This window comes from Emys orbicularis, chromosome 13, assembly GCF_028017835.1.
Source record: "Emys orbicularis isolate rEmyOrb1 chromosome 13, rEmyOrb1.hap1, whole genome shotgun sequence".
NCBI lineage: Eukaryota > Metazoa > Chordata > Testudines > Emydidae > Emys > Emys orbicularis.
In genome coordinates this window covers 45,026,047-45,098,135 of record NC_088695.1, presented here as the reverse complement: position 1 = coordinate 45,098,135, position 72,089 = coordinate 45,026,047, and the positions used below count along the sequence as shown (strand labels likewise).

General features: G+C 39.7%; 1 protein-coding gene across 1 annotated transcript; it reads left to right on the top strand.

The window, feature by feature from the left end:
* Window positions 1-16,776: 16,776 nt before the first annotated feature.
* ABCA5 (ATP binding cassette subfamily A member 5) lies at window positions 16,777-67,073 on the top strand. The gene is made up of 38 exons (XM_065415452.1): window positions 16,777-16,881; window positions 18,347-18,551; window positions 19,600-19,761; window positions 21,174-21,271; window positions 24,383-24,612; window positions 27,048-27,189; window positions 30,647-30,835; window positions 33,011-33,158; window positions 34,704-34,872; window positions 36,621-36,679; window positions 37,454-37,564; window positions 37,835-38,010; window positions 38,517-38,636; window positions 39,566-39,704; window positions 39,903-39,993; window positions 40,229-40,368; window positions 42,482-42,601; window positions 43,711-43,912; window positions 45,571-45,740; window positions 46,864-46,991; window positions 49,846-49,983; window positions 51,459-51,572; window positions 52,331-52,501; window positions 53,491-53,604; window positions 54,792-54,929; window positions 55,548-55,622; window positions 56,487-56,578; window positions 58,537-58,660; window positions 59,510-59,627; window positions 59,759-59,850; window positions 60,018-60,193; window positions 60,661-60,736; window positions 60,831-60,925; window positions 62,230-62,349; window positions 62,588-62,737; window positions 64,488-64,567; window positions 66,549-66,604; window positions 66,966-67,073. The coding sequence occupies exons 1-38, from the start codon at window positions 16,777-16,779 to the stop codon at window positions 67,071-67,073; spliced, it is 4,941 nt and encodes a 1,646-aa protein (XP_065271524.1).
* Window positions 67,074-72,089: the final 5,016 nt, after the last annotated feature.

The following is a 72,089-nucleotide window of genomic DNA, read 5'->3' as shown; positions in this document are numbered from 1 at the left end:
TTAAAAATTCTACCTCTCAACAAGGTTTTATCTGAAAACAGATGTGTGAATTAATTCTGTGTGAAGGGTACAAGGGGCAGGCTTCCTAGCAAAGAGGGCAGAGGTCACGCAGGAAAGAGGCAGGGCTGTGTTTCTGCAACTACATAGATCCGCCAGTCATTCTCCACCTCCGTGTAAAGAGAGATCAACTTTCTGCTTGCTTTGCTCACCTCAAAGAAAGGCAATTTGGACTATAGAGTTCTCTTGTTGAGAATACAATAGAGTTCTGCTTATGCTGCAATGCAGGTTTAAAAAAATGCATAGAGTCTCTCCCCTCCCCTCCCTTTGTGAATGTAAGGTATTGGGCATGGTAGGAATCAATGTTTGTCTGTAGATGGGGATATAATTACAGTATACTATGGGCATTGTATGCAATGTATATATTATAGTGGTAGTCTCTGGCGCCGCTGTTATTAGGTGTCCATTGATGTTCCATATCTAAAACTTGTTTTTCAGAGATTTTTAACTTTCCCATAAAAGTTTTTTATTCTGGCTTGAAACTTGCTATACAGGGGCTCACACTAGGATTGAACTTTCTGTTTATAACATGGGAGTTGGTCTGAGCATTTTAAGTTATAGGAAGTATTATATCTATTCAGCATTGGTGAGACCTCATCTGGAGTACTGTGTCCAGTTTTGGGCCCCACGCTACAAGAAGGATATGGAAAAATTGGAAAGAGTCCAGCGGAGGGCAACAAAAATGATTAGGGGACTGGAGCACATGATTTATGACGAGAGGCTGAGGGAACTGGGATTATTTAGTCTGCAGAAGAGAAGAATGAGGGGGGATTTGATAGCTGCTTTCAACTACCTGAAAGGGGGTTCCAAAGAGGATGGATCTAGACTGTTCTCAGTGGTAGCAGATGACAGAACAAGGAGTAATGGTCTCAAGTTGCAGTGGGGGAGGTTTAGGTTGGATATTAGGAAAAACTTTTTTTGGATATTGGGAAAAACTTTTTCACTAGGAGGGTGGTGAAGCACTGGAATGGGTTACCTAGGGAGGTGGTGGAATCTCCTTCCTTCGATTTTTTTTAAGGTCAGGCTTGACAAAGCCCTGGCTGGGATGATTTAGTTGGGGATTGGTCCTGCTTTGAGCAGGGGGTTGGACTAGATGACCTCCTGAGGTCCCTTCCAACCCTGATATTCTATGATTCTAAGTAACAGGGCAAGAAAGAAAATGTCTTTCCTATGAAACATTATCTATATTTTGCACTGCTGTCACACACACTTGACTCCTTACTGCCTTGCATAGTCATTTATACCAGTGTAAAGTGGGAGTAAAATGCTACCATCCTGATTTTGCAGCATTTTACACTTATTTTGCACTCGTGTAAATGACTACACAAGAGGCATGGCAGTGGAGAAACAGACCCCACCTCTAATCTTAATCAACAATTTTCAGTTAAAGAGCTTATAATGTACACTCGTGGTCTGGGGTTTTTTCAATTTTAAATAGGTACAATGGCAAGATTTTATAAGGCGTATTCACAATAACAACTTTCCCAAGATTTTCAGTATTTCTTTTCTACAGCATGGTTATTATGTAGAGTATTGTTTTTAATACATAAAGCTTAACTTCCTTTGGACATGTGACTTTTAGTAATTATATACATACACACACACACACACAAATCTTCAAATGGGGAAAAGAGCCTTTGTTAAGATTGAGGAAAGCATTTTCTATGATTACATAGAAAATATTCCAATTATTGTCAGTTATATTGCGTATGAAACTCAATAACTTCCCATGTTGAAATGGTGTCAAGCGAATAATGCCAAAAAGGGGATGTATACAAGGGGGGGGGGGAAACCTGAATGTGTCCCCTTCTAAGAATTTTTGGGAGAATAAGCATACATTTGAGGGTTTTTTTGTCAGCATGCTGCATGAGATTATGAATAATTTTTCTTTGCTGTAACTGTAATCGATTCATTTAAATCCTCCCCACAGGTACGCACACTCGCTGTCTCTGGGGGAAAAAAATCAATAAAAAAAACACTCTAGTCAAGGTCATTATGTGGTCATGCAAGAGTGTTAGTAAGACCATGTCTACACTAGAAGCCCTTCACTAATATGGAATACTGGTATACTGTATTAGCATGAATGGAGCTCACTCTTACCAGTATAGCTTCTTCCTCCACTCCCAAATGAAAAAATCTATACCAATAAAAGCTCAGTTTTGTTGCTGGAGCTATGTCTATCCCAGGGGCTTTTGCCAGCATAGCTGGCAGTCTGGGATCACACCTCTTCACACCTGTGACCAACATAGCCAAACCAGCAGAAGTATGCAAGGTAAATGGGGCCTAGGTCTGAAATCTGTAATGAGGCTCAAAGGCAAAATCAGAACAGCTGCGTAGTATACGTTGATGTGGGCTTGACTGCTTTAGTTGTTTTTCGGAGTTACTTTCATATGGGTCCATCCTCTATGTCAGGGCTTCCCAAACTGTAGGCCGCAGCCCAAAGGTGGGCCATAACACAGTCCCAGGTGGGCTTCCAGGGCAACTGCATTCTCCAGTCAAAGATCTTGAAGCATTTCTTTGAGTGCACGTTGCAAGGGATTTCTATCGTTACCGTTGTTCACATTAAATGAAAAGGAAACATGTGCATTGTTTATTTAGTGTTATAGTTTATGTAATAAACTTATTACATTAATAAGTAATAACTGTAATAATTAAAATTAATAATTTCCCTCAAGAAGTGTTAATAATGGGCCTCAGTGCCTATTGCAGCTGCACAGGTGGGCCTCAGGGGAAGAAAGTTTGGGAACTTCTACTCTATGCCACTAAATTATGGAAAGCACTGAAATCACTTAGTTTTGGAGAGAAAAGAAAACTGGAAAATGAAGGTCACAAGAACACCTGAGATACCAAATGGGTCGGTGACTCATGCCAACTTCTCTAAGTTTCCTTGATTGCATCATGCTTCCTTACATTACGCGCCAAATCTTGATCCCACTGAAATGCATGAAAACAACCCCACTTAATTCAATGGAGCCTAAAGATTACACATCAAATACCCAACTTTTGTTTTAAATTCAGTGGGTACCTAACTCCTGAAAATAGCACCCAATGGATGCAAGATTTGGCCCCATGTAAATCATTATCATCACAGGCCTTGTCTAAACAAAGAAGTTTCATCAGTCATACAGGTATAGTTATGCCAGTATAACTCCGTGTGCGTGGATACGCCTATTTCAATATGAGTGCCTTTTTTTCCATTTAGCTTAGACTCCTTCCCAAGCAACATATGATAAATGGATTAAAAGGCACTCTTATACTGGAATAAGAGTGACCATACTGGGGGTTATACCTGTATAATAGTAGAACTGACTGCATAATGGAGAATTTTCCACAGAAAAGTAACTTTTCAGCAAAATAAATAAATAAATCAAAAACCAAAATATTTCAGCCCAAAACTGAAATGTTACAGTGTTGCCTCGTGGGACGTGTAGTTCACATGCCTCACGCTCTCACTCTTTACAGTGGGGCTCCCTAACTGGCCTGTATCTCCCATGATACACCATGGCCTCCCCTCTTGGTGAGTGGGAGGCTGTACTTCAGAGTAGAAGATAGAGCCCAGCCCATAGAGGAGAATGGGAGACATGAGGCAACTGTTGCCTCATGGGAGTTGTAATTCATGGTGGCATTTCTGGATTGAAATTTTTGGTTTGGGGGCTGAACATTTTTCAGTTTCCAGGTGTTTTGGTTCTTCGGTATTTTACACACACACACACACACACACCCCAGTATAATTTCCTAGAAAAAAACATTTTGAATGAAAAACTTATTGACCAGCCTCAATAACTACACAAATTTTAAATTACACTGGTACGTACTAAGGTGTAAACTTTCCCATGTAGACAAGCCCTAAGCTATTCTCCCACCTCAACAAACAATAGAGAGCAGAGCCTATTCTGAATTATAGCTGAAGTCCATGTTGATAGGAAATCCCTTGTTGAGTAGCTGTGGTCATAATTGTACTTTGGATGAAGAGTATGTATTTTATTATTTGAATGAAGTTTGAAATTGGGTTTGCTCCAAGGGTTTGACAGCTTTGGGTTTGCTCCAAGAGTTGACAGCTTTGCAGTATTTGTGGTATTATACAATTAAAATAATAACGAATGCTTTAGAAGTGTTGGTCCCCATGCTATGTATAGTGTGGTTTCAGTTTGAGTTCAAGCTATAGATGTTCAGTGCCACAGTTAAAGCTGACTTTTTCTTCAAAGGCACCAGCAGTTTTACGATCTTGTTCTGAAGTTTAATTGTTTGCAGAGATGAATCAAATGTGCTTGAAAAATGCAATATGTTTGCTTGGTATTTTTTTTCCATGTGAGGAGGGGGAGAAGAGGAGACTGAAGGGGAAACTGTTCTCTAGCTTCATCTGCATTGTCGGATGCATCCAGTTCACCACTGGATATCTTAGTAGCAACATGAAACATTTCCGATGATCTACTTTTAAGTGTTCGTGTTTTGTTTCCATTGGGAGGAATTTAGTTGGGAAGCAGCAGCAGTTTTTTGATGTGTTTTTTTCCATTGGACCCTAACAGCCCTGTTTTTATTAATCATGTACTGTCCCCCATACTGATTTTCAGCAGACCAAAATCTAAGAACAACACCACACGCACAAAAGCATATGACTATAGTTTCATTCAGCCAAGTCTGTGGTCTGTTAAATGATGGGCCGCACAGTGATTGTTGTCTCCAAATAGAATTGGGACACAATGGGAAAGTCAGTTTTCATAAATAATGTTGTTCCTGGCTGGCACAGTCTCTCATAACGATCCTTCATAGAAAGAAACCAAAAAGTGGCACTTCATGGTAATGCTTCAGTGACACAGCACGTAGTGAAAAATCTGGGCTATTAGCACAGTGCAGGAAAACCTGGCACCTGCTCTCTCTCAGCAAAGTTAAAAATACACCGAGGTAAATTAATTAGATAATGATTTCTTAATCATGGCATCAGTATGTATAACTTTGGAACACTTATACCCACCAATGATACTACCAATGGAGCCTTTTGTTTAGTAAGAATGTCAGACAGGAGCCTTCCTACACTGTAGTACAAAGGCTGATAGAGGATTAAACAATAGAATGGTCTAATGTGACAAAGGATCATGGTAGCCAAAGATGGGGAGATGCCCATTATGTCACAGTTGCACACCTTGTTTGGAAGGGGTGGGGGGGGAGGAACTGTAGCCTTCCTTGCATAGAGAGAGAATCAGTTATTAAATTTGATGACAAGCGTGATCCTAGCCATGTCTGAGAAATCCAGTTGGCCTCAACTCCAGATGCTGAATGGAGGACATGGTGACGAAATAGGACTTCGCATTATCCACCCATAATTGGGGCTTCCAGTGCTTGCTTTTGCTTTGGTTTGGCGGGTTGGTTTGTTTTTTTGAGTTTTCTTTTTAGCAAATTATGACTTAGCTTACTTTTTTAGTCCTATAATAGTTGGTAGTTCCCCCCCCCCTTTAAATAATGGTTTCCCTCCATTTATATCACAAGTTGGCCCTCTTTCCAGTTCTGTGTACCAAGGGATGGCTCACAGCCACTCTGGGAGAATGTACTGGATCCACTGTTCTGCAAACCACTATCAGCACTGCAGAAATGGTGAAGTTTGGGAATTGTTTGGAGAATGCATTATAAAATATCTATTCCCAATTTTTTCCCTTGATGGATTTGTTTTTAATGTCCCTCTGATTTCCTGGTCATTAATCAGATTTGCCTGATGATCCTATGGTATATTCATCGTCCCTTTTTGCTTTTAAAAAAACTATCAGATAATCTTGTCTGACTTCTGGAGGATACAAGCTAAAGTTTCATCTAGTTACCCCTGTACTGAGCCTAATAGCGTGTGCCTATATTAATTAATGTATTCTCTTAAGTTTCAGAGTGTATCTATCCAAAGTGATTGTACTGCCCTATCACTATAGTATCTTAGTGCTGCGCAGCCCCCCTGTGAGGCAGGGCAATGCTATTATCCCCATTTTATAGATGGGAAAATGAGGCACAGAGAGGCTAAGTGATTTATCTAAGGTCATTGAAAACCAGTAGCAGACTTGGGACTTGAAGTGAGGACTCTGAAGTCCTCGGGTAGTGACACAACCAGTGGGCCATACGTCCTCTCTGTATGAGTAAACACAGATCCATAATTTGTTCTTGATTATCCTCTGTTGTGCTACGTTGCCATATGTTGAGACTCCTTTCTTTGGCCTTGGAAAGCAATGTCTGTTCTGATATGTTCATTTTTGTCTTGTTAGCATTTTCTGTTTTTCTGCTTAGTAATATCAACTGATATTCTAAGTGCAGGACTTATTTTCTGTGTGTATTGCCTAATCCTATTGGGCCAGATTGTGAACCCTGTATTCCCAATGCAAACAGTTACTTGCACAAGTAGTCCTATTTACTTTAAATCATGGGACTAAATGTGTGTGTGTGTGTGTGTGTGTGTGTGTGTGTGTGTGTGTGTGTGTGTGTGTGTGTGTGTGTGTGTGTGTAAAACAGCTCACCAATGGGAGTAAAGAGTTCACAGTATGGTTCACTGCCATTTTAATATGCAAATAAAAAAATGTTAGGGCTGAGCCATTAACTCAAAGAAGGGAAATTCAATTACTTTACATTTCCTTTTAAAAACTCCTCATATTAGTTTTAGCTAGAAAACAACTATTTTCATATATCCATCATTGAGTTAACCAGCGGATAATTTAAGGATTGCATGTAACTTTCAGCAATTCCCAAGTATTCCATGAAGAGTTATACACAAGAGCTGATGCAATGGGAAAACGAAAGAAATGTCCATGAACAGCTTGTCTGGGAAAGGAATATTCCATATGTGCCATTGAGAATCCCACTGTATTTCAAAGTTCCCAGGACAGCGCAGAAATACTTAGGCTTTGTCTACACTACCGGGATAAATCAACCTAATTTATGCTACTCCAGCTATGTGAATAACGAAGCTGGAGTCGACGTAGCTTAGGTCAACTTATTGCGGTGTCTACACCATGCTGGGTCAATGGGAGATGCTTACCTTAATCTTCTCGTTCCAGTGGAGTCGACCAGAGAGCACTCTGCGGTCGATTTAGCAGGGATCCTCTTAGCAGGGATCCTCTTTAGGAGGGATAGCTCAGTGGTTTGAGCATTGGCCTGCTAAACCTAGGGTTGTGAGTTCAATCCTTGAGGGGGCCACTTAGGGATCTGGGGCAAAATCAGTACTTGGTCCTGCTAGTGAAGGCAGGGGGCTGGACTCGATGACCTTTCAAGGTCCCTTCCAGTTCTAGGAGATAGGATATCTCCATTAATTTATTTTTTTTTATTATTTTTTTTACCCGCTAAATCGATCCCCGCTAAATCGATTGCAGCAGCGTCGATTCCCCGGTAAGTGTAGACATGGCCTTAGCCTGCAAATGTAGTGCAGTCTGTGGTATGTACTTCACTCCTAATAGCAAATCAACATATATTGAATAGAGCTCAAATGCTCACGTGTGCATTTTGAATCGTATATTCAAAATCTGAGCTATGGCTAGTTAATTACAGAAGTTAAGCCAAAGGGCAGCAGCAGTCCACCAACAGGAGGGGTTGCAGATCTGGTGAATTGCTATCAATGTACGCTAGTCCTGACCATTAGTGCGCTGACTCTCAGACAGTCCCTTCTTTCCTATCACCCACATAAATCTCTTCCCTGCATCAGATGAAGACAGAAGGTCAAAAACATGAGGAATGATTGTGGAAAACAAAGCCTTAAACTGACAGAATGAAAGAGTTTCTCCAACCCTCTTCTGAGGCTGTATTACAAACCAAGAGAACCTACCTATCAGCTACCATTAAATCTGTCAAATCCTGCCCTAAGGAGCTATCCAGGGTGTTAAACTGTTTCATCAGTTCTGAGTGCCTACAGAAGCCAGAATGAAGTCCTGCAGACTATCCTCCTACCTCACTGAATACATCACACAAGTTCAGGAAAGCTTGTCAAACAGCCTGGATCTGCTCCCCCTATACTGGTCAACAAATAGCCCACGTGTTCTCCCAGAGTTCAGTACCGTCACTCCTTGGTGTACTGAATGCCCTAAAGGAGTCTTGACCCAAAATCTGTTAATCTCACCTGTGCCCTTCCTGAGAGAATCAGTAAGAACTGGTGCCGCTCTTGATTGAAATAGCCAACGTCTCATTCAGGGAAGGAATTTTCCTGTTCCTCCTCCAAACATAGAGTAATGCAACTGACACTCAAGAAACCCACCCTGGATACATTGGTTCTCAGAACTAGCCAAAAGGCCAACTACAAGTTCATCTAATTGAAGCTGTATCGTAGATGCAGCACAACATCAGGCAAAGAGATGGAACAGAAACTGCTTTAATGGCACAGCTGCATGATCTGCTCTCAATGGATGGTGGGGAGATATCTGTTCTCATCCTCCTGGACCTCTCTGCTGCATTCAGCACTGTTGACTGTGAGATACTGCTGTCCTGCCTGAGAGAAGTGGCAGGGGCCTAATGCAATAAAATGGGATTTGGGTGCTTCCCTCCAGGAAGAATTTAGAGTAGTGATGGTAAACTGCACCGCCTTCCACAATGATCAATTCTCTACATGCAGCTTCTAGGTGAGACAGTAAGACTGTGGACTCAAGTGCCAACAATATGTAGATGACACACAATTCTACGTATCCTTCCCTACATTAGACCATAACACTGCCGCATCGATAGCCAACTGCTTGATGAGATCAGCTCACAGATGAAAAAAGTTCATTGGAGCGATTCAAAGAATTTGCATCTGCTGTGCAATCTCCTTTGGTTGAAGGTACACATACCAATAATTGGTCAAATCAACCCATAGTTAAGGAGACTCCTTGATTCCTTGCTGACACTAAACTCTTGCATAGTAGCATATGCAAGTAATGGTGTCTTCTAGGCACCTGAAAATGGTAGAAAAAATCTGCCAGGATGGGATGGAGACCTGGCCTCAGTTAGACTCACTGTAGTCATCTCCCATCTGGACTACAGGAATGCAGTATGGGGATGAAGCCCATCAGCCCTTAAGAAACGTCAACTAGTATAGAATGCTATTGCACTTCTCCTCAGCAACCTGGACTACCGCGAGCACATCAGACCTCTCCTCCGCTGTCTACACTGCTTTGCCATAGAGCAGCAAGTCAAGTTCAAGGTCTCAGTCCTTATCTTTAAGGCACTCAAGGGCCAGGGCCCAGCATATCTAAAAGATCACGTCCAGTATGAATTGATCAATAACTGCACTCCTCAAGCACAATGGACCATTCTACCATAAGCGTAAAGATCATCCCCACAGGAAATGGAACTTATTCTCAGGGATCAGTCCAAGATTGTGGAATGAACTCCAACAGGATCTATGGGTCATCACAAACCTCACCACCTTCTGCTTTACCTGCAAGGCACACTTCTGCAAATGCCTTCTCTAAAACTCAGCAATATTCTGCCAAAACAAAACAATAATCTACACACACCGTTTTCTCCTGGAGCGGGGATGAAAGAGAAGGAACCACACATGACCGATGTTAGTCACATCCCTTAATGCATGATGGAAGATGTCCAGATACTATAGTGACATGAGTGATATAAGAGCCTAAACAAAAAAGAATAAAATAAGGAACAGAAAAAACACTATATGATGTAATCGGTCCACACAGGATGATCTTCAGATATAGAGAATTTGCCTTGAACTGTTGATGGGTGAGCTGGTAGGGAAAAACTCATGAAGAAATTTGCATATAATTTCAAACAATAAATGTGAGAATACTGCAATCTGCTCACTAGCACTTAGCAAACAGACAATGAAGATATAATTTATTAAATGTTATTCACTCAGATTTAATGCTCAAGATAGGTTCCCGATTCAAAGGCATTACAGTGGAAGTGGAGACATCTAAAACTACTGTGGACATTCGGGCTGAAATTTTCCATGTTGGGGTTTCCCACATTTTTTTTTGGAAAGGTTCAGCCATTTCCAAGCATGAGAATAAAGAAAAATAAGGCTTTGCTATGTTAAAAATAATAATAAAATTCTTATAGTTGCTTCACTGAATGTGTGTCTTGTGTCTGTGTGTGGGAATTGCCTGTACTGACAGATGAGGCGGGATTAGATACTCTATAGTTAAGTACTAGGGCTGTCAAGCGATTAAAAAAATTAACCGCAATTAATCGCACTGTTAAACAATAATAGAATACTATTTATTCAAATATTTTTTGGATGTTTTCTACATTTTACAACACAGAATACAAAGTGTACAGTGCTCACTTTATATTTATTTTTGATTACAAGTATTTGCACTGTAAAAAAACAAAAGAAATAGTATTTTGCAATTCACCTCATACAAGTACTCTAGTGCAATCTCTTTATCATGAAAGTTGAACTTACAAATGTAGAATTATGGGCAGCATTATCTCCTGTAAATGTAAACAAACTTGTTTGTCTTGGCGATTCGCTGAACAAGAAGTAGGACTGAGTGGACTTGTAGGCCCTGAAATTTTACAATGTTTTGTTTTTGAGTGCAGTTATGTAACAAAAAAAAATCTACATTTGTAAGTTCCACTTTCATGATAGAGATTGCACTACAGTACTTGTATGAGGTGAATTGAACTGAACTTAATGGGAATTTAATGGGACTATGCCTGTGCTCAAAGTTAAGCTGATATGTAAATGTAAGATCTATGAAACTGCAGAACTATTAACTATGGTTTGTAACCTGGTTTGTATATTGGTGGTAATAATGGCATTGCTTGTTCCTGAGGGCTTGTCTACGCTTACCAAGGGGAGAGCTTAGGTAATCCACCTCCCTGAAAGGCGGTAGGTATGTTGACAGAAGAAGCCCTCCCATCAACATAGCACTGTCTACACTGGGGCTTAGGCCGGTATAACTGCGGAGCAACATAGTTATACCGATGTAAATTTGTAGTGTTGAGCAGGGCTTAGATGAGAAACTCTTGTATCAGACTCTCAGTGGGCTTAGGAAGAGGTAACAAAGTCCAGAGTGGTTTATTATCTCAGTGTCATGGGAAAGATTCTGCAGTTAATGAGCTCTGGGTAGAGATCCAGGTTTCTTTGCACTCACTTGAACAGAAGCAGCATACAAATTCAGAGTACGCAGATGTTTTTTGAAATATCTAAAATGATACAAGTTGAGCAGGGGGGATGTTGTGATGGTGTTTAAGGCAGCCAGGCCCTGCTTTAGGGGCATTGGTGGGCAGGACACCCCACTTCCCACATGTGTCTGGCCATGACTTGGGGGTCGGGGCAGGAGCGGCGCCAGGGTTTTTGGCGCCCTAGGCGGGGGTCCTTCCACGCTCCCGGTCTTCGGGGCACCTCGGCGGCGGGTCCCGGAGCGAGTGAAGGACCCGCCGCAGAATTGCCGCCTTAGACCCGGAGCGCGGAAGGACCCCCTGCCGCCGAATTGCCGCCCCCCCCAAATCATGGTGCCCTAGGCAACCGCCTAGGTCGCCTAAATAGAAGCGCCGGCCCTGGGTAGGGGAGAGGGTTAGGGTGGGGGAGAGGTGTTGGGGCAAAATGCCCCCCGCATTAGCCTGAGGGAGCGTGGTGGGGGGGTTACCTAGGCAGGGTGTCCCCCAGTAGCTTGGGGGGTGGGGGTGCATGAGGCAGAGAAGTTACAGGGGTGGGGGGCATCCTGCCCACGTAATAGCCTACTGAGGGTGTAGGGGAGTTGTCTGGGCAGGATTCCCCCCCAGCCTGGGGGAGGGGGCTGAAGGGGCAGCCAGGGCGGGGGGAGACACGGTAGCTTGATGGGGGCTGTCAGGCCCGGGTGCCCCCAGCCCCTTGGGGGGGGGGATTGTGTGGGCAGAGCCCCCCCCCCCAGCATGGAGCCGCAGCGGCCGGGAGCTCTGGCCCTGGCGCAGCCGCCCGGCCCCGCCCCGGGGGCGGTGAGCGGCGAGCGGGGCCCAGCCCCTCCGCTGGCGCCGGGTGGTGGCTGCGCGCTGCGGCCGGGCACTCGCGAGCAGGCGGGGCGGTGAGTGCAGCCGCGGGGGGCGGAGGAGGGACCCGCGCCGGGGTCACACGGAGACCCCCTCCCGGCTGGGCGCAAAGCCCGCGGCATCCTCCCTGCGCCGGGGGGCCGGAGCCCGGGCGCGATCTCCCCGGGCTGAGCGCGGCCGGGCGGGCCCGCGGTACCCCACAGCAGGTGTCCTTGGTCGGGTCTGGGGGTGTGAGGGGGGGATGTGTGGTAGAAGGGCCCAAAGAAGTCGTGTGTGTGTGTGAGGAGGGGGAGGGGATGTGTGGTGGAAGGGCCCTAAGAAGTCGTGTGTGTGTGTGTGTGGTGGGGGGTGGGATGTGTGGTGGAAGGGCTCTAAGAAGTCGTGTGTATGTATGTATGTATGTGTGTGGGGGGGGGGATGTGTGGTGAAAGGGCCCTAAGAAGTCGTGTGTGTGTGTTATACATATCATTGGCAATGCCATGATCAGTTTGGCTCGCATATCTCCTGTAATATATTGGTGTATATCTACTGTTTGATGTAGGCATGGCTGGTGGATAGCTATGTGTATTTGTAATGTCTAGAAATAAAGAGGTAGTAATAACCCCATCCTCTCTGCTGTCTATCCTGATTGTCAACAAGGCTCCATTTGTTTGTGCTAGTTGTGTGTAATACTTTGATGCTTTTTTGTAGAGCCTGGCGTCTGAGGACCTCCCTGTGCTCTGCAAACGCGCCCCATGAGGTAGGTGAATATCATTACCCCCCATTTTACAGATGGGGAAATGGAGGCACAGAGGCTGGACTGGGTTGTCAGATTCAAATTATGGGCCTTTAGTCGCTTATAAAACAGAGCTAGCAGGTAGGATGCCACGTATCCATTGGAGAGGAGATTGATTGCCTTTTCTGTATACATGTTGGTTTAACGTTTTATTGTCCAAAGAGTGAATCCCAGACCTGCAAAGCAAGTGGCAGGCCAATGCTGGACATTGGAACATTAGGGATGTTTTTGTTTTATATTTATTCACTCTTGAAACTCCCCCCACCCCAGTCCACTATCTATTGTAATGCAGCCATGCTATACTGTATTGACTGATGATATAGGAAAAGAAGGGTGAGAAGCCTAACTGTATGCAAGCAAGTGAAACCTTTCATTTCATCAGAGCATTAGCTACTATATATGTTGTTACAGTCTCCCATAATTGTACAGTAAGCACTATGAAATGTAGTTTATGCATGTATTTTAGTTCTGATACGTTTGCGTGAATGTAGAAGAGAAAGTGTGGAGAAAAAGGGAATCAAGGGAGGGAAATGAAAAACGGAAAGGACCAAGATAGGGCATTTTCTATAAGTTCACAGGCAAAGAAACAAAGATTGTGTCAGAGAGAGAACTTGCGGTTAGGAATCTGCTAGAAGTCTCTAGGCCGGGAGAGCATTTGGCCAGATCAGAGAGGAATAGGAAAATCTCAGACCACTGAGAAAAGAAAGAGCCATTGTGTAAACCATTCTCTCAATGCAACTTGGTGGATTATATTTTCAACTGATGTTATCCTGCAATTAAATTGTCATTTCTATCTTGTAGATAAATGTATTGTGTTCCACCAACACTGAGGTCCGGCTGGCATTCATGAGAGAGAGAGATACAGTTCTGAAGAAGAATTTAGTTCCTTTTGTCAAATTCTTAAATTGAGCACTTAGCTTAAAATGTTTGAGAAGCTGGCAGACAGGATGAGGGCATTTCCCTTTTTTATGGTCATCATGTCTGGTGCCTTCCTACAACTGGATGACCAGCAGGGACAATGAACTATTTATCTCTTCATCCCTACATATGGTGTCATCTTTCTGTGCCAGGGTTTTATTTTTCATTTGGCGCTGGCTTGGTTGTTGCTTTCAACCACGCTTCCAAATGAGGCTAGATTGGCACATTACCTTCACTTTCAGCCTAAACAAACAAACAAGCTAAATTGTGAATGACTATTCTACAGTCTAGCATTTATTTGTTTTTTCAAGTAAAGTCAGTGCAGTTGATGTTGAAAGGCCATTTGGTGAAGAAAAATAATCTCTCTCAGTCCCCTCAGCTTCTCTTTTTAGTACTGTCCTTGTGCTGCACTGATATAAGCGTCCGCATCCCACATGTGAAAATAACTTAGGAAGACAGTAATTTTCTGGGCACTGCTTTGACTGAAACACCCCCAGGGCCAGGTAGAGTTGCTTCAAACCACTTCCTTTATCAGTGTTTGCAGGGAAGTCTGGTATATTCTCAGCTGTCTGAAATGCAGTTTTATTTTATGCACTTTTGTAGTCGTCCGTGAGGACACTTTACAAGAGGTAATATTAAGGATTAATTTAATGCTTTTGAAGTTATTTTTGTCCCTTAACTAGAACTGGGTAATTTGGTTAATTACCCACTGAATGCATGGAAGTATTTTTACTATAATTGGTCTTAAATGACTATTTGGTTAAATGGGAACTGCCTAACTTATAGGCTACATTTTTATTGACCTTAAAAGAGAGTAAAGTCTCTGATAAAAGAGGGCATGCGGATTTAGTCCCCAGGTCTGCAAACCCACAGGAAGTAAATCAGCAGAGCTGCTTGGCGGCAAAAGTGTTTGCAGAATCTGATGGCTTCTGTAATGTTTGAAATTCAAGAGCAGAATTTAAACAACAGTGAAAATAAATACAACTAGCAATGCCTGTTGTCACAACACTGTTTTTCATTCCGTTTAAAGTAGCTGACTTGAAAATCTCTAGAGAAATTATATCAGCACATTTCCCCATCAGATCTAATTATTAACATAGGTTCGCCTTTAAAGAACTTTTGGTTTGTTTTTCTGTTAACAAAGGGAAAAAATAGTGGAGTTTAAAATATAAGGTGGATTTGTTTTTTTTAAATGTGATGCAGCATATTCTAAATGGAATCCATCCGGGAGATTAGCTTTTCTGTGAACCTGCAAAAATGACCCAAATGCTGCAACTGAATCTGCGTGGATGGACCATTACAGCCTCATGTTGAAGTCAGTGGGGTACTGCACAAATGCAAGAGTCGGCCTAGATGGATTTGAATTCAGCATCAGGGCCTAGATAAGCCGGGAGTAGTCTTGTTCCCCCACCCTACTCCCCATACAAACTTGATGTATGCATCTGGCTACAAACAAGTTGTTTTACTTTGTTTTAGGTGCCACAAGCTAAAATAAATCATGTCAGCTTCAGCTTAATTGAGTCTGTCCTCTTGGACAGATGATTTCTGTACTCTCAAAAGCAAGTTTTCATAGTTTAGCAGCATAGTTTAGTGAGTACTGTAACCTTAAACTACCTGGTGTCTAAAAGGACAGAGTAAATGGACATTGCTACATGCACTTTGAATGTACGGCAAAAAAAAAAAATATTTACCAGTCCTAACTATAGAATAGCAATAGATAATTATTTTATTTTTATTATAACTCTATCAACATTCGTGTTCTGGCGCCGAATTTGAGCAGTGTCTATAACTGTTTACAACCCTTTTAGTGGCAGAGCATCCCAATGCTGTGGGCTCTATTCATTTCAGATAAGGTACTTGCCCAATGTTGTTCCCTTTCCTTTGGAAACAGAGTGCAAAGTTTACTGGAAATTGTACATTTTTCATCCATCTATTGTTTTGAGTTGCCACATTCTTACGTTGTCGTATCCCTCTCCCCTTTTCCTCCTGGAGGATAGACATATGTTTACAAGTTAGTAGCTAGGAGGGTGCTAAACCATGATACATGCTTCACCCTCCTCTTAAGGATGCTGTGTCATCTCTTTATGCTGTCAGCCACCGTTGGCTTAAGGAGAAAGGCAGTGAAGGTAGTAATGCTAATCATCTAGAGTGGCTTATGTCTTTAAAGTGGTACGCAAACATAAACCAATTCTCATAACATCTCTGTTATGGAGGTAACTACTGTTCTGTTTTACAACTGAGGAAATGGAGACACATAGAGGTTAAGTGAATTGCCCAAAGCCTGACAGCAACTCAGTTGCAGAACTGGAACTAAAAATCCAAGATTGATCTCCAATCTTGTGTGTTGTCTACTAGATCAGATACCTCTCTGAAGCAGTTTGTTTGAAGAATGTGTTCAGATCTGTTTCTCCAAAGGACAGTGCATAGCACTCTTTTATACCCCATGGAGCCAGCCTAACCAGGGGTCAAATTAAGGAAATAAGAATTGGTAGTCTTCCAGAAATTCACACATGAGATTGTACAATTTTTATAATTTGATGCTTTTCTCTTCTTCCTTGCATGCTGTGATCATAGTGAAGTAGTTAACAAAGCTCCTTTTATATTATCATTAGGTTTCAGTGTTACTGCACTATTGGGATGAATGGGGGTAGTTGACACCACCCAGAAGTATTGCTTCAGACTGTCTGCAAACACAGGCACACACCTCATTGCATTATTTTATCCTTGGGTTTGAAGGTTTTTTCCATTAAGGCTAGAGGGTTATTTATTACTTTAATATGAAAACTTACTTGCTGGAATAGAAGATTGTAGTCTCAAAAAGACATATCAGAATGCCAAGCTTCCATAAGGCAGCCCAGTGCGTAATTGAAAAATGTGTCTAGGGCGTGTATCTGTGCAAACTTCTTAACGTAATGTGGGATCGGGCTTACACAATGGAAAACAGTTTATCAGTGACATAGAACAATGTAATTAGCTGGCACATAGTTTCTCTTTTTTACATTAAAAAAAAGTGAATAGGTACAACTAATAGTTGTCACTTCAAATGCTTTTTTTTTTTTTTTTTTTGGTTTGTTTTTTAAACAGGCTACTCTTGAAAAATGGCCGCAGAAACTGCAGGGGAGGCAGGGGTGTGGAGACAAACCAAAGCTCTTTTATTCAAGAACTACCTTGTTAAATGCAGGACTAAGAAGAGTAGTGTGCAGGTAGGTTACGTGATCATTTACTGGCCTCTGTGTCTGTGTCTGATTATGATTGAAAAATTAGCTGACTTAGAAACAAAACTAAGCTTTGTTAAATTGTCTCTGAATATTGAAGGAATAACTGATTAGTTTGAGCTCAGATCTGAAATATATTAGCTCCTTCAATCATCCTTGTGATCCTTTGGCAAGAAATACTTTATAGAAATAGTCTTGCTGTGTGTCTCTGTGTATGAATGTGGTAATTTCAGTTTCTCTATTCACTTTCTAGAGAGTATAACTGACCAATTTTTGGGGGTAAAATAACATGACTTATTTTAGGGCAGAATTACATGTAGTAAAATAGTACTGATAAAGTACAAGATTCAGTTTAGAATGTCTTGTTACTGATAAGAGCAATTAGGTAATAGAACTGCCTGTTGGGGTTCCTGGTAAGAACCGTTCAAGCAAATGTTTACAAATGGTTTAAATGATAATTAAGAATATAGTGTTGTTGAGAATAACATAATAATCATAATAATACTTCAGAGTGCTATCTCATCATTCATCCTTGAATGTCAAAGCATGTTATAAAACATTAAGGAAGCCTTGTAATACCCATTTTGCTGATGGGGAAATATTTGCAGGCAGACTAAGTGGTTCACCCAGTGTCAGGTTGCAGGAGAGTGGCAGAACTAGAAAGAGCATTCATAGCTATAACCCTCCATTTCAGCATATGAACTATATAAATACACATAACTCTGGAAGTCAGGACTGAAAGGTACCATTATGTAATCATAACACGAGCCCAAAACGTCACCACAGAACAATAAATCAATAAATACAATGATTAAAATATTGTATTGGAAGTATTTGTGATGATGTCATTTCTAAAATTTACCTATTATAAAATTTTGCTTAACAGCTCTATTGTGTGACGTACCTGGGTTTTTAGGGGGATCCACAAGGATCAATAAGAGAACATTTAACTTATTTGTTTGGCAAGACAAGGCTTGGCTTGACTTGCTTAACTGTTCAATGACTGGAAATATATACAAGTTCTTTTTCATTTTCAGATAATGCAAATGTTAAGTTTATACCAAAAGCCAAATCATGTTCTAGATAAGAGACCAGACACCAAAACATCTGAAGCCAAATTTTGCCATCAGCTTCATCCATGTAACTTCACCGATTTCAATGTAACTGAGCACAGAGATTGCTCTTTGGTTTATAACTTCGTAGGAGTTGGAATGGAGCACTTGCATCCTAAGATGGCTTCCCAAGTTATCACTGCAGGTTAGCAAAATCCTGTGGCTGCGTTACAGCAACAGCCAAGATTGAAATGATTATTTATGTAGTTCGATAAATGTGCAGGAAGCTTTACAATCAAATAATTTGAAAAGGACACAGTCACTTCTTGAAGCGTTTATAATTTAAGTAAAGGAGAGATTTTAATTGTTGTCTTGTTTTTTGTTGTTGTTTTTTTCAACAGGAAGTCCTTTTTCCACTATTTTTTTTATTTTGGCTTATCTTAATGAGCATGATGCATCCAAATAGGAAGTTTGGTGAGGTGCCCAACACTGATCTTGGTACTTTAGATCGCTCCATGCTCTTGGACTTCATTCTTGGATACACACCAGTGACAAACATGACAAGAAAAATCATGCAGAAAGTGTCCTTTGAATACTTTGCAGATGGTATTGTATTTATTTTATTCTTCCACATCTCATGTTCTTTTTTGTGTTTAGATGGAAAATACGATATTATTGCTTTGAATGGCTGATCAAACTTGTCCTCTTCAGGTAGATTAGACAGTATTTCTCCCCTCTACGGCTGAGATCTTGAAGGGGCTGTGATGCCATCATTGTCTGCTTCAGCTGATGAGCATTGTGTGATGCCAGTCATGTGCTCAATCTTGCAGCCCTTACCCACAGTAGTACCCTTTCCTCACACCAGTGATCCCACTGAAGTCCAGGATGACTCATCTGAGTGAGGGTTTCAGGATTGGACTTAGTATCATCAGACTAAAAAGATTCTACCTCGCACTAACAGATTTACTGAGAGTGGTTGTATGGTAAATTAAGGAAGATATCAGTTTATTTTAACTAGGGCTTTCAGGTTGAGAGCCTGTGAGTATTACAAAACAAGTTGTTTTTAATGAATGTTTCATTTAGCAGCATGTCAATATCTGGTTTTGAAACTGATTAAAAAAACACAGTTAAGTTGTGCCTCCTCTATAGTGCTGGCACAGCTGTGTAGCTGAAACTTGATTCTACCCCCAAAACCTCGTATGAACTTGTAGCTTAGATGGTACATGACTGCCAAGAGGAAAAGAATCACAGGTACCACGACCTGAAACTTTCATTTCTTTTTCTGGGTATCCTGATCTGCTGGTTTCAAGTTCTTTCTGATGAATTTCACATTTGGGAGTGATGCGTGGCTTCTGATCGCAACAATAAATGTTTTTGAGTCCCTGCAAAAGTTCACTTTTCATTTTTAAAATATATTTTCCTTCAAAAACTCATACCAAACTTGTCAAGTGCTGAGACTTAAATCCGTGCTCCATTGAAGTAAATGGAAAATTTTTTCATAAATTTCAATGGGACCAAAATTTGGCCCTAAATACTAAAAACAAGTAGCCCTATTTAGAAATGACACAATCTTTGCTTAAAATACATAGTCCACTTTTGATTGTTCTTCTTACACAAGCATTCTGATATAATTCTAATTTTTAATATTTTGCAGATGTAATTACAGAAGAATTTTTCAGTGAAAAAGAATTGCAAGAGGCTAGTACGGTTAACCCCTCAAAGTTTGTTGGTGTAGTTTTCAAAGATTCCATGTCCTACCAGCTTAGATTCTTTCCTGGTGCTGTCACAGTGGCTTCTATCAATGTAGAATCAAGAGGTAAATATACATGCTACTTTTAAGGCATTGAACTTGAAAATTTGACTTACTTTTATTATGTCATCACATGTGATGCTAAGTGCAGACTTTGCTACCTCACGTGTTATCACGAGAAAGCCAAAGAGCATTAACAGTGGTGGCATTAGCATCAGTACAATATGAAAGGGGGCGGGGGGAGCTGGTTTTTCACTCTTTGGGGTATTTTGATGCACAGGAGATGTGCTGGACTGCGTTATTGATAGGGAAACTCCCACAAAAAGCTAGGAGTCATCTTCCTGTACTGGGAATGGTTGCAGGGATAGTTAAGGCACAAATGAATATCTGCGTTAGGTGATCATCTTTATGTATCAGTAATAATTTGGTGGTATTTATAGAGTGACTTAATGTTACATGGTTCTTCACAAGCATGTAAAAAACAAGCGGTGAAAACGTAAGGCGGTGGGAGTTTTTTAGCACCAGGATTTCAGCCTAGGTCCCTGCTTTTGAGAAGTTCTGAAAAGTACAAAACCGCTTAAAACATGAGAAGCTCTAGAGAGAGCCCCAGCATCTTCACCAACTCCTCCACCACAAGAGGGTGTGTTCTTACAGATAACCTTGTTTTCCTCTTACCTTTCTTTAAGAACACTGGAAAAATGTTCTTCAAAGGGTGAAGTGTAGACAATCCAAACTTTAAAAAAAAAAAAAAAAAATCTTCTAATGGTGAAAAGCTGTCTGTGAAATACAGATTTTGTCTTAAAGTTGTATTTTAATTCTAGGAATGATTACCTGTGAAGTTAATAATTTTCCATTAAAGTGTTACGGTAGAATTCACAGTTTGGTCTTGTTCTCACCAATTTGTTTCCTTGGCTTTTTCAGTCCATGTGCAAATCTCTTTTGGAATCCTTTTTGGACTCTCGTAACTGCAAAACAGTTTGGTTTTCATTACAGTAACTTTGCAGGCTTCTGTCCATAATATAGAGTAGTGGTTCTCAATCTTCACCCCACAAAGTGGCTGAAAAATTATCCTGTGATTCGTCGTATCCTATTATCCTTGTAATAGTAGCCATCGGTTTGTGAAGTTGCCATTGGCTTTATGGTATATCTATCATGTTTTATGTCTGCTTTAGAGAAAAATGTCTTTTCATTATAGGGTGACCTGATAACAAGTGTGAAAAAACGGGACGGGGGTGGGAGGTAATAGGCGCCTATATAAGAAAAAGTCCCCAAAAATTTGACTGTCCCTATAAAAACGGGACATCTGGTCACCCTAATTATAATGCTTTAAATGAGATTTTGTTGGTTACATTTTTAACTCCAAAGAAGTTGTTTTCCCCCCATTTCCACCATTAATAAAGGGTTCCCTTTAGATATAGTATCTAAAGGGAGAGGGATAACTCAGTGGTTTGCTTTAAAATGTCTTTATTTTTCCATAGCCAGTTGTTCTAGTTTATCAAAGGGATGTGAATCTGTTACCTACTGGCACTCGGGATTTGCAGCTCTACAAGCTTGTATTGATGCAGCAATAATACAGGTAAATATAGATAAGTAAAATGAAAAGGCAAAATTGCTTAAATAGGCTTTGCTTTGGTATTCTTGTAATGAGATTTTTTTGTCTTGTTAGGCTGTGTCTACACTACAGCCCATGTCGGCAAAACTTATGTTGCTCAGTGGTGTGAATATTCCACCCCCCCGAGCAATATAAAGGCTTGTCTCCACCACGCAGCTTTTAGCGACAAGGCCTTATCGCTAAAAGTCAGCGTGTGTAAACGCTTTTTTTTGGGGTACTTTGTGGGCACTTTTGCCGACAAAATACTTCCAGCCCCGCGAGCGGCGTTAGCTTTGTTGGTAGGACAGCGCTCCTGCAGACAAAGCTGCATTCACACTGCCACTTGCGTCTGCAAAACTTTTGTCTTTTGCAGGGGGGCTATTTTAAGTACTCGTGAAAGACAAAAGTTTTGTCAACAACTTTGCAGTGTAGACAAGCCCTAAGTTAAACCAATATAAGCACTTATGTGCACAGCGCAATGTCGGTGGAAGAGCTTCTCCCACCGACATAGCTTCTGCCACTTGCGGAGATGTTTTTCTTTATGCTGACAGGAGAGCTCTCCCCCGTCAGCATAGAGTATCTTCACCAGATGCACTGCAGAGGCAGGGTGTATCAGTACAGCTGTGCTCCTGCAGCATTGTATAGGGAACTAAAATTGGTTTACAGCTGATTAACAAAATGTTTCTGAGAGATAAGGTGGGTGGGGTAATATCTTTTAGTGGACCAGCTTCTGTAGGTGAAAGAGACAAGCTTTAGATCTCTTCTTCAGGTCTGAGAAGGTAATTAGAGTGTCACGGCTAAATTAAAGGTTGAACAGACCGTTAAGCATAAGGAGTAACACCTGTTGTAAGAAACCATTCAAAATGAAGTGAGCAATATAACACCTCTGCAGTCATAGGACAGTGTAGAGGTAATGGGTTACAGATTGTTGTAATGAGACATAAAATCAGTGTCTGTTGAATCCGTGATTTTTGATGTCTAGCAGAGTTATGAATTTAAGCTTCGTGGCTCATCTTTTGAAGGTGTTGCTCAGGTGTCCTTTGAGGATGAGGACTGAGAGGGCAGATATGGCGTAATTGTTTTGTGAGAAGTGTTTGCACACAGATGATGGGTCTTTTATTATTTTTCTGCAAGAGTTCATTCAAGAGTGCAGTGATTGTCTGGTTTAGCCTGCGTAGTTGTTGTTGGGGCATTTGATGAAGTACATCACATATGATAGGCATGTGTAGGACCCATGGATCTTGAAAGGTGTGTTGTGGAGGTATTGATCATTGTAGCAGTGGAAATATGGCTACAGGTTTTGCATCTGTTGCTATGGTAGGGTCTGGTGCCGCTTCAAGTTGGTGTTTCCTGGTCTGTGAGGAGCTTGCTTCTGATGATGAGATTGGCAAGGTTGGGGTGTTTGAAGGCTAGAAGAGTGGGTTCAGGAAAGATTTCTTTCAAGATGTGTTCCTCTTCGATTTTCTTGCATTTTTGTAATATTTTTGCACCAATGAGTATTCACATCTAAACGAATGGCACTACTGTTTGTACATTGTTATGCATCTAAATACGTGAGTGTGATGTGTATGCAATGGCAGTCATTAAAAATGTTAGCAGTTGCCAACAGTTATCACAGAATGGTATTTGAGCTAGTGTAGCAAGGTAAGCAAGGGGTTTTCTTGCTCTATTGGCTCAATCTTGTGTATCTATTTTACATGGTCTGTATTAAATGTGAACCTTTTAAATTTTTAATTGAGTTAATGCTGTAACTCTGGTTTGTAACCAGACGGATTTTTTTAATGGATGCATGCTTAATACCAGTCTGAGTGGTGATTGGTAGGAAGGCTTGTGTCCCCCTACTGATGGATTTGTAAAAGGTTTGGGACAGAAGGCATAAATGAAACAGATTTTTGGTAGCCAAGAAATTGAGGATAATTCTCATTCCACAAAACACATTTTTACTCCAAAGATATTGTAACTGCATGAACTGTATCCCGTGTCTGACTTAATAGCTACAATCCCCATTAATAGCTAGGTATGTTATATAGAATGGAACTGCTCTTAGAGCTGTGTGTTGGTGATCCAGCAAGCTGACACCTCATATAGATAAAAAGATGCCAGACAAATCTTAAGTTAGGGAGTAGCTCCCATGGCAGATCCTAAGGACGTGAAAACTTTGGACTATGTATCTAACTTGCATACAGCTTTTGCAGAACAAAAGTGACAGATACGGAAATTTTGAAAAACAGCGTTACTCATCCCACTGCTTTACTTGTGGATTCTTTACACTATGTACCGTAAATACTCACATTGCATTGGTAATATTCGTGGGCAAATGTCAATAGCATTGAATGCAGTTAGTGCTTTGCCATAGCCCTGTTAACTTCACTTTTGGTGATTGCAATGGTTAATAGCTTGAACATAACGCCATTTTCTAAAAATTCTTAGTGGGGAGTGTGCAACAGTTGTCACAAGTTGAGGTTTTGAGCCGTTCTGTAATAATCAGACATGCCAATCTGGACAGTGGGTACCATGGTGTCCTACTAGCAAATGTCCGCTTTCTCTAAAGGGGGTTAATCCAGTTGCGTATGCCAGTCTTGCAGTGGGATGAAGCTTCTACCTTGCTGAGCTGAAGTTCTTAATTGTTTTACTACCTAACATGTATGGATTGGTTTGATTTGTTCCTGGTCAGTGTTCGTTTTGAATTCTTTTCCACTACTTCTTTCTAGTTCTAGTCGCTATTTGACAAATTCGTGCACAGGTCAGTCCCCTTATTAGGAGATGGACATCCCAAAGTTGTGTTCACTCACTGTCTCCATCTTCCCATAGAAGGTCATGTTTCCCTACTTTTTCAACTGTGATATTCTGGGACTTGGTACAATTTAGGCCCAAGACCTACATACACACACACACAAGCACCTGTTTAAAGTCTCAGGGAAGTCTGTGAGCCTACTTATGTCAGTAAAGTATGGCATGTGTGTAAATGCCTCCAGGATTGGGTCTTACCCCAAAAAAGAATTTACCTGTTAATGTATTTTGGGGTTTGTTTGTTTTTTTGGTTGGTGGAGCTGTAAAATCCAAACTGATTAAAGTATTCTTTCACTTTGTTCTTAGCTGAAGACTAATCATTCAGTTTGGGAAGAACTGGAATCAACTAAAGCTGTTATTATGGGAGAGGCTGCTGATATGAAAATTGATTATTTTCCTCGAGCAGTTATTTTAATTTACCTAGTAATAGCTTTCTCACCCTTTGGGTACTATTTGGCAATTCATATTGTGGCAGAAAAGGAGAAGAAGTTGAAGGAATTTTTAAAGATAATGGGGCTTCATGACACCGCCTTTTGGTAAGTGAGTATACAACAAAACTCTCTTTCTAGATAAATATAGTAAATGTCATGTTATTTTATAATTTTTTAAAATTCACCAATTGGTTACTGTTAATCTTCTTTTTAGGCTATTGTCATATTGATGAGAATGTTGGGCAAGTCTTGCTTAAACGCAGTTATAATAGCATAGTCGTTTGTGCCTGTTTGAAAAGCAAATGTCACAATGATGATGCTTCATCTAAAACCTCATATATATTTCCATTATTCTTCTGCTTTATACCACAGAAATGCAGGACTGGAAGAGACCTTGACAGGTCACCTAGTCCAGTCCCCTGCACTGAGGCAGGGCTAAGTATTATCTAGACCATCCCTGAGAGGTGTTTGTCTAACCTGTTCTTAGAAACCTCCAATGATGGAGATTCCACATATTTCCTGAATGGTGGTGCCCAAAACTGGACACTACTCCAGTTGAGGACTTACCAGTGCTGAACAGAGTGGAAGAAATACTTCTCATGTCTTGCTTACAACATTCCTGCTAATACATCCCAGAATGATATTTGCTTTTTTTGCAACAGTGTTACATTGTTAACTCATATTTAGTTTATGATCCACTATAACCCCAGATCCTTTTCCACAGTACTACTTTCTCGGCAGTCATTTTGTATTTGTGCGGTTGAACATTCCTTACTAAGTGGATATAAAGAAATCCCTCAAAATACACCAAATGCCTGATGTGAATAAATAAAATGCTGCGTGCATGAGCTATATTTTTTCCTCCTTTTAGCTCAGTAACTCCTTTTTCCTGATGTTGAGTTGGACAAGTGACAGTCTCCTTTCCACTCACATCAGTTCCAGTATGTGGGTTGATTGAATACTGCTGTAGTGTTGTAACCTGTCTGAGAGAGAGATCTGTGCAGAAGACGTTCAGATTTTACCTGAGGAGGTTGTGAAGGCTAGGACTATAACAATGTTTAAAAGGGGACTGGATAAATTCATGGTGGCTAAGTCCATAAATGGCTATTAGCCAGGATGGGTAAGAATGGTGTCCCTAGCCTCTGTTCGTCAGAGGATGGAGATGGATGGCAGGAGAGAGATCACTTGATCATTGCCTGTTAGGTTCACTCCCTCTGGGGCACCTGGCATTGGCCACTGTCGGTAGACAGATACTGGGCTAGATGGACCATTGGTCTGACCCAGTACGGCCTTTCTTATGTTCTTATGTTCTTAAAGTGCATCCTCTTTAATGATTGGTACTATACCATGTAATGTCTTCCATGTCGTGGGTGTGCTCATTTTAATACAGTATGGTTGTAGGGGAACAAATGATCTTAGTTTATCTTTGCATGCCCAGTAATGGTGACCATTGGTGTACTAGAGCTGTATCCTGCAAAAAACTACCACCAAATATAATCCTTTTTTACTGTGAATAGTTCAGTTGATTCAGTTGGGTTGTTCTCATTAATAAATGCTCTTTGCATGATCAAGCCCTTAATTTAGAATATTAGCAGACTACTTCCACCCCCCAGTCACTATTTCTTGATACATGTGACCAAGTCACTTCCCTTCTCTGCTTTAGGGATCCCCTCTATAAAATGCATCCCTGCAGACATGTTACTTAAGTGGTGTTTGTGCAGCATTTTGAAAATTGGAAGCACTGTAAAAGGGCTAATCTAGTGAGTTGTTAGCTAAGCCCTGGTCTACACTGCGGGGGGAGGGAGGATCGATCTAAGTTACGCAGCTTCAGCTACGTGAATAACATAGCTGAAGTCGACATACTTAGATCGACTTACCGTGGTGTCTTCACTGCGGTGAGTCAACGGCTGCTGCTCCCCCGTCGACTCCGCCTGCACCTCTCGCAGCAGTGGAGTATGGGAGTCGACGGGAGAGCGCTCGGGGATCAATTTATCGCCTCTAGAATAGATGCGATAAATCGATCCCCACTGGATTGATCGCTGCCCACCCATCCGGCGGGTAGTGAAGATATACCCTAAGTAAAATGTGTCACATTTCTTACCCTTGCACAGGCTGCATCTGTTTCCTAAGAAGGAAATTGTTCTCTGACTTTTCAACAAGGTTTATTTTATATAGAAGAATATTGTATTACTGGACTGACTAGGGCATTAAAATTTAAGTAGCATTTGCTTTAATTATTGAAAGCTGCTCCTCACTGACCCTGTTTCAATTAAACGAGGAAATTAATTATGGAAATTACAAAATTGTAGATTCAGAACAATGTTTTGCTTTATTTTGATGCAATTAGGATGAAAGTACATGCAATGATGCTTAGAATAATATTTGCACTTAGAGACCTCCTTTCCTCTGAGATTCTGGCACATTGTTTTGCTTCCTTTCTGTGCAGCATTCTGGAATATTAAAGAATTGTAACTTTGAATTATTCCAGTACAATTATTTAGTTAATCTAGGAATTTTCCCTGTTTTTCCTTTTCTTCCAGGCTGTCTTGGGTTCTACTGTACACAACTCTGATTTTTGTCATGTCCATTCTCATGGCAGTCATTGCAACAGCCTCTTCACTGTTTCCCCAAAGTAGCTCCTTTGTGATATTTCTTCTTTTTTTCCTGTATGGAATATCCTCAGTAAGTGTTTCGTGAATTCAATTTGTTTGTGGTTCACTGAGGTCACTCTCTCCAATGTGCTTCTTCCCATCTGCTGTTTTCCCCCATTCTAGACATGTTTCCAATGCAGTTTTCCCTACCCCAAATGGTAAACAGCTGCCTTTATCGCACCATTCTCTTTCTTCTCACAATTGTTTTGGGAGATTTTATGTAGCTTCTCGTGTCACATGTACTGAGCTGGCCACTTGAACCCCAACCATTACCTTACCACAGTATTTGAATGTACAGAAGTATTTACTATATCTCCTATGCTTTAAATAGGAAATACCAAAGATGCAGAAATGTATTAAAATCAAATACCATGGGATTTTTTAAAGGTTTATTATTCCTGCTTATTTTACCCCACTACTTCATGTATGGCTCAGTCTCCCAAAATGCCAAGTAGTCTGGTTTGTGGTGGTGGTGTAGCCATGTTGGTCCCAACATATCAGAAACACAAGATAGGTGTGGTAAAATCTTTATTAGACCTACTTCTGTGGGTGGAAAAAGAATTGAAGGATATCATCAAATCCTTCTCCAAACAACTTCAAGAGAAGCTCTACAATTTCATACCCCACAAACCCATCCCAGGGACCTTCTGCATGCTCTGCAAGATACACAAACAAGGGAACCCAAGCAGACCCATCATATCTGGCCACGACCCTGTTACTGAGCAAATATCAGGATTTATAGAAACCATCGTCAAACCACTGACCATACAAAGGGCCAGCTTCCTCCAGGACACAACTGACTTCCTCCAGAAACTATACCACATTAACAACCTCCCTCAGAACACCATCCTTGCCACCATGGATGTCCTCTCCCTGTACACCAACCTCCCTCGCTATTACGCCACCGCTGTCTGCTTCAAATATCTACAAGACAATGGACAACACTCAGCAATCCACCCCCAACACATTGCCAATCTCATCCATTTCATCCTTACCCATAAGAAGTTTATATTTAACAACAAACGCTTTGTTTATACCATGAGTACAGCCATGGATACTAGGACGGCTCCCCAATATGCCAACCTCTTTGTGGGCCACCTTGAAGAAGAATTTTTGGGAAAATGCACCACCAATACATATACCTGAAATACATTAATGATATTTTCATCCTCTGGACAGATGACCTGAACTCCCTGGGATTTCCACAACTACCACCCGTCTAGCACACTCTCTGTAGAACAGTCCCATATCAGCATCAAATTCTGGGATACGCCAAGAAATCTGTTATCTACAGCCAGGAACTCAGGTTCCAAATAATATGCTCCAAAAGAGAGCTCAGGATACACACCTCAACACATTTAAACTGCCTGTACTAACCAAGGACACTCCACCAGAGAAGTAGATCACATCATAGAATGGGCCACCCAGATACCCCAGGAGAACATGTTACAGTACAGCAGAAAAACCCCCAAACACCAACTTCACAGCTCTGCTTGTCACCTGCCACCCTACATCATAACCTGTACTGGTTTCATCAAACAGGTACAACCCATGCTCAGTGGGGACCCCATCCTGAAAGAAATCATTTCTGAATCCCCTCTTCTGGCCTTCAAACCCCAACTTCACTAAGCTCATCATTAGACATAAACTCCCAACAGACCAGGACCCACCAACTCAAAGTGGCACGAAACCCTGCCAGAACAACGAATGCAAAATGTGCAGCCATCTCTCCACTGCTACAATGATCAATGTCCCCACAACTCACCTTTCGAGATCCATGCGTCCCACACATGCCTATCACAACATGTGGTGTGCCTCATCCAGTGCCCCAACAACTACTATGTGGGTGAAATGAGACAATCACTACGCTCTCTAATGAACTCACACAGGATGTTTTGGTCTTTTATCATTTTTCTCTCACCTATGGGCAAACACCTTTCACAAAATGATCACTCTGTATCTGACCTCTCAGTCCTTGTACTCAATAGAAACCTGCACAATTCCTTCAAAAGACAAGCTTGGGAACTTAAATTCATTACTCTGCAGTGCACTAAAAATCATGGACTTAATAGAGACACTGGTTTTATGGCTGATTACATCAATTTGTCACACTGCTTGCTTCCTACTAACCCTCCAGGGTCCTACTATTGCACAGTTGCTAATTGTCCACTTCATGTTAATTGACTACAACATGCGTGAACCCCTTCTGCTTAACAATCTGTCCCACCTTGTATTTAGCTGGACACTGACTACCTTCTCTACACTTGAAGAAGAGCTATGTAAAGCCCTAAAGCTTGTCCGTTCAACCAACAGAAGTTGGTCCAGTAAAAGATATTACCTCCACCTACCTTGTCTCTTCCTAGTACTCCGGTCTCAATCCAGCAAACCGGTTAAGTACATGAGCAGTTATATTGACATTAGTGGGACTAGTAATGTGCTTAAAGTTAAACACAGGATTGAGTGCTTTGCTAGAATCAGGGCCAGAGTATTCAGCATCTTGCGTGATTGAGTTTCTAATGAAGGAAGAGTTCCAGTTGGCAGCTTCCCAATGCAGGCAGTCAAGACCAAGGGTCAGAGCAGGGGCAAACCAGAGGCAGGGAGGAGCGCATAGTCAGGGTTGATACCATGGGTCAGAATCCGAGTCAGGTTTCAGGGTCTGAGTCAGAAGGTGAAGTCCAAAGGAAGCCGAGATAGAAGCCACCAGTTCAGGAGCAAGGAATGGTTGGGGCAACTCCAGGGAATTTGCGTTGTTGCCTGGACACTTCCTGGCACACCCCTTCGATTTATATAGGGCTGGGAGCCAATCAGGAGTCATGGGGCTGCTGTCTGTCAGACCTGTTGAGGTGGGACTTCCCGTCATCTGTGTCCACAGTGGATCCTGGGCTGTAGAGTGCAAGCTGGTTACAGCGGCAGCATGGAGATGGCAGCAGCAGCACTGCAGGCCTGAGTTCTAGACCCCTGGGGCCTTACATTAGTTTTGTGCTGACTCTCAACTTCCCATATCTTGTCTCTTCTAAACTTTGCAAAATGTTGTACTACGTTCCTTTTACTGTACAATTGTGGATCACTTCAACAACAATTGTGACCCTAACTGAAGCTTGGAGATTCCACTTTATTATACTATATGAATCTATACAAGTCACTTAGAGAATTTTAAACAATTGCAATATTATTTATTATAGTTTCTTAATTTATGATTGAAAAAGTTTAATAATGTGAAGAACATTGAAGTATGTCTCCCTTAATTTATTGTTTAATACTTCAGTTCTTCACTCTATGACATGGACAATATTAGGAAATCAGTTGTATTGTTGAAGGCCTATTTTTACCAAAAGAGGTATTGATGTTAACAGGGATAAAGTCTTGGCAAAGCATTGCAATTATTGTAAAAGGAAAGTAACTTGTTCATTGAAGATAAAAATGTTAATTGCAGCATTTCTATGCCAGATCTCTTGTGTTCTGTAATGATGTTCTGATTTGTATTCTAGGTTTTCTTTGCTTTCATGCTGACTCCTCTATTTAAAAAATCAAAGCATGTGGGTATAGTTGAATTTTTGGCAACACTGGCTTTTGGTTTTGTGGGTCTCACTATTGTCCTGTTGGATGGTTTTCCGAAGTCTTTTGTATGGATTCTAAGCCCCTTGTGTCAGTGTACGTTCTTGATTGGGATTGCACAGGTAAGTAAACGGTGTTATTCTTTACTATCTTTGCATGCACAAACAAATGAAGAGTAACTTGATATGATTTAAGATCTAGCTAAGATACTTATGTGGCCTCCATCACCATAGCCTTAATGTATTTGTCTTCACAATACCCCTGTGAGATAGGGAAGAACTGTTGTCTCCATTTTACAGAGGAGTAGCTGAGACAGAGAGAGGGTAAGTGACTTGCCAAGGTTACACAAGAAGTCTGTTGCAGAGTAAGGAATTGAGCCTGGGACTTCCAGGTGCCTGTCTAGCACCTAATTACTTCCTCTTTAAAATGTAACTTTTCTTTCCTATTTAAGAACGACTAACTGTGGCATGTAATGTATGTAACGTTTCATTTAAATCAGCTTGTGTACCAGATGACTGGAGGGGAGCTAATGTAACGCCTATTTTTAATAAGGGTCCAGAGGTGATCCTGGCAATTACAGACTGGTAAACCTAACTTCAATACCAGACAAATTGGTTGAAACTATAGTCAACAACAGAATTAGCAGACACATAGATAAACACAGCATGTTGGGGAAGAGTCAACATGGCTTTTGTAAAAGGCAATCATGCCTCACTAATCTATCAGAATTCTTTGAAGGAGTCAATAAGCACGTGAACAAGAATGATCCGATCTATATAGTTTACTTGGATTTTCAGAAGGCCTTTGACGAGGTCCCTCACCAAAGGATCTTAAGCAAAGTAAGCTCTCATAGGATAAGAGGGAAGGTCCTCCCATGGATCGGTAACTGGTTAGAAGATAGGAAACAAAGGGTAGGGATAAGTTTTCACAGTGGAGAGAGGTAAATAGTGGGATTCCCTGATGATCTGTCCTGAAATTTGTGGTATTCAACATCTTCACAAATGATCTGGAAAAGGGGTAGAAGAGTGAATTGGCAGAATTTGCCGGCGATGTAAAATTATTCAAGATAGTTAAGTCCAAAGCAGACTGCGAAGAGTTAGAAAGAGATCTGACAAAACTGGATGACTGGGCAACAAAATGGCAGATGAAATTCAGCGTTGATAAGTGCAAAGTAATGCACGTTGGAAAAAAGAATCCCAGTCATACATACAAAAGGATAGGGTTTTAATTAGCTGTTGCCACAGGTCTCGGAGTCATTGTGGATAGTTCTCTGAAAACTTCTGCTCAGTGTGTAACGGCAGTCAAAAAAGCTAAGAGAATGTTAAGAACCATTAAGAAAGGGATAGATAATAAAACAGAAATATCATAATGCTGCTATATAAATCCATGGTGCACCCACAACTTGAATACTGTATGCAGTTGTGGTCGCCCCATCTCAAAAAGATATATTGGAATTGGAAAAGGTGTGGAGAAGGGCAACGAAAATGATTAGGGTATGGCGAGATTAAAAAGTTTGGGATTGTTCATCTTAGAAAAAATATGATTAAGGAGGGATATGATAGAGGTCTATTAAATTGTGATAGGTATGGAGAAAATGAATAGGGAAATGCTGTTTACCCCTTCACATAACATACAAACTAGGAGTTACCTAGTGAAATTAATAGGCAACAGGTTTAAAACACAAAAGGAAGGACTTCTTCACACAACGCACAGTCAACCTGTGGAACTTGTTGCCATGGGATGTTGTGAAGGCCAAAAGTGCAACTGGGTTTAAAAAAGAATTAGATAAATTCATGGAGGATTGGTCCATCAATGGCTATTAGCCAAGATGCTCAGGGACACAACCCTGTGCTCCGGGTGTCCCTAAACCTCTGACTAGTTGAAGCATCTGACACTGGCTACTGTCAGAGACAGGATACGAGGCTAGATGGACCATTGGTCTGACCCAGTGTAACTGTTGTTATTTAAGATATAACTTATCAAGTTACGAATACACTGCAAATATTTGTCTCACCTCAATTTCAAATATTTTAAATAGTTTATTTTTTTTCTGTACATTTGTGAATTTTTTATTTTTTATTCATGGCGTAAAGCATAACTTTTTATAATTCCCTGCAGCAAACAAACTGTAATGCTAGTTTCATCTTTTTTGCATTTGTTACCATGACAATCGCCCACCCTTAGTTCTTATATAATATTACTTTGTAATTTTATTTTTGTACTGCGTTGTCATGTTTAATTTCAGGTTGGTGAAAAGGCAGTTTGTAGCATCTAAACTTTTCCATGTTGGTTTGCAGGTCATGTATCTGGAAGATTATGAAGATGGTGCAATATTTTCAAATTTAAATCACGGCCCTTATCCACTAGTTATTTCTCTTATTTTACTGGTTCTGGATAGCATGTTTTACCTACTTCTAGCTGTCTATCTTGATCAGGTCATTCCAGGTATGTCGTTTAGAATCTGAGATAAATATTGAACAGAACCACATAGGTCCTGAATTTCATAACTCCACTTGAAATCTGGCAGCTTTGGGTGTTAAACACTTCTGAAAACCAGACCCTTAATTGATGGCTCTAACATACTGTATTTAAATAAAGTGTCCAAGACACTTTGGTATATAGTAATGCCACTTTCTGTGTTCTTCTTTTTCTTTAACTTCATGTAAAGCAACACTCATGTCAAGCAAAAAGAGGAGAAGTGTGGCTGTTAAATATTTAGAAATGTATTTATAAATGTCTTAAATATTACTTTAAAAAATATGGTTTTTCATTCAAATAAATTTTACTTTTCTGAAATATACTAATGAAGTGGAAAAAAACCACACAGATTAGGGTTTGATTCTGCTTGGTTATGTTTTGTTATATCTGTTTTGTGGTCGTCCCATCTCAAAAAAGATGTATTTGAATTGGAAAAGATTCAGAAAAGGGCAACAAAAATGATTAGGGGTATGGAGCATCTGCCACATGAGGAGAGATTAATAAGACTGGGACTTTTCAGCTTGGAAAAAGACGATTAAGGGGGGATATGATAGAGGTCTATAAAATCATGAGTGGTGTGAAGAAAATAAATAAGGAAGTCTTACTTAATCCTTCTCATAACACAAGAACTAGGGGTCACCAAATGAAATTAATAGACAGCAGGTTTAAAACAAACAAAATGAAGTATTTTTTTTCATACAACACACAGTCAACCTGTGGAATTCCTTGCCAGAGGATGTTGTGAAGGCCAAGACTATAACAAGGTTCAAAAAAGAACTAGATAAATTAATGGAGGATAGGTCCATCAATGGCTATTAGCCAGGATGGGCAGGGATGGTGTCCCTAGCCTCTGTTTGTCAGAAGATGGGAATGGGCGACAGGGGATGGATCACTTGATGATTACCTGTTCATTCCTTCTGGGGCACCTGGCATTGGCCGCTGTCAGAAGACCGGATACTGGGCTAGATGGACCTTTGGTCTGACCCAGTATGGCCGTTCTTATGTTATGTTCTTCTTACTGTTCCAGAATAATTTTCTTTCCTTACTGACCAAGCTGTTATCACAGTCTTTGCAATTGTTGTTCTTGGGAATTGTGTCTGTCCAAGATGTTATGTTAAATTATTGATGTGTTAATAAGTGTGATACATCTAGGAACAAATGTATTAATACCTATGAACATATTCCTCTCTACTGCATGCGTGAGATCTTTCAATACAAAATCCTTTGCCTCTGATCTTTTTCTTTGACGTGTGTATTTAAATCACTCTTCTCAAGATCCTGATTCTGGAAAGTATTTAAGTACTTGCATAAATCTATCACTTCTCAGCAAAACACTTAAGGATAGACTTCGCTGAATAGGGATGCTTTCCTTAATCAGAACCGTAGTAGTGGGTTTAATGCCAAGATAAGGAATGTGGCATGATTAGGCCCAGTTTTTGTAGCCAAAATTCAAACACTGAATCATATTTGTGCTTAACATTCAGAAGGCTTTCTTTCTTTCTTATTGCTTAGGTGAGTTTGGATTACGACGGACATCATTTTTCTTTATGAAGCCCTCATTTTGGTCAAAGCGCAGAAGAAATTACAAGGAGTTATATGAGAGTAGTATTAATGGAAGCTTAAGTTTCAGTGAGATGGTTGAACCTGTATCTTCAGAATTTCAGGGAAAAGAAGCTATCAGGTATAACTTCCTGCTATGGCACAGATTCATTGTCGCACTTCTCCTGTTTCGTGTGTGCCTGGGAATTAACAGTAATTTTTAATCTGTTGATTCAATTAGCATATGGTATGCATTACATCTAGTTCTTTACACATTTAAGTAGCAATTGTCCATTTTCTATGAAGCCACATTTTCCATTATATGGATGTTTTCCAAAGACAACAAAGTTGATTTTGGAAAAGGAAATGTTTACCTACTGTATGTCAATCAAATCAAACCTCCTGAAAATAGTCTTAGTCTGGCAGGATGAAGCAAAATGAAATCCAGGTTCTTCGGTTTCAGCGATGCCATTAGTTGTTTCAGATGCCGAAGTCAGGTGGGTTTACAGTTCAAGAAAGAAGTATTTCTCTATTAAATCTTGAAAACTGGATTCAGATAGGTTTTGTAAACCCTTTTGGTGTTTATGTGAAGAATTGCACATTCCACCAAAGCCACACATTCCACCAAAGCCACTAGACTAGCTTTCCCAGGACATGATATACAACAGCACCATAAAAGAAAACAGTAAAAGTGATCCATTTCCAGCACCTTTTGCAGTCCATGTGGAAAATGCCATTAATTCTCTTACATCTGTACCTTCCTATATTCCCAATATTTTAATATCAGCGTTTAGTCTCAATCTCCAAATGAGCTATGAAATCGCTGCTATTGTTATTTGCTGTTATGGTGGCATGATAGACGTTGAGAAATAATCTAAATCTCCATTTTTCTTACATGGTTCCATTAGTCTCAAACAAAAATATTTGTGTTCCGTGGCCAGAATCAGACTGATTTTTTTTTTTTGTTAATGTCTCAAAAAATTGTTTTGAATAAATCCACTTCAGTGTGAAGGTCAGGTTTTCTCCCCAGATCTTCCTAAGCTCATATAAAATGCTGGATCATTCTTACTCCTTGCCTCATTCCACATCAACCAACGCTTTCCCCTGAGTCACTGGTGCCAGCATCATCCTCCCATATTTGTCAACTTCTCACACAAAGATTTCAGACCCTTTTCCCCCCACCTTGCTCTCCACACATAGATCGCACCTCCTGACTTCATTTGTATGGCCTCTACACTTTCTGAGTTCATATAGTTCTCAAAGACCTACCTCTGTCATGGGGCCTTCGGAGAAACTAGCTGAACTACCGTTATCTTAATATGTTTGAGGCGTAATTGTGGGGGAGGACAGGGATTTCATATATCCTCCTTAGAAGAGGAAAAACATAGCAGAGTTAACTTAGTCTTACTTATCACCACTTTGTCCACTCTAATAATACATTTCACCTCTTCTGTCTACCATCTGTCTGTCTCCTGTGAGCTGACTGGGGCATAGACTGGGCCTTCTTTTCTGTTTAGAAAGTGCCTAGTACATTGTTGGTGCTATTAGAAATAAATAACGGTATGGGTTACTTAAAGAATTATTCAGTTGCCATGATAGAAAATACTGAAGTCAATGAGGAAACACCCCCCCCCCCCCCCGCCCCATATTGCCAGCACAGAGAGGCAATAATATAAACAATTCAAGCAAAAGATTGCAAAAAGATGTCCACTCTCTTGGTTTGCTTACATGTTTCTCCAACACATTTTGTGTGATTTCAGCACAGCAGTAAAATGTGTCAAAACCTTCCTATATCAGCATTGCAGAGTTGTTCATCTTGATCTTTTTTTGCAAAAGAAAATGATATTTTTAAGCTCTTCTTCTTTAATAAAATGACATGTCTTCTTTCAGAATCAGCTGTGTTCAGAAAACATTCAGAAAAAAGGGTGAAACTGTGGAGGCTCTCAGAAGTAAGAAAATTTCTACCTTCTAAGCTTCATATCAGGAATGGAAGGAGAAATAACCCATAAACTTAATGTCTTTTGTGCTTTTTCTTCGGGTGGGAGCGTGAAGTGTTAAATATGGTTGGGTGTGTTCTCCCTCGTGTCTTTAGCCAGTCTGCCTGTAACTGTATGACAAAGGGGCTCGGAACAGACTCTATAGGATTTCCCTCCTCTTCAGTCCTTTACCTTGTGGGGTGTCGTCTTTCCCTTCATTCTCCTAGTCCCCTTTTCTGTCTCCTAACTCCAGTGAGTATGCACAGAGGAACCTCTTACTGGCTCCCGTGAGCTGGTGGTATGGGAGCCTCTAACTCGGTGGTTCTCAACCCGTGGGCTGCTTGTGGCCCAGTCAGCACACAGCTGTGGCTCATGTGACATCATCAGGGCCATACAGATACTATATATATCGTGTGGATGTGGCCCACATAACACAAAGAGAGCTGCATATGTGGCCCACAATGGTAAATAGGTTGAGAACCACTGCACTAACTGCTTCTAAGCTCAGGTCTCCTCATAGGCAGTGCTAGCAGGGAATCTAATCCCCACTTTTATTTATTGCTGCTGTTGCAGTTTTACCAGGCTGTGTTAAAATGTTGAGGTGAGATGTTCCTTGGAATACAAAGTAAATGCATAGCCTATATGCCAGTATTTGAATTTACTGCAGTGACGTAAACCTGTGCAGAATAACACAACCAATGTCATTAAATTCTTATTTCACTTGTTCCTTTCTTCTTTCTGGGTCAGGTTTATCCTTTGACATATATGAGGGTCAGATTACAGCTTTACTTGGGCACAGTGGAACAGGCAAGACAACACTGATGAACATTCTTTGTGGACTCTGCCCACCTTCTGATGGTGAGAATTCTCTGGCTTTAGGAAAAAATAGGAAGTGTATGGCTGTAATCTACTAATTTTAATGTCCTTTTTTCCTTCCTTCAAAACCTGAGGCCACTGACGTTTGAGGATATTTCAAGTTACACTCCTTTTCTCAGGCTATTCTGAAATAGGTTAATTTTAAATTATACATACATTTTAATTGGTGGAGTTAGCCTGTCTATGCTGATAATCAAAGTAGTGGTTGGGTTTAAAAAACACTTCAGTTTTTTTAAACTTTTTGTTCTTTAGGGTTTGCATCTGTCTATGGACACAGAATCTCTGAAATTGATGAAATGCTCGATGTACGAAAGATAACGGGGGTTTGCCCACAATTAGATATACATTTTGACGTATTAACTGTGGAAGAGAATTTATCAATATTTGCTCATATTAAAGGGATATCTCCCAATGCTCTGATACAAGAGGTAAGTCACTCAGGTATAAATTCTATACAATGTGTATTCACTGTTTATTAAAATAGTTTTATTGATTGCATAATGGAAGTCGCTTTGCAAGTCTTGTTTACAATAAAAGACCAATACGCTGTTTTATTGAAGAGGGAAAATATAGGAAGATACTTTCTTTAAGTAAAGGTTGTTGAATTTATTTGCTCTAGAAGAACAAAATGGAACATCTAAATACTAATGCATGTTTACAAACATTGGCCTCCTGTAATTTATCCATTCTTGGTAGGTTGAACTTCAAGGCCCTGATCCTGTAATAGACACTGTGTTGACAGTTGGTACAGGGGTTTGCCGCCAAGAAGCTCATTCCAGGAAAGGGGCTTAAAAATGTTAATTAGAAAAATTTTAAATGATCAATAATTTGTCAAACTATAACATAAGAGTGCTGATAATTATGCCAGTCATGTTCTAATCACTGTATCTCATTTCTATTGACATGAAACACTCCTGTTGGTATATTTTTAAAGGTGCAGAAAGTGATGAATGATTTGGATATGCAGCCCATCCGAGATAACCAAGCTAAAAAATTAAGTGGAGGGCAGAAGAGAAAGCTGTCGATAGGAATCGCTGTTCTTGGGAACCCAAAGGTAAGGGGGCATAAGCACAGTACTAAATTACTGCTTGTTCCGTATATATGCATGCATAGTGTACCTGTGCTCATATTACTTGGCAATTACAAGCGATGCAAATAAGGTGCAAAAATATGTCAACTGTTCCTATGTTTCATACCAACTCTGGCTTAAACAATTAAAATTGCCAAGTTGAAGCATGCAACCTTTACATTGCAAAGAGTTAACTGTGTTAGTGAATGTAGTAACTGGATTATATCATGCTTTTCTGTGGTAAATTAGCATAAAAAGTTACACTGCATCTGGAATGGAGGGTAGCGCATTGCACCCTCTAAAAACAGTACAGTGCAAGTTGTCAGAGAGAGCAGGCTCATGGCCTGAAAAAGCCATGCAAGCACCTGGGACATGACAGAGAGTATATGGCTGTATCTGATTACGGAGTTAAATGGTTGCTATTTGTGACCTATAAGGTGTGATGCTCCTTTAGACTGGGTACATGTTTAAAGGCTGCAGTGTACAGATGTAAGTGACAATCCCCTTCATGATTTCCTACCTTTTTAAAAATATACATATTTAATTTCACCAACTATTGGTAAAAGGAACCAATGTGTCTTTTTATCATTGTAGCTGAAATTTATTTATAGTGGGAACCTCACGTATCCAGTTGTGAAGATGCATTTCTGTGACATAGCGTGTGACTTTTCTGTTTATCACAAATAGGTGATGTACTTTTTTAAAAAGAAAGTAGTGATGATGGATGTTTTGCATGCCTTTTAGTTGGCTAAAGTAAGAAATTTTTCCCACCCTACCTTTAAACAAATAGAGCATAACTGCCCTTGAATTAATAGTCTTCCTGGTTTCTGTAGGATTTTGTGATGTGGGTATCTCCGATGTGACTGTGGAGGGTTTTGGATTTTTTTATGCCCTTTTTCCTAATCATTATGTAGGTTTTACTCTTGGATGAACCAACTGCTGGTATGGACCCATGTTCTCGGCACGTTGTTTGGAATCTCCTGAAAAACAGACAAGCCACTCGGGTAACAGTATTCAGTACTCATTTCATGGATGAGGCAGATATTCTTGCTGGTGAGTTTTGCTGTGGCCCTGTGGGACATATTTACTGGGGGCTTGCAGAGTGTAAATTAGAACTGTATTTAGCATATAAGGTAAACAGGTGCTCCTTCCACTGTCAGTAGATAGCAGAGTTTTCTCTCTTTAGTCATGCCATTGTTTTATGAGTGGATTGAGGGTCCTCAGAATAAAAACGCCTGTTTTTGTTTCTAGATCGAAAAGCTGTGATTTCTCAAGGGATGCTGAAATGTGTTGGCTCGTCTCTCTTCCTCAAAACCAAATGGGGAGTTGGCTACCGCTTGAGGTATTATTTTGTAGTTTATAAGCCACCTTCATTGTGTCATGTTATATTTGCTTTGTCTTCCCCTTAAGATGTAGGATAATTTTAAAATATCCTACTAAATTTTTAAAGATTTTATTTTTCTGTCATTTGGGAAGGTCAGATATCACTTTCACTCTGTTTTGTTGCTCTGTTGGCTACACTTTCAAAAAATGGCAATGAAGAAACAAAGAGGTTTTAAAATACTTTGTATTTTTAGTATGCACATAGATGGGTATTGCAATACAGAAGCTACAACAGCCTTGATCAGACAGCATATCCCTGGAGCCAGCTTGGTACAACAGAATGAACTGCAGCTTGTGTATACCTTACCTTTTAAAGACATGGACAAGTTTTCAGGTATGATGCCATTGTAATTCAGTGCTGAGCTAATGTGTGTGTAGGGGGAAATCAGTTGATCATAATGGTACCTTCAGAGAAGTATGTTGTCATTTTTCTTTACATATGTGCTTTTTCTGATATTTATAATTAGACAGTGAAAACTGACAATAGTGTTGAAAATTTGTAACCATGTTCTTTGCCTTAATTCCCAGTCACTCATTCTTTTCTTGGGCAGGTGGGGACTAAGGCCTGCTCTACACCTGAAACTGAAATCAACCTAGCTATTTTGCTAAGGGGGTGTGAAAAATTCACACCCTTGTGAGACAGTTAAGCCGATCTAAGCCCTGTATAGACACTTCTAGGTTGATGGATTGACCTAGCTACCATCTCCTGAGGGTGGATATCTTACAGTGATAGAAAAACCCCTTTCGTCACTATAGTAAGTGTCTACACTACAGCATCATAGCTGTGCTGCTGGAGCACTTGTAGTGTTGACATAGTTAGGCCTGGTCTATGCTAAAAAGTTAGGTCGATCCAGCTAAAATTGCTTAGGGGTGTGAAAAATCCACACCCCCTTTATGCCATCGATAAACCAACCTAACCCCTGGTGTAAACAGCAATAGTTTGATTTGAAGAATTTTTCCATCAATTTAGATACCACCTCTCGGGGAGGTGGATTATCTACGCCAACCGGAGACGATTTACCGTCGGCGTAGGTAGTGTCTACAGTGGTGCAGCTGCTGTATCGTTTCAAGTGTAGACAAGCCCTAAGACTGCTTTAGGGACTGCATTCAGCATCTGGAGGAGAGGGGGGTCCATCATCTCTTTCTCCTAGTAGCTGCTCAAGGCAGCCTAGCCTTCCTTGACAGGAAGCCTGGTACGTTAACTGTGAGGTGAGGCTTTGGCAGTAAATACGTAAAGCAGAGGAGGATAGGTTTTAACAATGGAAATGCAGAGGACCCTCCTCTTGGTCCAAGATAAAGCTCTTGTACTACGCCCGCCCTTTTTGCTTTTATCAAATTGAAATAAAAAATAACTTGGACCATTTTAATGTACGGATGGCAAAAGAGATACGAGCCATACAGCCCGTTGTGAGCTGGAAAGGACATTGTGTCATCACAGGGAAATTTGCTGCTATGAGAGAGGGAGTGTGGAACAAATACAATGGATTGAATCAAATCCCAGACAAAAACTGCTTTAAAATGGAGTTAAGGTTGAGAGTATAGATGTAAAATATATTGCAGGGATCTTGCAAGGTTGTTTGGGTGCTCTGACTTTGCACTTCCATACCTTAATACTCTGCATGGAGGTAGGACATATAGAGTCAAATCCTCCTCTGAATCAGATGGAGAGAAAACTTGAATCGACAGCTCCTACCTAAGCGGTGAGTGCCTTAAACTCCAATCTAGAGAGTCATTCTATCTCTCTCCCTGGCCCAATGAATATTTATGTAGTCATAAAAAGTAGAGCAGCTTCAACAGAAGAGATTGGGAGCGGAATGCCTATAGCCTGGTGATTAGGACCCTTCATCTGAGAAGGGGGAGCTCTGAATTAATGTCTCTGCTCAAGAGTGGGGATTCAAACCTGGGTCTCCTACAACCCAAGCAACCACTGGGCTAAAAATTACACAGACACATGCAGTTTTGGGCGGGGGGTGTGTGTGGAGGGTGTATGCATCTTTTTGTGAATAAACCATTCAGAAAATTTCACTGAGCTCTATTACTAAGATCACTTGGGACAAAGCACAGGTCTGACAGGTGCTACATTTCTTTAAGGGCTCATTTTTAAATTAATTTTAACTCCTAAACTATTTAATGGACTTACTTGTAAGTTCTCAAAAGATTCATTTTGTACTTGGAGAGTAAATGCTGTTGTTTTGGGGAGAATGTGCTGCGTTTCTCATACCTAACATACTGATTGAAGATCTGCTTTAAACGCAAAACTCATCTCAGCATTAACTATAGCGCCATGGCCTGGGTCTCTATAATTAACATATTGTACATATATTGTGTGTATTCATTAAAGAGTCTCACCTTGTGGGGCACGCTATGGCTTTTTATTAAATCAGAGGCAATTCTGGTGGACAAATGTAATTTTGTTGCCAAGCAATCACATTATTTCACCTCTACAGGATTATTTTCTGATCTAGACACTCATTCACATTTGGGTGTTATTACTTATGGAGTTTCCATGACAACATTGGAGGATGTGTTCCTGAAGCTGGAAATTGAAGCAGAAATTGATCAAGCAGGTGAGATGTAACTATATTTACCTTTTTCTTTGTGACTTGATTAGTCGTGGTTAATTTTTGTAAAATTGTATTGAGCACTTTTCACTATGAAAAGCAGAAATAACACAAATGTCCTATCATAGAATATTACATGAAACAGTATGTGACACCTAAGAACACATGCTGTTGTGGGCTTCTTGAAATACCTGACCAGAACAGCAAACAGAGGGCAAAGAGGTTGGAGAATGAACCCTGTCTGAGGTCCAGAGCTGTACAGGTCTTGTGCTGAACCTCTGTACAGGGATAAATTTCAGAGTCCTTAAATCTAATGACAGGTTTCAGAGTAGCAGCCGTGTTAGTCTGTATCCGCAAAAAGTGGGTTGTAGCCCACGAAAGCTTATGCTCTAATAAATTTGTTAGTCTCTAAGGTGCCACAAGTACTTTTCTTAAATCTAATGTCCTTCTTTTTTTTAAATAAGGCCGAAAGTTCAAAAATATACGTTTCCCTAATGGGATTTTGCACTTGCACTCAATTGTGGACACAGGAAATACAATTTAGATTTCCAGCCACTTGATTTGAAAAATATATTTGTACCTGTAAATAGAATTTAAATGTCTAACCATCATTTATACCCACAATTAATTGTACCCCATATGATTGTGGGTGTAAAATCAGAGGCCTGTTTGAAATGCTTCTTGCTATCATTTAGGAGATTACTCCAAAAGTAAGCAATACCCTTCTAGGTTCCATGTTTAATAGATGAAAGTATTCTCACCTTTCTAGGCTTTGTTGTTAACTACAGGGTATTGAACTTTCCTATACTCGGAAAGTTGTTTAGAAAGAGTTTAACAGCTGAATAATCCATGATATCTAGCAATATTGGTAGTTGCATAGGCTAAATTAATTAGGCTAATTAAAATCTCCATCTTTTGGGTGTATGGTGGTTGCGTAGGGGATCAGAAAGGGGTTTTTCTGCTTCTGTACAACATTGCACAGTTTGTTTAGATGCATTTCTACCACCAACATTTGGCTACTCCTGAAGGCAGGATACTACATGACATGGTCCATTGACTTGATCAGGAAAGGTAAATCCTATGTTTCGTTTATATGCCCCTCTCTTTCCCTATAGATTATAGCATATTTAATTCCCAGTCAGCAGGCGAGGAAGTGGATACAAAATCGCTTGATGAGATGGAACAAAGCCTACTGATACTCTCTGAGACAAAATCATCTGCAGTAAGCAATACAGCTCTCTGGAAACAGCAGGTCTCTACTATAGCAAAGGTTCACTTCCTTAACTTAAGACGTGAAAATAAGTCATTGGGAATTATGTAAGTATTAAGATGGCTTCCCGTTTCATTTACCAAAATCCATTTATGAGTGTCAGAAGTTCAAATGGCAAACATGCTTAGATATGTTTTAGTAGTTTGTTTTATACCTGTGGTGTATAATGTAGCTTTTCATCATGTTTTTTAAACTGGACATTAAGAACGTTAGATGAGTTGGAGGGCGTGACATTGGAGTTAAGCTCTTTAGTTTATGGAGATGATGTCATATAACCGACAGACGTGTTTGAATTAATCATGGTGCTCTTTGCTACCGTGGAAAATCAGTGTAGTAGGCTTGAACTTAAAATGAAGACCTAGTGGTTGCATCTTGGAAAAGGGACAATAGAAAAAGTGTTGAAATGCAGAAGACGTAGAACAAGTGGAATCTTATATGTGCTGCTGAAACTTGATCAGTGCCGACAATTCCACCAAGGATTAGGCTAAAAGATGTGGCTTAGCCATGAGTGCTGCACAGAAACAGATGAAAATATGGACTGATCAAAACATTATATTTGGTACCAAAGTGAATATTTATCACACCAGTGTACTAACAGTATTACTCTAGGGTCTGGGAGCAGCTGCATTAAATGAAACAGACATCAGAAAGCTGCAGGCAGTAGGGATGAGAGTTTTTTGAAAGATGGCAAGTGTAAAGTGAAATGATTTTAAGACAGATGAAGTTAAATGGCTGGGGGAGGATGTGAAATCAGGGCATGGGAGTGATTACAATCAAAAAGATTGCAATGGTGGGGACACTGTAGAACAGGGGTTCTCAACCTTTTCCTTTCTGAGGCCCAGGACAACTTGCTATAAAAACTCCAGGGCCCGGCGGGGGAGGTGGGAGAGGGGGAAGGGACTCGGGGCTCTGGGCAGGGGGTGGGCCCTTGGGCATCAGTATAGTTTGACTTCTATTTTGGGTGGGCAGGGATTCAGGCTCTGGATTTTAGCCATGGAGCCCCGCATCCCCCGTGAAAGGGTTCATGGATCCACTGTTGAGAACTGCTGTTGTAGAAGACAAACAGCTAATAGGATGCCAAAGAAAATAATGCAAACACAACCAAAGTCAGTCTGACCTAGAGGCTGACCACTGCCTAGATGGTGTGACATCATATGCTGGGACATGATCAGGCTGGGTTTATTGGAGGAACAAGCCATGAACAAGAATGAATGGTGATGCTTTGCCCCCTGTGACTGCAAAGATGCTTTTGGGGAAAAAAGAGGATGACGATTTTATATATATATATAATATATATATAAAAGCATGGCTATCATAATACTTGATGCTGCTGATGAATATTTGCTTCCCTGGGCATGAGCCTCTTCTGTAGATAATACTGATGATAATATGATGTATGTACCTTTTTGGTTACGTTGCTGCCTGCCGTAGCCTCCAACATCACTTGCTTTTTTCCAGAGCAATTTTGAATTATGGTAAGAAGTCAATAACGAGCTTTGCCTTTTATGTGTTTAGTTTTTGTTAACTGTAGTCTGTGGACTGAATCGGGGTGTTCATGATTAGACTTCCATTAACCGAAATGATAATGTCTTTATCTATTGTGGGCCTGAGACTGACACCTGAGGGACAACTTGTTTTAAATAATATGCAAATAATTAGGATCAGTTTCCACTGAACTTTACTTAAATCACTTTATTTCTTTCAGGTTGTTGCTTTTTTTAGTTTTTCTTGTAGTTCAGATTTTAATGTTTCTTATACATCACTACTTCAAAAATCCTGTGGTTCCCATCAAACTTTCCCCAGATTTGTACTTGCTGAAGCCTGGAGAAAAATACTACAAGTACAAAACAAGTCTCCTCCTTCAGAACTCCACAGGTGAGAAGAAAAAAAGCAAATACAGTTATACTGGATTACTATTGTGTATTTAATACTCCAGTTTTAATAATGTCTTTTTAAACTTAACATCCCATTGGTATGAGACAATAAACCATACAGAACGTGAAAGGAGGTGGAATGTAGCCTGGAGCTTCAAGAATGATCACTGTAATGAATGGCTGGTGGTTGAATTTTTTTAATTTGCAACGTAGAGAACATAAAAGCATCTAATATTCTTTAAAATGGGAACATTCCAGTGTTAATCAGTCATGGGTGATAACTAAAGTTGAGTGAACCTCTATCCAAACTTGATTAAAAACTGCTGTCAGGAGCTGTATGATTAAGATCCACAAATTCTTCAGTCTTTCCATTGCGTGGCATTCTGACTCTGTATGATGCTATGGGAATGAAAATGGCTTTCTTAAATGACCCACCTATGCAATTTAAGGGTGTGACTTTCAGAAGTTCCCAGCACTGATGTCAGTGGGAGCAGAGTTAGGCCAACGCTGAGCACTTTTGAAAAGTCCACCTTAAAAGTAGCGTGGTTAAATTTCATATTCATCCACCCTTATTTTTTTAAGGTTTTGCTGAGTAAAGTCCATGAACCTCTAGTCATGACAATAAGAAAAACACATTGTGTCCAATATCTGAGGCACACACCATTCATATACCTTATAACCTCCATTGTTTGAACCCTGTTTTCCAAAAGAGAGTAATATCCTATCCATGATAAATAACTCCAGTTAAAACGAGTCTCTCTCACTGAAACCTTGATTATCCAAACTTATCAGTGTGCCCCCTGATATTTTTATAACCATTTCTGAACTATAATTTACTTTAATTTGATGTACACAGCAAACAAAACTTCCTTTTTTCTAAGTTTTTTGTGTGAATATTGAAGGAGGGAGCTGAAATCAAAACATAAGCACTATTTAAAATATTTGAAGAGTCTATACATGTAGAGAAACAACAGTAACTTCTCATAAAGAAGATGATATGGGAAAACTACTCTCTCTTGTTATCTTGATATAAATGCGTTCATAATTTCGGTGTAAAGTTTGCATGCAGCCAAAATACTTTTGTGATGAATAGTCATGTGTGCTTCTTTATTGTCTTATATTAGGATCAAATATTGATAATCTCATCAGTGCTCTCAGAAGCCAGAAGATATTGACTGAGATGTTCAATGACAGTGATTACGTGTCAGCTGCACCCCACAGTGCAGCTTTAAATGTGTCACTTTCAGAAAAGGTAAGTAAGATGGGCATGTGTTGCGGTGCTGTTGGCCTTTTCTGGGTACCTCAGAAGTAGTTTTTGGTGCTCTGTTCTCTGAAAGATGTTTTCAGGAGACGATACTATTGCTCATATTTAAATTAGGGCTGTCAAGCGATTAAAAAATTAATCACACTGTTAAACAATAATAGAATACCATTTATTTAAATATTTTTGGATGTTTTCTACATTTTCAAATATATTGATTTCAGTTACAACACAGAATACAAAATGTACAGTGCTCACTTTATATTTATTTCTGATTACAAATATTTGTGCTGTAAAAAACAAAAGAAATTGTATTTTTCAATTCACCTAATACAAGTACTGTAGAGCAATCTCTTTATTATGTAGAATTATGTACAAAAAAAACTGCATTAAAAAAAAATAAATGTAAAACTTTAGAGCCTACAAGTCCACTCAGTCCTACCTCTTGTTCAGCCAATCGCTCAGGCAAACAAAGTTCGTTTACATTTGCAGGAGATAATGCTGCCTGCTTCTTGTTTACAATGTCACCTGAATGTGAGAACGTGCCAGATGTGCTAAAGATTCATATGTCCCTTCATGCTTCAACCACCATTCCAGGGCACATGCGTCCATGCTGATGATGGGTTCTGCTCGATAACAGTCCAAAGCAGTGCAGACTGACGCATGTTCATTTTCATCACCTGAGTCAGATGCCACCAGCAGAAGGTTGATTTTCCTTTTTGGTGGTTCGGGTTCTGTAGTTTCCACATCAGAGTGTTGCTCTTTTAAGACTTCTGAAAGCATGCTTCACACCTCATCCCTCTCAGATTTTGGAAGGCACTTCAGATTCTTAAACCTTGGGTCAAGTGCTGTAGCTATCCTTAGAAATCTCACATTGGTACTTCCTTTGCGTTTTGTCATCTGCAGCGAAAGTGTTCTTAAAATAAACATGTGCTGGGTCATCATCCGAGACTGCTATAACATGAAATATATGGCAGAATGCAGGTAAAACAGAGCAGGAGGCATACAGTTCTCCCCAAGGAGTTCAGTCACAAATGTAATTAATGCATCATTTCTTTAACGAGCGTCATCGGCATGGAAGCATGCCCTCTGGAATGGTGGCTGAAGCATGAAAGGGCCTACGAATGTTTAGCATATTTGGCATGTAAATATGTTGCAATACTGGCTACAGAAGTGCCATGTGAATGCCTTTTCTCACTTTCAGGTGACATTGTAAATAAGAAGGGGGCAGCATTATTCCCCATAAATGTAAACAAACTTGTTTGTCTTAATGGTTGGCTGAACAAGAAGTAGGACTGAGTGGACTTGTAGGCTCTAAAGTTTTACGTTGTTTTGTTTTTGAGTTCAGTTACGTAACAAAAATATCTATATTTGTAAGTTGCACTTTCACGATAAAGAAATTGCACTATGGTACTTGTATGAGGTGAATTGAAAAATACTATTTTTTAATACAGTGCAAATATTTTTAATCAAAAATAATAATATAAAGTGAGCACTGTACACTTTGTATTCTGTGTTCTAATTGAAGTCAATATATTTGAAAATGTAGAAAAACATCCAAAATATTTAATACATTTCAATTGGGACTCTATTGTTTAACAGTGCAATTAAAACTGCAATTAATCACGATTAATTTTTTTAATTGCAATTAATTTTTTTGAGTTTGCGTGAGTTAACTGTGATTAATCAACAGCCTAATTTAAATTAGGGTGATAGCAACAGTTACATATAGTCTGTGCTATGCACCTGAACCTCCACTAGCATCTCCAGACACTTAAAAAACCTTAAGAATAAGTTAATTCTAGAACTTTTCAAATGTGGGGTAATAACACAATGAATAAAATACTGCTTTTTGCCTGGCAGAAGATAGCTTGTCTATTATTTTACTAACATGTCCAGTCTATTAAAAGATATTTTAGCATATGCTAACGATGGATTAATACTGTAAATGAGGGAATTTCTTTAAGTATATTTTATTTAAATGGTCTTTTTAATTAAACATCAAAAACATCTGGGTGTTGAATATATTAATTCTGTGCACCCAACACGGTCTCTTTTCATATTAGACTGTCAGCTCATTCTCAGTTCACCTTCGCAGCTCACCCAAACTGCTCTTGCAACAACGCTCTAGTATGGAAAGAGAAGTGCGTGTATTGGAGTGCGTGTATTAATATGTAAATCAAAGCACTGTCTTTCAAGTCCAACGTGTGATCTGAAGTGGAAGAACATGGTAAGGTTTGAAGAAATGTGGATTGTACCTCATGTTACTAAGAGGAAACAATTTGCAACACTAAAGTCCTGCCTTTTGTTCCCATTTCTTGGTAAAGTTAACATCAGATTGTTACAGAACGGGGCGGATCCTCAGCTAGTGTAAATTGTTATAGCTCTGACTTCAGTGGGACTATAACAGTTTATACCAGTTGACTATCTGCCCCTCGTATGGCACAAGTGTTATCTGAGGAAGAGCTCTGTGTAGCTCGAAAGCTTGTCTCTCTCACCAACAGAAGCTGGTCCAATAAAAGATATTACCTCCCCACCTTGTCTCTCAAAGAGCATGGGACCCAAACCTGCTGTAACAGTACTCCAAACAAGTATTAAAGTTAGCTAACGACCAACCTTGTAGCTAAAGGGCACATTTTCATAAAGTTATTTTCATTGGAATTAATTTGGTTAAGTTTCTGTCCTTTAGATTGTGAATATTTTTACTGCATTAGGATAAGTGTTAGTAACACTATGCTTTAGGGAGTACTATATTGTACAAAGGGTTTTTAATAAATCTTCCAATGATATCTCAGTGCTAACCTTCATGCTGCAAATTTAACATTGAAAATATTTTTCTTTGTAGAGCTACATTTTTACAGCTGTATTCAACAGTACTATGGTGCACTCTCTGCCTGTTTTGATGAACATCATTAGCAACCTGTTTCTCCACAATTTAAATGTGACTGAGAATATTCAAATCTGGAGTAACCCATTCATTCAAGTAGGTGGAGTTCAAATCAGGAGGTATCATAGGCTTAAAATTGCATAATTACAAAGGAAACAATAGCAAAATCGCAGTTGTGCATGCAGTTTTGTGGCTTTGAATATTTAGGCACTTCTTGACGTTAGCCCTATATTGGAGCATGTGAAAAAATGTAGCTATAAGTCAAAATCCAAGTGTGGCCATTTAATTCAAGCCTATTTTATTACTATCTTTTTCACCATTTAAAGCCTCTAAGGTAATGAAATATTGCACATTAAGCAGTACAACTTTGAATTACAAAAATTATATTCAGATTTTTTTAATATAATTATACGTAGTAAATATTTATATTATGGTGATGCCCGAGGGCCCCAATCCAGGGCACTCTACAAACATAGACAAGAGATGTTCCCAAATCTAAGGACACAAATAGAGCATGAGTAGGGGGTTGAAATATGACACAAAAGCAAATTAATATAGTGATGAACTAGCACAACTTTGTTAATTATGTACTGTAGGTTGGGGCTTTTTAATTGGTTGTTGGGGATAGCAAGAAATGGAGTGGGAAAGGGAGAGGGCAAGAGGAGTGATCAGAGCTTGTCACCCACCTAGCTTTGATTAGACTGTGGTAGAGGTGAGTCGTAAGGAGGGATTTGGAACAGGATAAGGTAGAATTTTATCAGAGTTTTTCCCACGTATAAGGCACAGTCTGGGAGAAAGCACACAGTTGTATAGGGTTGATCTGGTGGGCAGTAAAGGCTGGGAATTTTGGCGGAACGAAGGTGGAGGTCAATGTTTTGATGGGTTACTAGATCACCTGGGTAGGGTGGGTCTCAGTTTTGAAGGGCCTTAAAGATAAACACAAAGGGTGATATCATAGTCCTGTTGAATTTAATGGGAGTTATGCCATTGACTTAATTGGGGCCTGGATTTCGCTCAAGAAGCTTGTATTTGATGGGGAGATGAACAAAGAGCCAGAAGAGAGACTCAAAATGTGCGATGATGTTATTAGGGCAACAAGATGATCTTAACAGCAGAATTCTCAATAGACTTGAGAGGAGCAAGATTGCAGTAATCAAGGATAGCAAAGAGATGGTTACATTAGTCAACTATCCATTTTCTTTCTCTTCTGAATATATTGATTTTATAAACTGCACAAAAATCTACGCAAAACTTTATCGCAGTGTTTTTATCTCAGCTGCTGTGCAAAAGGTCTTAGCAGCTATGAACTATCCTCTTTTGGAACTAAACGGTAATCAGTCCCGTCCATATCATAAACGTCACTTATCAGATAGAACAGGCTTGTGCATTGCCATATTTTAAAGTTTTGTATGCTTTTATAATAAGCTGTAACTAAAGTGGCATTGTTAGGAGTCTAGGTACAAGAGCACAGGAAATCATGTTTAGAAACTTTAAAAAGAAAGTTTGAGGAGTTGTTTTTTTGTCTCTACTATATTCTAATTTCCCAGTGTTGAAGTCTAATTATTTTTCAGGAAATTGATGACACAGTTTTCAGACTGGAGGCTTTTTTTCAAGCAATGTTACTAGGAATCATTGTAACGGGGGTGCCACCATATTTTGCCATGGAAAATGCAGAAAACCATAAGGTAATCTTCAATTTGAACTATGCAGTTTGGGTCGTTTTAAATCTTCAGTATGTAAACGCATATAAAACCTTCTTTAAGGTCATTACTGGATAATATAATCATGCAGTAATAACTTGGTAATGGCTGTTGTCTGGGACGAAATGGTGGGATGATTTGTAGAGTATACAACAACTTCAGAACCAAGTGGTGTGTCAGGACTCCTCAATTTTCAAATACATTTAAATGTGTCAAAGTGTTTACTGGATGCACCTACCCCAAGAATAAATGTACATAAGTTAAATTTTATATAAGACTTAACAAGTAGTTGCGGAGACAAATTATATGAATCAAATATGAATGTGAGCAGAAACAAGGGGAGGTTGCATATAGAAGAACTGGCTGAAGATTTGGAGATGGAATTGGGCGCGCTAGTCTTTTCATAACCTACCACCAGCTGGATGCACAGCTGAAACTAAAGAAAGTAGGATCATAGAGGGCACTCAGTTTTGGGAAGAAGGGATAGAAGCAAAACACCCAGTAGGAATATGGACTAACAAGTCCTTTTGTGGAAAAATGTGAATATACAGACCTCCTCCGCTGGTGTCTAAAAATTGCAAATTGGGAATAACTCCAGTGAAGACACTGGAATGATGCTAGTCTAAAGCCTGAATATTTGAGAGCAGAATTAGGCCCAAGTTGTTTAAGCATTGATAAGAATTAACATTACTGCCATTTGTGGCATTTTTGACACCTATTGTAATTTTTTTTCCCTTTAACAGATCAAAGCTTACACTCAACTTAAGATCTCAGGTCTTTATCCATCTGCTTACTGGAGTGGACAAGCAGTCATTGACTTTCCTTTATTTTTCATTATTCTTGTTCTGATGATAGGAAGCTTATTTGCATTTCATCATGGTGTTTATTTTGATACTTGGAAGTTCCTTGCTATTGTAAGTCTAGTTTTATTTACTTCTCTGTTCTCATTAAAGTCCTTTATCAAAGTGTATAAGAAATATGACGTGTTCATTTTTGTTTGCTGGTCGGAAAAATTTCACCCAAACGTATTTCAACGGAATTTGCCAGATCGCTGAAAGCTAAATGTTTCATGGAGGCTGTTCAGTTTTGACAAAGTTCTGGCAGAACCTGGCCTGCCAGGCAGATTTCTGTTAGTAACTTGACTGGCTTCCTACCAGCATGCCCACCTGCTAGGCTACTGGGGATTCCAAACTTCCAGGCTCCCACCTTCACAGTAGCCTGCCTGGCAGATTGACAGGGAGCTGAGAGCCCCAACGCCCACACTTGCGGCTCCTTGACAGCTGAGGCTACAAGAGTCCCCTGTTCTGGGGAAGCCTTCCAGGGTCCACTGCCCTGGGGCTGAGGAGCCCAGGCCTTCCAGGGTCCATGTTTCAGGACCCTGGAGCCAGAGCTCTTCTCTTAGGTGAGAACTATGAAACTTTGAGTTTTCCTTTGAGCTTTTCATACTTGGCATGCTATCGTTTGACTGTGGTTCCATCCCTCCCTCCAACTTGCCTGCTCTTGTTTTAATTTCTGCAAGTCAGTGAAATTAATTGAGGATGAGACTTGCAACACTTACCAAAATATGCATATCATTAGTGTTTATGTGAGACCCAATAGTGCCACTTGAGAAATGATTTAAAGAAAAGATTTAAATTTAACTGAGAGATGGGACTTGCTGCCCTGCTTGCATTTTTTATCAGAAAGTTTTAATAGCACATATAATGCTGAGTACAGCATCTCAAAACAATTAAATTAGCTTTTAACTAACAGGATCAACTGGAGATGAAAATGTATTCTCAAAGTATTCAGGCATTTACAAAATAAATGTCAATAACAGGTTTGTACGCCTGGGTATAATGAGTATTCTGACAGCACAGTATATGATGAATCTTTCTAAGGAATGTCTTTTTTTCCCTTGCAGATCTTCTGCCTTATTGGCTATGTACCATCAGTAGTGCTGTTCACTTACGTGCTCTCTTTCACCTTTAAAAAAGTGCAAAATACCAAAGAATTTTGGTCATTTATTTTTTCAATGGTAAGTCAGCCTCTTGTTTTTAGTTAACTTTAAACATTTTTTTCCCCTAAAGCCAAATCAACATTTTTTTCAGTTATCATTTTTGGAAAATAATTCCCTCATATTTAAACCATTTGACATTTCTCTAATTTGCAACTGAAAAGGAAAGAAATTAAGTAAATGACAAATGGTTTAAATATGAGGCAATATACATGTTTCTTTGCTTCTCTTCCTTGCCACAGCAACAGACGCTTTTGAATAGTTCTACTCAGAGTGGAATAAGACAAGGGATTACTTGTGTCACAATCTCTGGGGAGGCTGTTCTTTCAGAGACCATCTACCAGTCCCTCGAGTGCACCCCTTTCTGGTAGCAGGCCTGGCCCTCCACTTCTCTTCGGTGTAGGATCCTGCAGTCCAACCACTCTCCAACCGGGTCTCTGGGTTACGGGTCTCTGGGTGCCAACCATGTTACCTAGTAGGTGCAACTGAGCCAGAGTTCTAGTTTGGCAGCCAGTGGTCAGTAATAGTTTGCAGAAGCAGTTTCTTCAAAACAAAGATGCTCAGATGGTACACACAGCTGAGAGAAGTGGATTTAAAAATAACAAAGACCTATATGCATGTTGTCTTACCCATATTTGGCATTCCCCTAGGTAGACATGACAACATTGGTGTCCCCCATTCTCTCTGGGCGCCAAGTTACACATAACTTTCTTCCAGACCCTGGGTCTCAAGTCAGTGTGTCTGTATGTCAGCCTTGCTGTGTGCTGACTGTGTCCCTGTTAGCTTCCAGCTGAGCGGACCACTTCTTCCCTCCCTTTCTGCCATGACACCTTTTTAACCCCTCAGCGCCTTTTCATATCCGCCCTAGCCTTGAAATAGGAAAACATGCTAATTTGGTTGGTGCCAGCCAGGTAGGTTCTTTCCCCCAGTTGAAGGCCCAGTAGGTACCTGAGAAGCTGTCTCATCTGTGTCATTGTTTTACCCATCCTAGGTACCTTAACAACCCCCCATTAGAGCCTGCTTTAACTGCATTGAGTCAGGCAGCAATATAAAATTGAACATGGAAACCGAGTCATACATAACATTCCTAAGAAATAATACAGACAGTTTTCTAACTTGTCACAACTTGTATTAAATATTATGACCATGTCAGTTTGTGAGATAGGCTTGGATAAAAATACGTGGTTTTTTTTTTTCTTTTTTTTTAGACTGCTTTGATCTCTACTGTTGTCACTGAAGTAGCATTCTTTATGAGATATTTCATGGTAACCACCATTTTTCATTATGTCTTCTGTGCCTTCATTCCAATCTATCCTCTTATTGGATGCCTGATTAGTTTTATAAAGGTAAGCTTTTGGGGTATTGGGATGTTGGTTGGTTCCTTTTTATGAGGAATTTAACTTTAGAACTTTGAAAGTCACTTCAGGGGCCCTAGTACATGGGCTAGCAGAATACATATATATGTTGCAAAGTAATATGGTTGATCTACATGTAAGTGAATGGGGAGTTGGCCTTCTGCATTGATCTGTAGTATGTCTGATGGCCATTTAATGGATTATAAATAGCATCAACTGCTGAAAAAGTTGCTTGTATTACCCCTTTGTTGTAAGCTAAATGTTGTAGTTTCAGAAGCTGGAAGAAACAGAGCATTTGTTAAATACATAAAGGCAAATTCCATGTCCCTCTGTCTGTCGAGTTGAGCTGTTTTGATTACTGGGAGTCTGCAATTGACAAAATACATTGGTACTGATTCTGATCTCTCTCTACCTCCATGTAAACAAGCAGTGACTCCACAGAAGTCAATGGAATTGCACTGATGTAAAGCCAGTGCAAACCTGAATCCGGCTCATAAAGTGTATAAATAAAATGTCTTCAGTAGTTCATTATAATCTGCAATTAAATTTAGCTGTAAAACGTAGCACTGGATGAAAAGTTCTTTGTGTAAATATTGGTCACATTGTCAGGTATCACGGAAACACCTACAAAAGAATGAAAAATACCATGACCCCTGGGACAAACTCTTGGTAGCAGTTATCGCGGTAAGCACCAGTTATTTGTCAGAAACGTTAACTTTGAATGAAAAGCCACTTCCTAAAGACATTCCTGTTGTAAGGTGTTTAAGAATTTTATTTAATGCTTATAAGAGATAGTGGATTAACTACTGCCCTGCAGCCAAAAAATGATTACAGAATAGGCAACAGCAGCGTAAGCTGCCCCACTCCCTCAGCTCAACACCTACTGCCCCAACAGTGTGGCTCAGCCCTACCCTTGGAAGATAAGACTGCTGGTTGGGATCATGGAAGCGTTCTTTGTGTGTTCAGTCATTAGCCTCCCTATCGAGTGTGTCAATGAGTGCCCAGCTGAGATGTTGTTTTTGTGATCTAGACTCTTGTCTGCTAGGAACTGGACTGAGACATACTGGCTCATTTAACTGAGGCCAAGTTACAGCCTTCACGTAGTAATAAAGGGTCTGGCTTACGACAGATTTGAGTGGCTCCTTTAAAAGAGAAAGTTGTCATAAAATAACATTTTCCTCTCCTTTCTGTTCTGTTTTGTGGGCCAAACTTCAGAAAACCATTTCTGAAATATTAATTAAAAAGTACTGATTTAAATCGTATTTCACTCTTAAATGACTCATTTATATTTTATACATAACTGGAAGTATATTCTAATTATAACAACACATATGCTCATGCTATATGAAACAGTTTTTGGAAATATACCCCTCTTACTTCCAATGGAATTAATTAGTGACATGATTTCACCGCCTTGGAGTCTGTCATGAACACCTTCATGCTGGGAGGGAATCAACATTTCATAGCATTCATCCCCTGGAGAACCGTTTGGCCTGAAGGGGCTAGAAATGTTTTGATTAACCTAAATTGTTTTTCTGTCTGTTTCAGCCTTATTTGCAATGTGTAGTGTGGCTGTTCCTTCTGCGATATCTTGAAGTGAAAAATGGAGGTAAATCGATAAGAGAGGACCCATTTTTCAGGTCTGTGTTGGTTAATAGGATCTTTTATTATTCTGTATTGAAAAAGCCATCTTAAGATAGTATTGGTAGCACTAACTGGGAGTAGCTAATGTGCAGCAGAAGCACACCAAAGATAAAACAAAAATCCCTTTATCACTGGAGTAATATGTCCTATTGCATTATACTGATGTTTTAAAACAGTGCAGACATTGCTTGTTCTGTACTGGCCATCATCCTTATATCAAAACCTATGTATCTGACATAATTTAGATAATTCTTTTCTGCTAGAATGACTAATGTAAGGGTCATTCCCTCATAAAATGTGTTTGTGCAACTCACATTAACTCCATAAAATCATAAGAACGACCATACTTGGTCAGACCAATGGTCCATCTAACCCAGTATCCTGTCATCTCACAGTGGCCAGTACCCAGTGCTTCAGAGGGAATGAACAAAACAGGGCAACTCTGGGTGATCCATCCCCTGTTGTCCAGTCCCAGCTTTTGGGAGTTGGAAATTTACGGACAGGGATTGGATCCTGGACTATCTTGGCTAATAGCTGTCAATGGACCTATTCAGTGTGAACTTATCTAATTCTTTTTTTAACCTAATTATACTTTTGGCCTTCACAAATTTCCATGGCAATGAGTTCCACTGCTCTGTGTGAAGATGTACTTCCTTATATTTGTTTTGCAAACAAGGGCCCTGATCTTGCAAACCTTACACTTGGGGAAATTTTGCGCCATAGTGCATGCATATTTTTAATCTTTTTGCACAGAAAAAAGCTTCTGCTGAAAAGTTGCTGCAAATAATACCTTACGCCCACCAGACGGTGCTGTGACGATAGAACACAGCAGCCGCTGGCAGCCAGCTAGGAAGAGAGAGCCTGCAGAGCCTTCTTAACATCACCTGTAGGGCTAGGTCAGGAGACAGGGGCTATGGGGAGACAGACAGCGTGGGGCTGCTGGGGGGGTCACAGACTGGGCTCATAAGGGCTAGTGGGGGAGGACAGACTGGGGCAGGGGCTGAATGGGAGTGGAGGCACAGGGCCACAGAAGAAGGGAGATGCAGGGCCACATGGGGACAGGGGGAGGAGGTGCAGGGCCACATGGGGATGAGGGAAATGGATGTCTGAGTGGAGGTGGAGGGACGTGTGGATGGGGGGAATGGGTGTAGGGACACATGTGCCTGATTGAATTGGAGAGGCTAGGGGTCAGCCAGGGTCTGCATGGGGGAAGCTCCCTAACAGTTTCTCTCCGCCCCCTCAAAAAATCTGTTCATACTGGTGTGATTATATTGTGTTATTTTGACAAATAAAATATGCAGAATTTTGCAGAATTTAAGAATACCGTGTGCAGAATTTTTAATTTTCTGTTGCAGAATTTTAAATTTTTGGCACAGAATTCCCCCAGAAGTAAAACCTTTGTAACTGGTCAAATACCTGCTCATGTGTTAACAGGACTGGAGCTGTAATGGGAACATTTTGAATATTGCTTGTGAAATTTATTTGCACACTGTTCGTAGAGGCTAATAGAAATTGTACAGCTGTTTCATCATAAACAGCTTTGGAGATTTACCCCATTGTTTATAACAGTAAGACCAGTGTAACCGTTGTGAAATAATTTTAATATTCACTGGTTTCTGTAGCTAAGAATCAACAGGAAAGGGCTTTGTTTACATTTAAATGATCTGATCTTCTATGGTGTGAACTACCAGTAGCCTTATTTTAGTGCAGTTTTTTTGCTTATTCCCTTTGATACAGTTCTTTTTAAGTGACAACTGAATTTTATTTTTTTAAAGACTTGTTTTCCACTGATTTTTTTTTTCTCCCCTTCACATATGGCTAATTGCATGAGTTTATTGCCTAACAAACACAAAGGACTCGATCTTTCTCTCCATAATTGGGCAGCTCTCCAGTGAAATCCCTGGGAGCTTTGTTTAAAGACTGAACATAAATTAATATTTGTTCCTCTCTTTAGAACTTCTACAAAGATCAAAACATGGAAATTTCGAGATGATCCACATAATGAGAATGAGGATGAAGATGTAAAGGCAGAGAGATTGTGGGTCAAAGAAATGACAACCTGCCAGAGCTGTGATGAGGTAATTGTGTAATTATGATTGAATCACAGGGGACAGGGTGAGATCAGATAAAATTGTTGTCAATAAATCAACATATGCCAGCTCTGAAATAATAAACTAATGCTTAATTGGAAATATTAGAACGAGATATTGGTTTCGTCTTCTGAATTAGTTATATTTGAATTATTTTGTATTAAAAAATTCAGATGAACAAATAGGATTCTATTTTTTTCACGCGATGTCAGTGCTTATTTTCTTTTGTTTCCAGTGCCTTCCTTGTGTGTGTCAATTTATTCCACTTACCACCTCTTACCCATGGTAAAACATAGAATTATTGCCCTAAGAACAGCTCTGTGTCTGGCTGGGTTGGTACTTTTAGATTCCAAGCTAATGGGTACTCACGCTTCAGGCTAGTAGGAGTTAGGTGCATCGTGCCACTGAGATCAAGCCTTGAGGAGGAGGAGATGTGCTGGGTACTGTACATGAGCAACTCTGACAGCAATCTTGAGCATAATTCTGCTGCTGCTTCCCAATAGTTGTTGTCTGCATAGGGGTCAGGTGCAGAATCGGACTCTTACAATGGTTTTGCAGTGTATAGAGACAATGAGGACTTAGACGTGAAAAACAGGGACTCTGAGTGGAGATAATGGTGATAACCCCTGCTTGTCCCTAAGAAAGAAGTGTAGCCATGGTGAAGCAGAAATGCAACGGTTTACTAAGAAGACAGGATTATCTAATCTAGCTGTCTAACCTCGCTAAATGTCAAAAAACCTTATTTTATGCTGATAAACTTTCAGTTTGTCCACTGGCGAGAGTGTTTTTGTCATTATATTTTTAAAAATAATTAATATATTATCTTCTGTTTTTTAGAAACCAGCAATTCTGGTCAGCAGTCTGCATAAAGAATATGATGAAAGGAAAGATTTTCTTCTTGGGAGAAAAATAAAGAAAGTGGCAACTAAACACGTCTCTTTTTGTGTAAAAAAAGGTTGGCATTAAATTAGTTATCATTGAACTACTATATTTTTCAGGAAAAAAACAGTTCCTTTTTGTTCTTGGGTCACATGGGTAACATGTCATTTTTATTTATTTATTTATTTATTTATTTATTTTATTCAGGAGAAATACTTGGATTGCTAGGACCAAATGGAGCTGGGAAAAGCACACTGATTAATATGCTGGTGGGAGACGTTGAACCAACTGCTGGCCAGGTACAGTATGTGGCTGAACACTAATAGAAAATGAATTGGGCTATCTATTTTTTGTTTTTGTTTTCTTACCATTTTGATCACTAGCATCTATAAATAATTTTTTGGTCTTTATAAAGACATGCAAAACCCATAAAAATACTGTTGAGTAAGGACTGTCTTTTCCACAGGTGCTGATAGGAGACTATTCTTTAGGATTGAATAGTGAGGACAATTCTGCTAAATTTGTGGGATATTGTCCTCAAATAAATCCACTTTGGCCAGATATTACATTGCAGGAGCATTTTGAAATATATGGCTCTATCAAAGGAATGAGTAAAACTGATGTGGAAGAAGTCGTAAAACGGTAAAAACTAATTGCAGCATTTTTTGCTTGCCCTCATATTATAGCTGGGTTTTGTTTAATAGTCTAGCAATAGATGTCATAGGTTTCTTGTGCTCTGTTTTTATCTGACTATAGTAGACTGCTTTTAGCAGTTTGAGCAAGAGGTGACCATGGTTTGGAAGGGAAAAAAACAACAATATGTAATGCCTTTGATTTTTATATACATCTTTATTTCACCTTGAAAACATACAGCATGCTCATTGATTTCTAAGTGAGAGGCATAAGATATGTAGTAATGTAAAAACTTTTATACGGAATTTTTTAAAAAACATTATTAGAATAATTTTTGTAATTAGCAGAGTAATCAGTTATTTAACAATTGTACTAAGAGGGATGACAAAGCATATTTTGAGGGTTAATAATCTGCTTTCTTAAACCATGTTCTCAGTGATTGATGAGACAGATATTGTGCATTGGGTGTTTTGCAGCATTGCAAGGGCCCTTGAATTGAAAGCCCATCTACAGAAAACCACAAAGAAATTAGCGGTCGGAATTAAGCGCAAGGTATGAAGACGGTTTTTTAAAAAGTTGAATTCAGTATTTTCATAACATGAGGCCTATTGTATAATCATATTTAACCTTCTTTCTTTCCTGTCAGTTATGTTTTGCACTAAGTATGCTGGGTAATCCCCAGATTACATTGCTAGATGAACCATCTACTGGTATGGATCCTAAAGCCAAACAGCACATGTGGTGAGTGTAACATTATGCTACATTTACAAGAGACTTTTTTTAAAGAGACTACATTGTAGGATAATATGGTAATAATACTCTTACTCCAAAGCTCAAAGTGGTAATATGTCATAGATTAGTATAGGCAAATCATAAGTATTTTTTCTTCTTTCCATTCATGTGCATAACTGTTGTTAACATGAAGGATCGCTACCTCTGTGCATTGCCAAGAATCTAGCTTTGTATAGGCTGCTTTCATCTGCATATTGTCTTCAAATCATTTGCAGATTAATAGTTTATTTCCCTTTGAAGATAAATCTTTAATTTGATTTATAACAATCAAAAGCATACATTCACAACTCAGTGCTTTCACAGCAACTTAAAATTCGTCATAATTAGAATACAATGGACTAAAAGAATAGAATCCTCCATAATATCACCCCATTGATGAATAAGAAACCGAGCTCCTCAAATTCATCCTTTTCCTGGAACTGTCCCTCCCCAGATGTCTAAGAAACTAGGTAGGTTTTGTAATGTGATGGGAAGGAGAGTTCGTTTCAGAGTTGTGGGACTCTCTTGGGTAATGCGCAGCTATGAGGTTAAACCAAAGGAGCTCCAGTTTGAGCTCCTCTGCTTGTCACCAGTGAGGTAACAAAGGATGGAGAAAGAGGCAGTGCCTCTGGAAGCCAAGTAGCAAACCATTTTGTGTGTTTGGTACAGGATATACCATGCTTGTCATAGTAATATCCATGGGATGAATTCCAGAGCCAGCTGACAAATTGCAGAACCACGTGATAAAAGAATTTATCGTGCACATTTGATCATTGCAACTGCTCTTTATCCTACTAACCCATCTCTCCTAGAACTTACTCTGACAATCCAAACTTCTGAGCAGCTTCTTTCATCATTTTAAAGAAAAATAACCCACCAAAGAAATGTTTCCTCCTTTTCCCCCAAATTGTGAAATTTCCTCCCATGGCCCAGCATAGGCAAGATTCAATACAGGATCAGTAACTGCTTCTGTGTGCCTACACAGTATTCACTTTTCATTTTAAATTAGCATTTTCTTTTAATAATAAGGCTGTTGGGATTAAGAGACTATTGGGCATCCAAATCCCTGCAAAATACTGACATTAATATGTTTTTATTGAGAATAACTGAAAAGAAATAGATACATTTGCTTTTCTTTGCCCTAGAATGAAAAAAGCTGATGATGTGGCTGAGGATTTGTGTTAATTATAACTAAAGTATTATTTTCCCAACATATGACATGTCATGTTAAAGGTAACTTGTAGCTGTACTTACTATTTTTCATTAATTTTCAGGAGGGCAATTCGAGCAGCATTTAAAAGCAAAGAGAGAGCAGCTATTCTGACCACTCATTATATGGAAGAGGCTGAAGCTGTGTGTGATCGAGTTGCAATCCTGGTATCTGGACAGTTAAGGTATTGTAGATTTTAGTAGTCCATGCATATTTGGAACTTTTGCGTAAAAGAAAAAATGGTGTGTCTCAGCTTGAACACATTTATAGCATTAAAAAAAGTACAGCCACATTTGTTTTCATCTCAAGCCTCTCATAAAATAATCTAATTCATAAAAAGAAACTATTGAAAACAGCTCTGCTTTTTTTTTTCTTCTTTTTTTTTTTACATGACACACTATATTTGTCTCAACAATCTGTAGGTGTATTGGTTCAGTTCAGCATCTAAAGAGTAAATTTGGCAGAGGCTATTTCTTGGAAATGAAATTAAAAGAAACAGCAGGCGTACAACAGGTGGAGTTTCTTCACAGGCAGATTTTGCACATCTTCCCAAATGCATCTCATCAGGAAAGGTAAAAGTTATTAAATAGAGGACCAGTCCTTACAAGGAAAAAATATATTTGTATTAATGCATGCTTCATTTTTGTCAGTGTGTTATGAGTAAGTAATTAGTGATGATATGTTATCCACATCTTAAATAAAATATATATAAAAATAAGCTTAAGAAATAGAACATGTCGTGAAAGCTAGCAAAGAAAAATACCTTTATTGATAGCAAGACCAAAATTATGCTTGTGTAACAGTTGTGACTGGTAATTTCCTTGCTGAGAGTGTCCTTTTTCCCACTCAAAAGAAATTTGGATGGTACCTATAGTCCTGCAAATGCTGAAGGTACCTCAGACTCTTCTAGGAGGCCTCAGCGTTTGGCCCACATCCCTTTTGTCCCGTCATCAAGAGTTCTTCCATAAATCTACTGAACACTAAATTACTTGAATTTCTGTCAGTGGATAAATGCAAACTCTTAACAGTAATATCTTATTCTACTTTGTTTACTGTTCACAAGGACCCACGAAAAGGCCATCATAGAAATTCCCAAAGAATTTTTTTCAGGTGGGGCAGTTTTGGTGGAGAGGTCAACCTCAGAAAGGAGATCATATGGTGACAGATTTTCTATTCTGGATCTTTACCCCTGCCCGAGTCCAAGAAATTTCGGATGTAACAAACACTTGCCAGGTGACTCTGTAAGCCTCTTAATTCTTAGGATGTGACCTTGGAGTTTCCCTTTTTAAATGGACTAAACCAGGTGGTTGGGAGATTTTTGAACTGTCCACCAAAGAGAACAGGAGTACTTGTGGCACCTTAGAGACTAACAAATTTATTTGAGCATAAGCTTTCGTGGGCTACAGCCCACTTCATCGGATGCATAGAATGGAACATACAGTAAGAAGATATTTATACATACAGAGAACATGAAAAGGTGGAAGTACCCATACCAACTGTGAGAGGCTAATTAATTAAGAGAAGCTATTATCAGCAGGGGAGAAAAACTTTTGAAGTGATAAACAAGATGGCCCATTTCGAACAGTTGACACGAAGGTGTGAGGATACTTTAACATGGGGAAATAGATTCAATTAGTGTAATGACCGAGCCATTCCCAGTCTCTGTTCAAACCTAAGTTAATGGTATCTAGTTTGCATATTAATTCAAGTTCAGCAGCTTCTCGTTGGAGTCTGTTTTTGAAGCTTTTCTGTTGCAAAATTGCCACCTTAACGTCTGTCACTGAGTGATTAGAGAGGTTAAAGTGTTCTCCTACTGGTTTTTGAATGTTATGATTCCTGATGTCAGAATTTTGTCCGTTTATTCTTTTGCGTAGAGACTGTCCGGTTTGGCCAATGTACATGGCAGAGGGGCATTGCGGCACATGATGGCATGTATCACATTGGTAGATGTGCAGGTGAACGAGCCCTTGACGGCATGGCTGATGTGATTAGGTCCTATGATGGTCAAACCAGACAGTCTCTATGCAAAAGAATAAACGGACACAAATCTGACATCAGGAATCATAACATTCAAAAACTAGTAGGAGAACACTTGTGTGTCTGGTTTTAGCCTCTGTCAGGTTAGTGGACCAAATAATCTGATCCAAAATGGTAATTCCTATGTCCCTGTGTCATGATATGATTAGCTTACAGTGCTTTGCCTACTCCTTTAGAAAATGAATTTATGCTCAGTCATGTGAAACTTTTTTCTTTCCTTTTGCTTTCAGCAATTTTGGCCTGGGAAAATATCACACTGTATTTTGTTTTTGGTTTTTTTTCCAGTTTTTCCTCCATTTTGGCATATAAAATTCCCAAGGAAGATGTACAGTCACTCTCTCAGTCTTTTTCTAAACTGGAAGAAGGTAAGACCAAGTATTTGCCAAGCAAGCAAGGTAAATAGTAATCATTTTGCCTACCATGCAGCCTGAAATATTTTCCCTGATCCTGTGTACCATGTAACGTTACTCTTAACTCAAATCTTTCCTCAAAATTCACTTGGTTTGGTTAGCTTTTTAATGCTAACCTCCACTCCATGACTCCTGCCATTTTAACTTTCTTTCCTCATAACACATTAACTTATATAACCCTGCTGTACTCTTAACCTATGTACACAATTCAAGGTAAAAAGAAGTAAACAGATGTGAATGCAACAAGGACTGGTTCAGTTCCCATCTCAGTCTATAAATACCTACAGTGGATGAATATATTTAATTCTAGAGAGTTCTTTAATCTAGCAGACAAAGGACACAAGAAGCTTCAATGACTGGAAATTGACGCTAGAAAAAATCAAACTGGATATAGGGTGCAAACGTTGAACAGTAAGGGTAATTATCCACTGGAACAGATTGCCAAGAGATGTGGTAGATTTTTCATTGTTTAATCTTTGAAGTCAAAATTGGATGCATTTCTTAAAGAGATACTATGGTAAATCAATGGCCAGATGGCGTTTTATAGCCTGTGTTATGCCGTTTAGAATAGATTAACATAATGGTCCCTTCTCTCCTTAACTTCTCTGAATATGTGAAGTCAGTGGTGTTGAGCAGACCCCAAAAGCATGTTTTGTATCACTGTGACCTTGTCTTTCCCATGTGCCCACCACCAAATACACACACTTTTGTGAGTCATTGCAATATTGAACTCAGATTGTATATTCCTTTTGAAAGAAACCCTTTTTGTATTTGTATGAATATCCACTCTCACAGCCCTGGCACTGTACAGATAATTTAAACATCATCCCTAGGAGTCTCAGGCTTGGTCTACACTTACCCCCCAAGTCGAAGTAAGGTACGCAAATTCAGCTACGTGAATAACGTAGCTGAATTCGACATACCTTACTTCGAACTTACCGCGGTTCAGACGCGGTCCACACGCGGCAGGCAGGCTCCCCCGTCGACTCCGCGGTACTCCTCTCGTCTAGCTGGAGTACCGCAGTCGACGGCGAGCACTTCCTGGTTTGATTTATCGCGTCCACACCAGACGCGATAAATCGAACCCGGAACTTCGATCCCCAGCCGCCGAACTAGCGCGGCAGTGTAGACATACCCTCAGAATTACCTTGTATTAGCATATCAGTTCAAAATGCCCAGAGCTGAGGAGGTAAACTTATCCCTTTTTGGCAGGGCTATCAGGATATGGCTAGGAGGGGTCACTGGGTTTCTCAGTGGGAATGGAGAAAGTTTATGGTGGTTGTAGCCTATCACAGAGGTAGGGCTTGGGAGTTGAGGCTAAACCCATAACAGCTTTTACTTGTGGAATAGGACCTTGCTGCTCCTCATGCAGCCCCAAGACACCTTCAGAGGGCGAGCCTGACTCTATCCATGAGAGGAAGGTCTTGGGAGAGGAGTGTGACTGGGTATGAGGGTACCCATATGCCTTTAAGGCTTGCAAAGAAAATAGGCCATAAGGACTGAGGACCATCGGGTTGAATGTTGATAAATATATTCCAAGGTTTAGTGTTAAAACAGTTCTGTAAAGATGCAGCTAGAGGCCTTTACGCAAGACATAGTCTTAAGAGGTTTTTTTGGTGCTGCTGGATGGATGACACTGCCCATGATTCTTTTCCACCTCTAATTTCTGTGACTGTGTGGATGCCGCCTTCCAGTCTTTATTCCCATTCCCTGACACTCTGCAGAGAGGGAGACTGCAACCAAAGACCTGCACTAGTTGCTCTCACATTGCATTGCATTGAGCTGGGTCATCTAACTGTAAAACTCCTCTGTATTTTTAGTGAATTTAACAGTAGATATTTGAATCATTTAAAAATATAGATTTAAATAAAGTCATTTTGAGGCATTTGATGATTAATTGTTCTTAAATGTGCATTCTTTCTAATCCTTTTAACAGCAAAACATGCCTTTAATATCGAGGAGTACAACTTTTCTCAAGCAACCCTGGAACAGGTATAGGAAGCAAATTTTATTTCATAATTGTAAAAAAAAAAAAAAAAAAAAAGTCTGCGAATTATAGTTTTATAGGGTAAAATTTTCAAAAGTGCCTAAGTAAGAGCTGACGTGCCATTTCCAAAATTGACAGAAGCACTTAAGAACATAAATCCCATTGACTTTCAAAGTAGGAGTGTAAGTAAGAGATCTTAACTCTCCATTCTGAAGGGTCAGTATACCTATTCAGATACTGGTGCAATAGGTACCACTTTTGTGATTCGTTTCCATGAATTTTCTTTGATTGGTAGGCACTCCGATCCTTGCAGTCTGAATGCTCTTACACGGAATACACTGTTGATGCCATTTTCATCCATTTTAGGTTTTTGTGGAGCTTGCTAAAGAACAAGAAGGGGAAGATTACAATTTTGGAACCTTAAACAGCACGCTTTGGTGGGAAAGAAGACAGGAAGATAGAGTCATTTTTTGAGCTCTTTAAATACTGTAGGATTCAATAGATGTACACTGCAGTTCACGTTTGTCTGACTCTTCTTTTTGTTTTTGTTTTTTGTAATGTGTGCTGAGTACTAAGAAAGCAGTTGAGATTGAGAAAAATATCTGACTTGAAAAACAAAAATAATATTTGGAAACTTTGGAAACTATTTCCCCTTCCTGGCCTTATCCATCAATATTATGCAAGTGTGGGAGTGCCTTTATTTGTGAGGACTCTCATTGCTAGCATATAATTTGTCTGGTTTTTTAAATTTCTGATCCACTCGCCTTACTCTGTCCTGTTTTAAAGCGAAATGATAAATAACAATTTAGTTCTTTATAATTTCCTATTTGTTTTGGTCAATCTGTGCTCTATGCTTCTAGAAACTCCAACCTTGAGCTTGTTCAGCTATTCAGTATGTGATGTCAGTATATAATTGATTAACTCCAGGATCAAACTTCTGCCTTGCTTATCTTTCAAGAGGCAGCTTCCACCAAAGGCAGGGGTCCACAGAACCAGGACAGCAGCACTAGAAAAGAGTCACAAAAGCAGAAGTCAGCAAAGAGGATATAGCAATGCCAGAAGTCAATGATTTATCTGAGTTGGAGTAAACATGTAGATATAAGGTGGATTTTAAAAGAAGGTCAGTTTTGAGCTTTAACTGCCTGATAGTGTTCTGGTAAGCTTTATTGTCACATCCTCTGCATACAATTCCATGTAGCCTACATTGCTATACAGACTTAACTGCCTGATTCCAGGATTCATCATGGAATATGATGCTGGTTAGTTCAGCCTAAATTGTTTATATGATACCAAATACCAATACCTAAAATTCAGTTAACTTGTATACTGTCTTTAAATTCCCGTTGGATCCTGCTGATCAAAATCCTGATGCTACTGTTTGGTATGTATATTTCAGGTCAACTCTCCTTATCCAAAAAATCAGTTTGGTACAACAGTGCCTCCATTATGGATCCTGCTCCATCACCTAAATTCTTGAGTTTATTTGCTGTATCTCAGTTTTAAACTCCTCCTCTTTGTGCCATATGTGGACTTTAGTATCCAGATGACCATATTTGTTAGTCTCTTCTCATCATAATGTTCCTCCAGTCCTATGCTGCTTCAGAATATGTAACTTGTGTATTTTAACTAATCTCTGCTTTTTCCCTTGTTCTCTGCCCTCTTCTGGGCTAGCACCTCCCCGACTGATCAGTAGGCACATGATCTATAGCAGTGGTTCTCAAACTTTTGTACTGGTGACCCCTTTCACATAGCAAGCCTCTGAGTGCGACCCCCCCTTATAAATTAAAAACTCTTTTTTATATATTTAACACCATTATAAATGCTGGAGGGAAAGCAGGGTTTGGGGTGGAAGCTGACAGCTCGCGACCCCCCCATGCAATAACCTTGCAACCCCCTCAGGGTTCCCGACCCCCGGTTTGAGAACCCCTGATCTATAGCATAGTGATGAGGGACACCGCTGTCACTTCACAAACTTGCTTGGAAGTGGCCCTTTTGCTTTAATAAAAGATACAGGGGGGAAAGGAAATTCAACATTCATCACTAAATAGGGGCCCTAAATTATATAATAAACTTAGCTTGAGATCCACTCAACATAAAAATATTTACATGTTAGTATAATATGGCACGTGGTTAACCGTTATGTACCTTTTTAATGCAAATTGGCAGATGTAACTCTAATCAAGTTACCTTTGCAGGTTGCATAAACATTTATAATGCATGCACTTGTAAGTTTAAATGTGGTTTGCAAAGGTGGATAGGTTCCTTTCAGTCTATATTTGTAAAAGCATGAGCACCAAATGAATATATCTTTATGGAATTTGCATAAATGTGAGCATTTCTAGTTACATTCTTTGTTAAAACAACCTGTTTTATTGAACACATGTTCTAACACATGTTTAAAAGGCATTTCTTTAGGTGTGTTCATTTTTTGTCACAGCGAATTTACAGGCTTATGCACCAATACTCTCTAATCTATCTTTTTTGTGATACTAATGAGGCAATACAATACCATGTCCAGTTCACTAACAGTGCTTTCTTATTTCTATCATGCTCATTTTCTCTCACCATAAATCAAAAAGAGTAAGCTCCAAATGCACATATTGTCTTGTCACTAAGAATATTTTTGTTTGCTATCTGGCAAAATTATTCTCTGTAGAAGAAATAAGAGAGCCCATGTGTGGTTCTACATCCTCAGATCTGAGAGCAAATATTCATCCTGTTTGTGGTTTCAAAGAAAAAAATTTTTGATTTTAAAATTGAAAGAATTGATTAATCTAATTGGCTATTTAATCTGAGCTTTTTAGAATCAAAATTCAGGTTTTTGAACAATTGCTTGCATTGTAGAATGTATTAATTGAAATGTATTGTGCAAATACTCTGTATATCTGAAGAGACATGACACATAAGACATATCAGTTATATATTTATCCTAAGATTAGAAAATTCCTATCATCTTCCTTTCTGAAATGTTCAAAACTATGCTATAAGGCAGGGGTCGGCAACGTTCGGCACGCGGCTCACCAGGGTAAGCACCCTAGCGGGCCGGGCCAGTTTATTTACCTGCTGACGTGGCAGGTTCGGCCGAACGCGGCCCCCACTGGCCGCGGTTTGCCGTCCCGGGCCAATGGGGGCTGCGGGAAGCCGCGGCCAGAACATCCCTCACCCGCGCCACTTCCCGCCGCCCCCATTGGCCCGGGACGGCGAACCGCGGCCAGTGGGGGCCACGATCGGCCGAACCTGCCGCGTCAGCAGGTAAATAAAACTGGCCCGGCCCGCCAGGGTGCTTACCCTGGCGAGCCGCGTGCCGAACGTTGCCGACCCCTGCTATAAGGCAAAGTTTTATGCTCCCAAACATTGTGTGCCATTGGGCACTAATTAATGTAAAATTGATTGATTTGCTTAATTCTGTCTGAGTAGGCTCCCATTTATTTCAATGCAAGTCTTATAATTGACAGTGGGGGCAGGAATGAGCCCGATATGTGTCTAGGTTTTGCTTCTTTCTCTGTACATCTAGGATTGCCTGGAATGATGTGGATCTTGTTTTCTTACATATTGCCCTTGAGCCTGTGAATCCCACTTAGACCTTGATATCCTGCATGGTGCTGCGTTCCCTATGCCGAGTGGGAAGGGAGAGGGTGCGTTACCTTTCAGGGGTGGTATACAGTCAATCTGTCCACTTGAATAAGCCATATATAGTGGAACCATCTTGCACTGAAATGTGGCATAATGTAACTCAGTTTATATTGAAATAGAATGATTATCTGCTGAATTGTTTTAAGGCACTGACTGGGCCAAATTCTGCTCTGTTACACTGATGCAATCCTATTGCTATTGTTGTAATGTATTTATTTAACATTTATATTGCAGTAGCATCTAGAGACTGCTGCCCCATTATGCTGGGTGCTGTACAACTGTATAGTAAATGAGCTTACTACTGACTTAAATCAGTCGATTGAATTGCAGTGACAGAGCAGACGTTTGTTCCATTTAATAAGAAAGTTTCTCTGTATTTATAACAAAGATGAGGCTGAGAATAATAATTACCCAGAGCTTGTGTTGATGTGCTGTCTTTATCCCATTTATTCTACATATCTGTTTTACTCTGGTACTTTCTTTATCACTACATGTTACCCCATTACCTCTGACTTCATATCTACTGACATCAAATCCCATTGCTTACACTCTTAGGGTCTGATCCAAAACCCATTAAATCAATGTACGTAGTAGGAGCCTTTCCATTGACTTCAGTGACCTTTAGATCAGGAACATGCCCTTCGCATCAGATCCTCAGTGAATGAGTAATAACCTGCACTACACATTCATTATGTGAATAAAATGTAATGCTTATGGCTTATATCTTGCCAACATAGTATTATTTTGTTGCTTTTTATCATCTTAAAGTAAACCTATTATATAGACTAACTTTACTTTTAAATAAGCATTGGGTAGTGCTTGCACTCTTATTTGGTTAATATGAGAAATCTGATGTAGCATTGTTTCACTTTTTTCACATTCAAATACATTTTGAAATATAATAAATCTAGTTAACTCTCTCACACTGGCACATTCAATACGTATCCGCTGCCAGTAGCAGATATAATAGCTTCAGAAAAACACAATTGGCCGAAAAGGATTGAAAAACTTAAACATAATATTGAATCTTTTCTTTCTCCAAAAGATCATAGATAATAGACTTAGGGAGATCCTCCATCCTCCTGCCTTTTGGGGAAGTAGGACATTTGTCTTATTCCCAGAACCAAATTTTCTCCAGACTGTACAGGTTAAATTCCCTTATCCTTATCCACAAACTTATACGTGCTAATTTTGACCTTCATGCTCCCTAGAGTTTAACAATATTATTCTTCGGGATGAAGTGCCCCAAATTGTAGAGTGGCCTCATTTTGCCTAGTCTCTAAACTCGTGTCATTTAGGTCACTTCTGCCTTTCACTGTGTTCAGAATTACTCCAACATGGTGTCATCTATATTATTAATGTACAGTTTGCTCTTTCTTCTGATGTATGAAAATACTGTGTTTGCCAGGTTAGGACCCTTTGTTAGACTTGATGCCTCTTTCCAGTTTGATTCTCTTTCATGAATAATTCCTCTGTTGAGCTACAACTGTTCAAACAGTTTTGTATTCTATCATAATAGCCAAGTAACATTGTTCTGACTTTTCTAATGGGGTTTGATTTTCTAATAGGTTTGTCACTAACTTTTCTATTGAAGGCTTTATTAAAATCTAGGAGAAATGTGCGCAGAATTGTTTTCATCTACACTGCAGTAACCCTATTGATGGTTACTCTGAATTTACACAGATATAAGTGAGAGCAGAATTTGCCTCATTAAGTCCACTACATATCTGGTGCCTAATAGAGCTCAAAAACAGAGAAAATTATATGGAAGATCAAATATATTGAAATACAAGGAAAGACAATTGATATCAGCTTAAAGCTTTAGGACTAAAATGTTACATTTGTGCTCTGTGGCTT

Coding starts and splice junctions, on each gene's coding strand:
- ABCA5 (XM_065415452.1), top strand. CDS start 16,777: ATGGCCGCAGAAACTGCAGGGGAGGCAGGGGTGTGGAGACAAACCAAA. Junction 52,502..53,490: donor CTTGGAAGTTCCTTGCTATT/GTAAGTCTAGTT, acceptor TTTCCCTTGCAG/ATCTTCTGCCTTATTGGCTA. Junction 66,605..66,965: donor CTCAAGCAACCCTGGAACAG/GTATAGGAAGCA, acceptor CATCCATTTTAG/GTTTTTGTGGAGCTTGCTAA.